This window comes from Manis javanica, chromosome 8 (assembly GCF_040802235.1).
Source record: "Manis javanica isolate MJ-LG chromosome 8, MJ_LKY, whole genome shotgun sequence".
NCBI lineage: Eukaryota > Metazoa > Chordata > Mammalia > Pholidota > Manidae > Manis > Manis javanica.
In genome coordinates, this window is record NC_133163.1 from 36,043,715 (window position 1) to 36,096,425 (window position 52,711).

At 39.6% G+C, this 52,711-nt stretch overlaps 1 protein-coding gene and 1 long non-coding RNA gene across 5 annotated transcripts; one reads left to right on the forward strand and one right to left on the reverse strand.

The window, feature by feature from the left end:
• The first annotated feature begins 324 nt into the window (after window positions 1–324).
• Window positions 325–12,961, forward strand: LOC140850739 (uncharacterized). Its single transcript, XR_012133799.1, has 3 exons — window positions 325–484; window positions 6,724–6,749; window positions 12,791–12,961. It is a non-coding gene; the product is annotated as an uncharacterized lncRNA (long non-coding RNA).
• PPP1R36 (protein phosphatase 1 regulatory subunit 36) lies at window positions 10,268–51,905 on the reverse strand. Of its 4 annotated transcripts, none has more exons than XM_073242267.1 (12): window positions 51,658–51,821; window positions 51,250–51,330; window positions 50,729–50,793; window positions 44,305–44,391; window positions 43,727–43,824; window positions 43,562–43,628; window positions 33,235–33,333; window positions 22,806–22,940; window positions 13,220–13,262; window positions 12,724–12,902; window positions 12,442–12,633; window positions 10,268–10,404 (listed from the first exon to the last, which is right to left on the reverse strand). In XM_073242267.1, exons 1-12 carry the CDS (start codon window positions 51,724–51,726, stop codon window positions 10,365–10,367), a joined length of 1,155 nt encoding a protein of 384 aa, XP_073098368.1. In that variant the 5' UTR covers window positions 51,727–51,821; the 3' UTR covers window positions 10,268–10,364. The 4 variants fall into 4 exon arrangements, with proteins under 4 accessions (XP_073098368.1, XP_073098370.1, XP_036862276.2 ...); XM_073242269.1 differs by lacking the exon at window positions 10,268–10,404 and adding an exon at window positions 11,642–11,894 and having other exon boundaries at window positions 51,658–51,905; XM_037006381.2 differs by lacking the exons at window positions 10,268–10,404; window positions 33,235–33,333 and adding an exon at window positions 11,642–11,894 and having other exon boundaries at window positions 51,658–51,811.
• Window positions 51,906–52,711: the final 806 nt, after the last annotated feature.

Sequence of the window (52,711 nt, forward strand, 5' to 3'; positions counted from 1 at the left end):
GCTGGGAACCTGAGAGAACTAATGGGAACAGATGTCTAGTTCTAAAAATTCCCTCAATTGTTATTTAATGGGTCCGTGTTACAATGTGAGTCCTGTGATGACATTCAGGGCTCCACCTCACTTCATTGTGTGCAGTGGCACAAGACTCTTGAGTCCTTGAGCAAATGTTCCACTTGTGCCTGTAAGTCTGCATCAGTGTGTTATTATCATCGCATGATATGTGGTGTGTGAAGGGAGAAGTATGCATGTGGGGGAGGAGGTAATTACTCCCAAGTTAAGCAGTAGTGTTTGGGTGGAATTAGCACATTTATCCAGAGTAGAGGACTCAGAGAAGTCACCCAAAAGACCGCACTCCGCTGAAGTAGGAAGTGTGCCATAAACCCATGGCCAGACCCACCTGAGGCCTGGCAGAGTCTGAAGTTGATTCCAGTTGTCTGAGCACACACTGGATCTACTGCATTGCATTATTTCCTTTTTCTTGAGGGTATGTCCTGTTTGTTTGTCTACCATTCTCATGCATGCTTTGGTCTGTGCTTGTTGCAAAGTGAAAGGATTGGGGAAGAGCAAAATACTCACCAGTCCACCTGCAATCATGTCCAGGGGTTTATGGAGAATTGATAAGTACTCATTTGTTCTCAGCTTCCTTTCCATTGTTTGCATTTTTTTTTCCTTCTGTAAATATTTAAGTTTTATGCCTCTATAATGGGTGGTGGTGGTGGTGGTGGAAGGCTTACAAAACCACAGTAACATTATTATGCTTAACAAATATAGTAACGTCTAACCAACAATTCCTTACTACCAAATATCCTCTTAGTAGTAAATTTCCCTTATTGTATATCATATATAATTCATATATATATGAATAATCTGTTCAAATCAGGATCCAAACAAAGTCCACATATTGCATTTGATTGATAAGCCTTTTCTTCTCTCCTTTCTTCCCCCTTGCTATGTGTTCAAGAATAAGGTAATTTTTCCTGTAGAGGTTTGATTTTTTTCTGATTGAATCCCTATAGTATCATTTAACATGTTCCTCCTCCCTTCAATTTCCTATAAGTTGAATGAGTTAGAGATTCAATCTGACTGGGGTTTTACTTTCTGGCAGGAACACTTCATCAGTGGTGTTTTATATTCCCATCAGGGGACTCCTGATTACTCTGTCGAGATGTTAGCTGCCACTGATAATCATTGCCTAGACCCATTATTCAAAGGTTTTGCAAGGTGGTGAGATTCTAACTCTACAAATCTTCCTCCATTTATTACTTGGGATATTTCTATACAGAGAAATTCTCTCTCATCAATTATTTGGGTGCTCAGAGATATGCTCTGAAAGAATTCACTGCCTACCAGGGAAAAGAGGCGAACTCAGGCACACTGGCTCTGCTCCATGGTGAGACTGTTCATCAGAGCACCGGTGTGGGTGGGGAGGGTGGGGTGGCCAGCGGACATGAGATGTGAGCACCTCCCATCCTGGGCCCTCACTATTTCTGCGTGGGTGATTATGAGCCAGCTGACTGCTGAGCCCTTAGTTCCCACTTCATCCCTGAGCCTCACCTGCGTGCTCTCCCATTCTGTGCTGAATTTTGTCCCAACTCCATAGTTCAGTTCTGAGGACAGGAATCCCTCCTTAAGCTTTCTGAGTCCCTCGTGGACTAGCAAGCCACTGAGCACTGAGTAGGCTTTCAATGAATGACTGCTTGTAAATTCAAGATGATTAATTAGTTACCTTATCATTATCATAATCCTCTTCCAAAGCCCTTCTGAAGTGTCTGTCTGGTCACGGACCTGAATGGAATGACATAGTTTCACCCCTTAATAAGTCTTAAATCAATAATGGTGACACAGGCCCAGATCGATATGCAAGAGCCAGACATTTGAACCAACCTAAACCAACAGACACATATGTTCAAAAGGTAATATGTTACTGCCATATTGCCTTCAAGAAGGCTCATTCCAGAGTGCACTTCACCGTGTGTGTGAGAATGCCTACCTCCCATCCACTTGCCAACACTGGACTTTGTCATTTCTTGGAATCTGTGCCAGTTCTATAGGTGAATGTGGGAATGCATGCTCTAATTTATACTCCCAATAACTAGTGACAATGAATAGCCCTTCATATTGGCCATTCGTATTTCTCCTTTTGTGGCTAATTACCTAGTCATCTCTTGCTCACAGGCACTGAGGTCCCTGTGCATTGCTAGATGGGGTGGGTGCTAGATGTTACCACTACGCATGAACTCAGGGACACTTTTAAAAAATATATTTATTGTAAAAAAAGAAAATACATGGAAGCAAAAATGTTTAAAGAAAAATCATAGCCATACTTCTCAGAGAGAATTGTTAATAATTTAGTTATTTCCTTCCAGACTTTCTATACATAAAAGTTTATGTATGTTTTACACACAAAGACTCTTTTCTATATTCAGTTTTTCTGTAATCGGTTTTCTTCGCAGGAACCTCTGCAATTTCTTCAAATAATGACAAGTCAATAAAGGAATAATAAATATAGAGTCCATTAATAGAAAAATAAGCAAAGACTATGAATAGGTTAAAAATCCAGTACTTAGAATTCGGATTGTTTTTCTCCCATCACTAAACAGGCTAGAACGGAGTTGGTGGGTTAGGAGCTGCTGAGGCAGGTGGAACTCCTGTAATAAGTACCTAAAAAGTGTTCTGACAAGTTTAACTGGGGATTTTGAGCTAAAAGATGGACAGATGAAATTTGTCAATTAAGAACAAATATCTAGAGACAATTTGCCTCCTTTATCCAGTACTTACAATGAGGTGCTGTTATATTTATTATTTGTAATTCTATAATTTAGTTCCTTGAGTTGGGTAACACATTTACTCCAAGAAACTCAAAACATTTCATGCACTATATCTGTGATAAGCCAGAAAAGGCGAAGCACAAATGACCAGTATGAAGAGGCGTTCATCCTTACTGTTAACTGGGAGTATAGATTAGAACAAACATATGATTCCTTTTTCACTACTATAGTTTTGGGAAAGATTCAAAGGAAGGTTAATGCCCAGGTGAGGAAGAGAGCATTCTCGGACACAGGCAGAGGGAGTATGCTTTCGGGCTAGGCTCTGGGATGAAATTTGGCAACAATAAGGTCTTGAAAACGAGTGTGTACTTTGACACTCGTCATCAGCAATATCATCAGCAAGGCTTTGTTCTAAGAAAATGAACAGTGATGACACAGTGTGTGTAAAAGGGGCTTGGGCAAGGACTTTGTGACATAGTCATGCCATAAAATATTATTACAGGGCAATTAAAATAATGTTTTAGAGAGCATTGGCTGAAGTAGGAGAATGTTCAGGATGTGAAAGAACGTGGTTGCACACAAGGATGCGTGGCAAGAGGCCCATTTTTGTTTGTAAGTATGTATACACAATGGCTGAAAGGATATTCACAAAACATTAACAATGATAACTTATCCTGTGTGATGAGATTATGAGCATTTTTAAAATTTGTGCTTTTCTAAGGTTTTTGTGCTTCTTCATATTTTCTGAAGTTTTGTTTTGTTTTTTTACCCTAAACAATGATTACTTGTGTAAATTAGGGGGATGATGTCATTTAAAAATTATTTCTAAGAGAAGTACAGGTTGATAAGGGGCAACCACAAAAAGACTTAAAACTTTGATTCTAAATAGCTGCAATGTTCTGACACTGGTCGGCAGGGGCGGGAGAGGTGTCCCCCACAAAGGGCCTAGGTTTGGTGGCCACTCTTGTGCCAGGTTTCAGTGTGGCCTGACTGCTCCGAGCGAGCACTGAGACCCTCAGCCTTGGGAGTTCTCCTTTTGCTTTACCCCAGCCTCTGGGTGAGAGATTGGTGAGGTAAAGGAAATGAGAAAAAAATCATTCTGTATGAGGAGGAGGAAGGAGGCCAAGGGGCAAAAGGAGCGGACGTAGGCACCATGTGGCTCGCCTGGACTGCCCGAGGCATCACCCACAGAGAGAAGGCCCCCAGCAAGCGCCCACACTCAGCCACAGAGAACAATGTGATGACCCCACCACAGACACAGACGGCTCGTGACACATTCTGCAAACACAGCCAGGGGACAGCTCACCCTGCGCTCTTGGTCCCCTGAAACCGCTTGCTTTCTGCCAACTGAAACTTGTTCCAAGGGAGGGTTGCTGCATGGAAATGGGGCTGGAGATGTCATATTTATTTTTCTTTCTTGGTATAAAAATTAGCTGAGAGATCAGAATGCCATCTGCCAGATCCCAAATTGGATTATTTTTATCTGTGAAGCAAATGAAGCTCAAAACAAATGCAAGAAGGAAACACTGACATAGTTGGGAAGGAGGAATCCAGAAGAGGGGGAGGATGCACATGTAGTAGGGCCCTGGGGCAGGCAGGCTTAATGGCCAAAGAGAAGAGTCCTGCAGCCACCAGCAAGAGTTTGGGAGCAATAGGCCCCATCTTTCCTGCCTGAAGGAAAAGTCTCCACTGCTCCCTAACCAACCCCACAGTCCCAACTCAGCAGAACAAGGCCTCAGTGCCCCCCCAGGTTTTCAGATCTGAACCCTGGGAGAGCCCCCAGAAGCATTCCCCAGTGCCCCCCACACCGTGTCTGCCTCTCCAGACCCCGTCATATTGTATATAAGAGCCATCTTACATAGAAGAGCCATGTCTATATCCATCTCTCAATCCCCAACCCGCTGGGCTCTCTCATTTAAGCCCTGTTGCCTTGCTCTGCTTGATGTCTGACTTCCAGCCTCCTTCTTGAGTATGTACTTGTCTTATCCCCTCCCTTCTTCCAAGCAGCTACTTGAATGAAGGACTACATGTTGTCCATCTCTGTATACACATATCAGGTGCTACATAATTATTTACTGAAAAGACTTTTTTAATCAATTTTTTTTGTTTTAGAACAGTTTTAAAGAAAATTGCAAAGGTAGTATAGAAAATTCTTGTATATCCCACACCATTTCCCCTATTATTAATATCTGATACTAATATGGTACATTTACCACAATTAACCAATATTGATATGGAACCAGTCCATATTTTTTTATTAAAGTATCATTGATATACAATCTTATGATGGTTTCACATATACCAAATAGTGTATGTGAAACACTATTCACCCATATTATCAAGACCTCATCCCCTCCACTGTGGTCACTATCAACATAGTAAGATGTTATAGAGTCATTATATTCTCTGCGCTGCACTACTGTCCCAGTGACCTACCTATGTTGTGATTGCAAAGTATAGTGCCCCTTAATCCCCTTCTCCTTCCCCACCACCCTCCCCAACCCACCCCTTTGGTAACCACTAGTCCCTTCTCAGTGTTTATGAGTCTACTGCTCTTTTTGATCCTTCTGTTGCGTTTTGTTTTTAAACTCCACAAATGAGTGAAATCATTTGGTGTTTGTCTTTCTCTGCCCGACTTATTTCACTCAGCATAATACCCTCTAGATCCATCCATGTTGTTGCAAATAGTAGGATTCTTTTCTTTTTATGACTCAATAATATTCCATTGTGTGTATGTACCACATCTTCTTTATCCATTCATCTATTGATAGACTCTCAGGTTGCTTCCATGTCTTGGTCATCGTAAATAATGCTGCAATAAACATGGGGCGCATATGTCTTTTCAAATCAGAAATTTTGTTTTCTTTGGGCAAATTCCTAGGAGTGGAATTCCTGAGTCAAGTGGTATTTCTGTTTTTAGCTTTTTGAGGAAACTCCATATTGCTTTCCACAACAGTTGAACCAATTACATTCACATCAACAGTGTAGGAGGATTCCACATCCTCACCAGCATTTGTTGTTTCTTGTTTTTTGGAAAGTGACCATCCTAACTGGTATGAGGTGATATCTCATTGTGGTTTTAACTTGCATTTCCCTGATAATTAGCAATGTGGAGCATCTTTTCATGTGCCTGTTAGCCATCTGAATTTAATCTTTGGAGAAATTTCTGTTCAGATCCTCTGAGCATTTTTTAATTAGGTTATTTGTTTTTTGGGTGTTAAGACATATGAGTTATATATATATATATATATATTTATTTATTTATTTTATGTTAACCCTTTATAGGATAAATCTTTGACAAACATATTCTCCCATACTGTAGGATGCCTTTTTGTTCTGCTGATGGTGTCCTTTGCTGTATACAAGCTTTTTTTTTTGGTATCATTAATCTACAATTACATGAGGAACATTATGTTTACTAGGCTCCCCTCTTCACCAAGTACCCCCCCACAAACCCCATTATAGTCACTGTCCATCAGCATAGTAAGATGCTGTAGAGTCACTACTTGTCTTCTCTGTGTACACAAGCTTTTTAGTCTGATGTAGTCCTACTTGTTCATTTTGTGTTTCCCTTGCTCAAGATGCTCATGTTTATATTCAAGAGATTTCTGCGTATGTTCTCTTCTAAGAATTTTATGGGTTCATGACTTATATTCAGGTGTTTGAACCATTTCAAGTTTACTTTTGTGTTTGGATTTAGACAATAACCCAGTTTCATTCTCTTATATGTAGCTGTCCAGTTTTGCCAACACCAGCTGTTGAAGAGGCTGTCATTTCCCTATTGTATATCCATGGCTCGTTTACCTTATATTAGTTGACCATATATGTGTGGGTTTATATCTGTTCCATTGACCTATAGGTCTATTCTTGTGCCAGTATGAAATTGTTTTGATTATACAGTCCATACTTTATTAGGATTTCTTAATCTCTTCCTAATGTTCTTTTTCTATTTCAGGATCCTATCTTGGATACTACATTACAGTGAGTAGTCATATGGCAGTTTCTCAGACTTTCCTGATCTTTTTTTTAAATCAAGATTTAATTCATTTACCATAAAATTCACTTAAAGTATACAATTCAGTGAGAGTTGTGTAATCATTAGCACTAATTACACATTTTTATCACCCCAAAAAGACACTCTATATGTGTTAGCAGTCATTCTTCATTGCTCTCTCACTTCAGCCTCTGGCAACCATTAGGCTACCTTATCTTTATGGATTTCCCTATCCTGGAAATGTCATATAATTGGAATCATAGAACATGTGGCCTTTTGCACCTGACTTCTTTCATTTAACATTATGTTTTCAAGTTTCATTCACATCATAGCATGAATTAGTATATCATTCCTCTTTAAGGCTGCATAATATTCCATTGTGTGGATATACCACATTTGTTTATCCATACATCTGTTGTTGGACATTTGGGTTGTTCCATTTCTTATCTATTATGAATAATGTATGTGTAGAAGTTTTTGTATAAACAGGTTTTTTACAAATATATCTAGGAGTGGAATTGCAAGGTCATAGGTAACTGTATGCTTAAGTTTTTGAGGAACCAACAAATAGTTTTCCAAAGGGGCTGAATTATTTTGCATTCTCACCACCAATGTTGTGAAGGTTATTTCTCCACATCCTCATCAATACTTGTTCTTGTCTGTTTTTTTGCTTGTAGTCATCCTAGTGAGCATGAAGTAGAATTTCATTGTGGTTTTGATTTGTATTTCCCTAATGGCTAATGATGTTGAACATTTTTCATGTGCTTATTGACTATTTGTTTATCTTCTTTGCAATAATGTCTATTTCAATCTTTTTCCCTTTTTAAAAGGATTATTTGTCTTTTATTGTGAAGTTAAGAGTTAATTATATTTTCTGAACACTACACTCTCATCACATATATGACTTGGAAATATTTTCCATTCAGTGGATTGTTTTCACTTTTTTCTTTATAAAAGCCTTATTGAGATATAATTCACATAATACAACTCACCATAAAAGTATATAATTTAATAGTTTTTAGTATATTCAGAGTTGTACACTCATCACCCTCATTTTCTTCATAATGTCCTTTAAAGCACAAAAGTTACTAATTTTGATGAAGTCCAATTTATCAGTTTTTTCTTTGGTTGCTTGTGTTTTTGGTGTCTTTCATATTGAAGAACCATTGCCTAATCCAAGATCATGAAGATTTACTCATTTGTTTTCTTCTAAGGGTTTTATAGTTGTAACTCCTACATGTAAGTGTATGATCCATTTTGAGTTAAATTTTGTATATGTCGTATGGTAGGGATCCAACTTTATTTTTTTGCATAGGTATATCCAGTTGTCCCAGTGCCATTTGCTGAAAATACCATTGAATTATCCTGGCACCCTTGTTGAAAATCAATTGACCATACATACACATTTATTTCTGGACTCTTGATTTTATTTCATTACTTGAAATGTCTGTTCTTATACTAGTACCAAACAGTATTGACTTCTGTAGCTTTTTAGTAAGTTTTGAAATCAGAATGTGCTAGTCCTCCAACTTTGTCCTTTTTTTTCCAAGGCTGTTTTGGCTATTTGGGGCTATTAAATTTTCACATGAATTTTAAGAAACTTAAAGTAACAAATACAAAGTAAAAACTACTAAACTGTCTTCTCAGGTGGCTGCATCATTCTGATTCCCACCACAATGAATAAGAGATCCTGTTGCTCTGTAACCTCATCAACATTTAGAATTGTCAGCTTTTTGAATTTTAGCCATTCTAATAAGTATGTTATGGTATCTTACTGCTTTTTAAATTTGTATTCCCTAATGACAAATGACATTAAGCATCTCTTCATATGCTCACTTTCATGTGTACATTTTCTTTGGTAAGGTATCTGTTTATATCTTTTGCCCATTTTTTCACTGGATTGTTTTTCTTCTTTTTGTTGAGTTTTAAGAATTCTTTGTACATTTTGCATACAAGTCCTCTTTCAGATATGTGCTTTGCAAATATTTTCTCCCAGCCTGTAACTTGACTTGTCTTTTCATTCTTAATTACTGAATATTTTGAATTAAAAAAAAAAACCCTGTTGGTAAGCTTTCACAATGCACTTGCCTAAACACCACCAAAGGGTACCCATTCAAGGCTGCTGCTTTGTGCATTACAAAAAAATGGACTCCCTCTGGAAAGATCTAGAACCAGGTTAAGATATGTATTTGGATTTCAGCTCTCCCCCCAAACTTGGCTGGTGCCTTTGTGCACGGCACAAACCGCACAGTCACATTGCAACAAGTCACACTGATCATAAGTGTATCCAGAATACACTTATAGAACCTTCCATGATAGGGCACTTACCTATTCTCCAGCCACATATCTATGTCCACAAAAGCCTTATTTCAGCAGCTTAAGGAGATTCCAGCCTCAAGACTTTCATGTTTCCTCTGCTAGTGTGGCAGACTAGCTTTTAAGATGGCCCCCAGTGATCCTCACCTCCTGGTATTCATGATCTTGTGCATTTCCTCCCCATGAAAGAGGGCTAGACTTAGTGACTTGCTTCTAATGAATAGAACAGTTTCAATATTAGGTTGTAAGTGACCGTAACTTCTCTCGTGCTTGCCTGGTCTGTCTTCCTCTCTTCACTCTGATGAAGCAAACTAACATGTCTTCAGCTTCTTATGGAAAGGATCACATGGCAAGGAGTGGAGGTAGGTCTTGGACCAATAGCTTATGAGGAGCTGAGGCCTCAGTCCAACAGGCTGTGAGGAACTTGATTCTGCCAGCAACTACTTGTGTCATACTGGAAGCAAATCAACCTCCAATTGAGCCTTTAGATGACTTCAGCCTTGGTTGACACTTTGATTGAAACTTTTGAGAGACCATGAGTCAGAGGATTCAGCTAAGCTACAGCTAGATACATAACCCACAGACACAGATAATAAATGGTACTGTTTAAGCCACGTTAGCCATTATCCCACCATGGGGTAATTTGTTATGCAGCAGTAGATAACTAATAGAGTCAAGAATATTTCCCTCCTTACTTTCCCTTGCTCTAATTCCGATGTGTCTTCAAGTGTCAGACTTAAAGGTCACTTCCTCAGGAATGAGTTCCCCTGGAAATCCACCCCACACCAGCAAGTCTGGTTATACACTCTTGTAGCATTCTCTTCTCTTTGGCCACATGCACCATTGGAATTAGTTCATTATCTGAGTATTTGTTTCCTGTCTGTCTTCCCTCAATATTTGTCAGTTCCAAGTCAGAGCTTGCTACATTTTTTCCACATTGAATTCCCAGCAACAAACATAGTGCCCAGTATAGAGTGGGGATACCATACATGCAGAATTTAGAAAATGAATAAATAATTAAGTTAAGGAATTAATAAACAAAGTACACCAAAAGCCCACAGGTCAACAAGGAGGAAGAGAAAAGCTCAGTACCCTGGTAAAGATAATTTCAAAATTCTCACAACTTCCAGGCTTTAGTTTTAAAAATACTGAACAAAAACAAAAAGCCTAAATAAAACCATGTCAATATGTTCTAGATAAAAATTTGTTATGACAGAGTGCATTATAACCCAAATCTACATGAATAAAAAGTCCAACAAGGATGAGTTCATAGTCCAGGATTTAGATTAAAACTTTGCAGTTTTAACAGGAGTAACAGGAACTGACCTAGATAATAAAGGACGAGAGAGTTAAGACAATACATGTTTAATGGAAGCTGCCCCCCATTTCCCACAGTCTGGAGGTAGTGCTCATCTGCTTTTAATATTACATCTGGGAAAAACATCCAGTTTCTTCTGTGAAATGAATGAATTTTTAGCTAAATGCTAAAAGGAGGATTGAAGTTTGCAAATAAACCTGTTGCCACAGGAAGGTAAATTTAGTCCATTTGTTGTTAGCTAAATTCCTACAGGATTTTAAAACAGTAATATGAGATGATCGGCAGCTCTGTATTCCACAGAGCGAACTGGTTTCCTTAGTGATTCCTCACCTTTCCTGCCCACCAAATAATATCCAATTCACTTCTCAGCGGGACACTACCAGCCCAGCTGACCTTTCCAGTCTGCTCTTCCCCTGCTCCCTTTGCAGGCACCGTGCTCTTGCACTTACTCCGTCACAGGGCACACCTTTTCATCTCTGTGCCTTTGCACATGTTCTTTCTCTGACCGGAAGTCTCCGGTTAGTGCCACCCAGTCGACTGAACACCAGTTCAAATCAGAATGTTCCTAGTCCCTCGAACTGGTTGCTTTTCTGCTCTGTCTCCTCAGGGCACTTGGTGTTTAACTCTTTTACAGCCTCTAACATATTCAGTATTGCACTGTAAGTTGGTATGTATTTTACTCATCTTCTCTACTACCCAGACCTTGAGGATATGGCCTCTGCCTTGATCTTTTTTCCCTATATAATCCAGCACAAGGCTTTGGATGGAGCAGAGACTAAGTACATATTTCTTGTTAAATGAATAAATGCAAGAATGAATGAAACATATATGCTGAAAAGTTTTTAATGAATCAGATATACTTTATATCTCAATGCCAGGAATAATATAGCCATAGAGAGACATTTAATGGTAAAAATATTTTAATTTGCCTTTTTATGAAATTTTGTTTTCAAGTGTACGAAAGACACTGTCTCATAAAGTAAAAAAGGCACTTAGAAATGAATAAATAGAGTGTATTTCTTCACTTGCCTACTAGAACACTGGCTAAATGTTCCAATACATTAGTCTAGATAGTTACATAGAAGCCAAGGAAGTAAATAAATAACAAAGCAAACTATTAAATATAGGAAAATGAGTTTTTCAAGAGATTTATGGAATTCTTTCATAGTTTATTGTTGAACTTTCAACAAAATAATTTGAACAATTTAAAAAGTTTAATAGTAACAAATATTTGCCCTACATAAATTGATGAAATCAAAGTAGTTTATTTCAGATACAGGGACTTAAATTACAGAAATCTGATGTACCAGATTACTAAGGGAATGTTGTTTGAGAGGACAGTGTTCTTATGACTGAGTCCAGCGTATCCTGATTCCTCATGTTATTTCTTTCTACCAGGGAAGACTTTCTCCCAGATGCTTTTGTGGTTTCTTCTGGTTCAAGAGGGAGAAGGGTATGGGGATTGAACAGACATCGAGGTTCCCCCAAGATGCCAACTCTGTGAAAAGAATTATTGATGTAGCTGAAGCAGTGAGGCCCAAGACTGAGGTGTATGGCTGTGGTTATACTTATCCTTGCATGTTTGTGTGTGTGTGTATAAAGCTAAGAATGGTAAACACACATGCTCTTTTTTTTGTTTTTGAAGCTTTCCCTATTTCCAGGAACCAGCACTATGGTCTTAAATATGGGTCCAAAAACTCAGCCCACAGCAAGATTTTGTACTACCCTTCCCACATTCCTCAGAGAGAATTCTTAAATGGAAAACCTCAGCCTTATAAAGTCTGCTACTTACTACTCCAAATTCGAACTATTTGAAACCTAGCATTACTTTCTACCAACTTTCTTCTAGTCTAGATGGATGTGCCAAGAGCTGCTCTGGAAAAGAAACAGGGGCTAGGAGGAGGAGCAGGACTAGGAGGGTGCCAGTGCACTCATTCATCTTCCTTCAGCTTTCTGGTGGGGGGCTGCCTGAGCCCCTACCCCTCCCAGGTCTGACCTAGGAAGCAGCACTCTGGATCCCCTTTCTGTCTCCCCAGGCCACTTACACTGGCATGGGCACAGAGTCCAGACTTCCCATCTGCTTTTGCATCTGGGCTGGGAGTTCGATGCCCACTTGATGATACTTTTTCTCCAAGATATTCTGAGCTTTTTCTTGGAGAGATGGCAGCAGAGCAGACATGACTGGAGAGCGCATATTAACGGCTTTTTTAATTGCTGGGCGCTTTGCCATCATTCTCCTGTTTGGGGGAGAGGGAAAAGTGACATTTAGGTCACATGATCCAGTTTTCTAGAAATGTCCTTTGTTTAGGAAAGTTAACAGGTCATACCTGAATTGTACAAAAGTCATGCATTTCTTTTCCCCTCCTGATTCTTCATTCTCACGCTTCCTTCGAGGAATGTTGAACATACTGGTACGAAAGAGCCTCCCAATTTCATCTTCAATCTCTGTGAAGTGCTGACGTCGGAAGACAATCCAAGCTACATATGTGCAGAACGTATAAAAGGACTAGGACAGAAAACAAACAAGATTGACAACCCACAGCTCTGACATGGAAAACTCCCGCCCACCTATATATACACTGCTAAGTTGATGCAAACCCGGATGGCCCAATTTCTCCACATCCTTGAAAAGCTGTGGAAAATTATACACATACTCACCTTTGCAGGAGAAAAATGAGATTGAAAATTTGAGATGGCGTACAGCTTGTTAGCCTCCTTTTTAGAAAAGATATCCACTAAAATAAGTGCCTGTCAAATGGCTATTGGTTATTGCTGTAGTTGTTTCATATCAGACAGAAAAGCCCCAAAACGTAAGTGACTCACCTCAAAGAATTTCCAGTCTTTTTGTGTATCTGATATTTTCTCCCTGCAATATAACAAATCACAACTATAGGTTGAGAAGGAAGTTCAATCCCTCGGTGATCTAGGTAAGCTCTTACCTTCAGGATCATGACCTGTAGCCCCAACACTATTTAGCCACATAAATCTCACCAAAAGGCATTGAAAATGAGTCCCAACATCTTTTTCTTCAACTTCTTAGGTTATCCAGGTCAAACCCCTGGAGTGTTTGGTCAGTAAGGAAATGTATTCTTCTAAATGTTTTTGATGATGTGTGAATGGGGAGGTGAGGAGCATGGAAAGGTAGTGAAGCAGTAACAGGAGGTGTCAGTAGGTATGGAAATAAAGAAATAGAGGTACATCTAAAATGAAGAAAAAGAATAAAAGTCTTAAACAATGGTTATGGCTATGGGTGCCAAAAGAAATAGAAATAAAACGGATAAGTCCTGGGCCATGCGATCAACTGCCAGTAGTGCGCTTTTCCTTCTGAGGCATGTAGACTGAGCCTTGTCTCTGAGAGGCAGGGATTTGCCCAGGAGTCTTTACAACACAAGGTCGGTGTTAAGGATACTGTACTGGCATGGCACACTTAGGGAGGTTGGCCTCCCCTCCCCAACATGGAATATTCCGATTCTGACTCCCAGTTTCTGGAAAGCAGGCAGTGCCTGGCAGCACTGGAAAGTTGACTGCAGCCATCTGATCAGTCTAGCGGCCAAGGCTAGACCCAGGGCAGTCCGAGGTTGATCCTGGGTTTGCTCCTGCTTTTGCTTGGGTCTTCCTCAGAGGAACTGACTCCCAGGATTGGTCCTGGTATCAGGTTCTCAAGGACCATCTTGAACTCTCATGTCTGGGGAAGATGACTCCAACCTCTCAGGACCTCCAGTTTCCTCACAGGGACTTCATGATAACTATGGGCCAAACTAGCCCTCCATTTGGGGGAAGGCTGAAGAGGTGGTTCAGCTTTTACTGGGGCAGATCCCTCCCCTTCTGAAGACTCTTCATTTACACACTGGTTACCTTGTGTGCAAGTCTTCAACAAAGAATTAAGGCAATAGTAATTATAGTGAACATTTACTAAGCATGGACTATGAGTCAAGTAGCATGCTAAGCCCTTTATACTTATTATCATACTTAGTTCTCATAAGATCCGTCTGATGCAGCCTGCGTTACTACTCCCACTTTACAGTTGAGGCAACTGAAGTTGAGACTGAAGTCAACAGACATTTAATTAGGGTCAGAGTCTGTACTAAAACTCAAGCCTGTCAGATTTCCACATTTGTCCTCATAACCAGAATGCTAGGAAACAAACTTTCTCTTTAGAACATTTTGCAGATAAAAATACTAAACCACAGAGTCCAGCAGAAACTTTCCAGGACAAGCCTCAGTGTCCTGTGCCACCTGAAATCTCCACCTGACAGGACTGTTTACATGGTATTTCCACTCTTCCCAGCTTCTGCCAGCTGAAACCAGAGACCATGCAGACCTGCCAAGCTAAAGTGGAAACTGTCCAAACTCTGCATTTGGAATACCGAGGCAGCTTGTGTGCGGGGAGAAGGTTTGGAGCAGCACTTACATTGGCCTACCCCAGACCAGCACCGTTTTAGCCAGGTTTTGAAATGACAGACTGATAGCCCAGGAAACACTTTCTCTCCTGTTCTTTCATTCTTCTTTTTTTAAACATTAGAAAAGAAGTTACCATGAGCCTCTTTCCCTTTCCTTCAAGTTGCCATAAAACCGGGACTTCCTTCTCTCTTAAAGCCCAAAGCAAACTGATGTAGCCCCCAGTGTGGAAATTAAGCACAGGATGTAGTGAGTTTCTTCTTACCATTCTCATTTAGCTCTGCATGGGAAACTGAAATGAGCCTAGGGAATGGAAGTGGAGAATGAGAACATTTGGGAATCCCATAGTTTAGATTTAAACAAATGTATCTCTTGCTGGTGAATTTGACTTTTTTTTAACTTTATTATTTTTTATAATGAGTATCTAATAATTATATATTGATTATAAATTTAGAAATTTACTGTGTATGTATAATAAATATACATCCCCCAAATCCTTTGCAAATTGAAACAGGGTTTGTAACAGCATAATCTAATAGAAATATAATGAAAGCCACAAATGTAATTTAAAACTTTGTAGTAGGCACAGTCACAAGTAAACAGATTAAATTAATTGTAGTAACATATTTACTGTGCCCAAATTCCCCAAATATTATTTTAATACATAATCAATATTTTTAAATTATTGAGATTTTATTCATTTTTTAATTTTTTTGTGTAGTGTATACTTTACACTTATAGTGCATTTCAATATGGACCAGCCACATTCCAAGTGCTCAATAGCCACATGTGGCAAGTGGCTAGAGGTTACCATTGCTAGTCAGCAAAGATGCAGTATATTTCACCTGTAAGGGCAAAATCCAAAAGAGAGGGGAAAGCCAGCCTGGTGGTAAATTCAGAGATTTTCAGTGGCCTGTTATGATGCTTCCCTATTCCTTCTTGCTACATTAGACTCTTAGCTCTAAACCAAAATGAGGAAAGAACATCACTTTTAGTCATTCTTGAAGGGGTGCAAAGCCTAGGGCCAGGCCATGGAGTTCTGGGCTGGAGAGAAACAAAGTTGTGTTCCCACTTGTACACTGCTGCTTCAGGTAAAATCAGGTTTAAATGAAGGTCAAGGCCTGCTCTGTACAAGGGGCGAGACATTTCAAAGAAATGTGTTTTGGGGAGGGAAAGAAGCTTTCAAGCATTTGATTTGGGGTAGGGGTGGGGATGGGGCAATGGAGCTTAAGGATGATTTGTATACCCTGAACTTCAAAGATATTCCCTTATCTCTGTCCTCCACCACGAGTCTCCTCTGTTGCCCCACAGGTGACAGCTGCACTGAAAGCAAAGGAGAGGGTATGAATCCTAGGGTGAGAGGTCAGGAGAGAGCTAGAATTGGCCACAACCAAAGAATAGATCTAACTCTGTGGTATGTGCCATGAGGAGGTTTTCTCATTTCTTCCCGGAAAAATGGAGAGCTTTTACAGAACCTGAGCATCAGAATTTTGCCAGAGCTTTTCTGGTATCAGGATTTCACAGATGTATTTTGAATAGAAAAGCATGTCTTCCTACTTCTCAAGAAACATGAAAGTACCACATTAACAGCCCCCAAATTGCTGGTTCTACTGAAATCTTTAATTTAACTCCAGAGATAAATGATAGCATAAGGTGTTCTTGTCCAATATTAAGTGTGTATATGTTGGAACGAAAAATCAGAAAATACACATGAAAATGTTCTCACGAGAATACCGGCTTATTCACAGTTGGAGGAAGTGAAATAATGGTATGCCCCGATCAGTTAACACTCAAAACTGGCCAAAACACTGTCCTCATCTTCTTCTAGATAAAAACAACCAAAAGAGCAATATAAACTTCCTTCAAGGACATAATCAACATCCATGGTCAATTAACAAACTTTTACTGGCAAAACCATGCTGTAATCTGTTTTCCTCAATATTCTTTGTTCAAAAGAAAAAAAACTGAAAGAACAAAACAGCAGCAGACTCACAGAACCCAAGAATGGACTAATAGTTACCAAAGGGAAAGGGACTCGGGAGGGTGGGTGAGAAGGGAGGGATAAGGGGGAAAAGGGGCATTACGATTAGCACACATAATGCAGGAGCAGGGCAAGGGGAGGGCAGTATAGCACAGAGAAGACAAGTAGTGACTCTATAGCATCTTACTACACTGATTGACAGTGACTGTAATGGGGTAGGTGGTGGGGACTTGATGATGGGGGGAGTCTAGTAACTACCATGTTGCTCATGTAATTGTACATATTAATGATACCAAAAAAAAATATATATATATATATCCTTTGTTCAGTTCTTTGACCTGTATGGAATTTGTTGTGTGAGTGGTGGATGGTGACCTCTAAACTGATTCTTCTCCAAACTACTATCCAACAGGCAGGATAAAAACAGATGATGGTGCATACAATGGCAAAAGGACCAACATCTCTTGGAAATTATCTAGAACTAAACTGAAGCAATCACTTACTTTTAAACATAATGAGCTCTTTAAAAAATTTGTATAAAAATTACATTGTAATAAAAATGTACTGTTAAAAGTATAATAACGCAAGTGGAAGTTCTATATCCAGGAAACCCAAAGACATAATCAACTCTCTAATTATGACAGGATTATTTATAGTTCAGTTTTTTTATCCCCAGATTAGTTTGCAATGCTTACGTGCTTTTAGAGATTAAACATTAAGTATGGGCAATGGTTTTTTTAGAGTAGGTGGTTTTTTTAACCTTGTTATAGACTGAATGTTTGTTACCCACCCCACAAAATTCCTTTGTTGAAGCCCTAACCCCCAGTGTGATGGTATTTGGAGATAGGGCTGTTGAAGGAATTAGGTTTGGATGAGGTCATGAGGGTGAACCCCTCGTGATAGGATCAGTGTCCTTTTAAGAGGAGGAAGAGAGACTAGGGCTTTCTCTCCTCTAGAGGATGGAATGAGAAGGCAGTTGTCTGAAGCCATGAGGGTCTGGAAGACAGCTCTCATCAATTCCATTGAAGAACTGATCACAGCAGGGAAAACTCTAATGAGCAGAACTGATGTGGTATAATAAAGGATGGATGCTGCCAGAGATGCATTAAGACATCCCCATCAATGTAACTCACACAAAGTGGATCACAGAGATGGCAGGAAGCAGGCCAAATATATCTACCACTGTGGACAGGAGGGGTGCGAGAGAAAAGAAATGGCCAACAATGCCGAAATATAGCCAAAAACCAAAGAAAATGAACCTGAACTGAAAATATACCAAATAAACATCAAGTCCCGTTTGACAGAAACTTCGTATGCATTTTTGTTTTTAAATCTTATAGACCAATGAAGGTCCTTATAAATAGCCAAGAAGAAATTAGAGAACATATGCCTGAGCCTTAGACTGTGGAGAAGCTTGGAGAAAATCTACTCCAACTGAAGAATGAAGTTATTAACCCAACAGAGTCTCTGAACGACCTGACTTTTCTTTTTGTAGGTAGAAGGAAAGGTTTCAAGACTCGGAAAAACTGAAAAAAAATTTTTTTCTTAACCACATGCAATAGTTGTAAAGTTTACTACAAGGAAATCCAAGCTTACATGAAAGACATTAAAATGAAGATAAACATTTTAGTAAGGGTTAAGAGTAATGATAAAAAATAAAAGCAAAATAAATTGGAAAAACCAGGTAAGAACAGCAAAGTATAAATATAGAATTTCATTAAGGGTTTTAGATACTCAAATTATAACAAAAACAGGGACAAATCACAGAGCCCCAAAAGAGAGTGGGAAAACAGTAAATATTTTTAAATCTCAAAATATTCAATAATTTGTTTGATAATGTGAGGCTTTTAAAAAATTACTCCTTCATTCTTAATATATTATCTGTCTTGCCATTTATTTCCTCTTTCAGGGTAACATCTGTTCTTGAGGAAGACTTTTCAAGTTTAAATATAATGTGTCATATTTAAACATGCATACTCTTTCACCCAGGAATTACATACTGTAAGGAATTTATCTTTAGGACAACTTAGACAAGTACAAAAAAAAAACAGGTGTAAGAAAGTCCATTGCAGTGTTATTCATAATATTTAAAAAGGAAACATTTCAACTGTCATCAGTAAGTCAAGTGCATTTGGATACCAGGAAGCCATTAAAGATGTTGTACAGCTATACTACTATAAAAGATCAATAACAATAATAATAAAAATGAAATAATAACAGCTAACATTTACTGACTACATACTATGTGCCAGGATTTTATGTGGATTGTATCACTTAGTTTTCACAATCAATCTATGAAATAGGTGCATTATTATGTATATTTTACAGATGGAATGTTATGAAGAATAAAACTCCACTTATGTAAAATTATGTGTGTGTGTGCAAACAGAGATGTCTGAAAGGATACTAAAATGTGGACAACAGCTATTTTGGTTATGGTACTTCAACAGATTTACCTTTTCCTTTTAGGTATTGTTTAAAATTTTTACATGACTGTGCATCAATTTTATAAACAGAAAGAACAAAACTATATTTGAACATATAGGGAAACATTAACATGATGAATAATTAATTGTTTTAAATAAGGGTCAACACAGTAAGTAAATAAGTGTTAGTTTATTCTTTTTTAAAACAGAAAAAAGATAAGGCTCACTTTAGTCACTTCTTCAATGGAATTAGAAATGCTACTATTATGGCAAAATAAAAATTAAAAATATGGGACTCTAGGAAAAAATTAAATCTGAAAACTACATTTACATATTATATGCTTATAATATCTAGAAAATCCAAAGAAATAAAATTGTGAATAGGTAAGAAATGTATTTAACATATGTCATAGGTTATAACATAAATCAATAAAACCAAATGCATTGTTTTGTATTTTATCATAAAAAATATACTACCAAACATGCATCAACAGGGGAATGGATAATCAGTTAAGTATAATAAGCCCTTAATATCCATAGTTTAAGAAGTATTTCATTCTTAAAAAGAATATGTGTATTGATATTCAAAGATACCCAAGATTTGTAAGTGAAAAAAGCACATTTCAGAATGACACCTATGGCATTATCCTACATATATTCACAACAATAAGAAGGTAGGTGTATATGTATATCGAGAGAAAGATAGGTGGACATACAAAACCAGAAGTAACAATACTTACTTCTAAGGAAGGGAATAAGACTGGAGGAAGTAGGAGACTTCCATTTTCAACTCTATATACTAACTATAAACTAACTATATATAAAACTATTGTTTGAATTTTTTGCATAATTAAAGGCAAATAAATAACCCAAAATTTCACATTGCTATAAAAAATTAAATGTGTAAGTGCTAATCTAATGTAGGACCACATAAATTTCTTTAAGGATTATGATGTAAAACTTTAATGGATAAAATAAGGAATGATATGAATAGGTGGAGAATACATCTTACAACTCTTTGAGAGGATTCAAAATAGTAAAGATGACATTATTTCCCAAGCTAAAGTATAGCTTTTAACACAATATACAACAAAAGATTCTTAGTAGGTATCTTTTAGAACTTGATTAATAGTGAAATTTATCTCAAACAGGCAAGACTGCCACACACAAGATTTCTGAAGGTAACAGGTGGGACCTCTTGTTTTCAGCTGTCAGGTTACCTCCTTCCCAGCCTGGCTCACTCCCTGAGGTCCTCACCTCTCCTGCTCTGGGTGTCCAGTCTCTGTCTACACCTTTACTGTAACTGTCCCCATGGCTGGTTTTCTCACTTGATGCCTTCTCCACTAGTCTGTACACTCCTTGAGGGCACAGACTATTTTCTCTGTACCCTAGCACATGACTACACAGACACTCAATAATGCTTGTTGAATAAAGCAAAGCAAAATATAACCTGTATAGTTCTGTGTTTAAAACAGAAAAACCGATTAATAGAATTCAATAGGAATTTTCCAAAATGGGTTAAAATATTAGAAAAACTCAACATCTAAGAAACAAGAAATGGTTTACAATAAAAATCACTAATAAATTTTGGAAAGGTGGACATAATTAAAGAAAAATTATCTTAGATTAATAGGGCATCTGATTGATAGGCTGTAACAAATTTCAAATGGATCAAAGACTTTAACAATTTTTTAAACCCTATTTTTAAAAGTTATGAAAGCAAGATAAGAAGAAATCTTCCCATTTGCAACAATATAGATGGACCTAGAGAGTATTATGCTCAGTGAAATAACCCAGGCAGAGAAAGACAAGTACCAAAATGATTTCACTCATTTGTGGAGCATAAAAACAAAGCAAAACAGAAGGAACAAAATAGCAGTAGACTCACAGACCCCGAGAAGGGACTAGTGGTTACCAAAGGGGAGGTGTTGGGAGGGTTGGGGGAAGGGGGAAGGTGACTAAGGGGCACAATAATATGCAATCACAGTATAGGTTGGTTATAGGGGCAGTAGTACAGCACAGAGAATTAATGATTCTGTAACATCTCACTACGTTGATGGACAGTGACCGTACTGGAGGGGGTGAGGATTTGATAATATGGGTAAATACTGAACCACTGTGTTGTATATTTGAAACCAACAGAAGATTGTATTTAAATGATACTCCATTTAAACAAAAAAGAAAAAGAAAAGTAAGAACTTTAACCCAGGAATGAACAGGATGAAATAGGAATGCAAGAACTTGTATGACTATCAAATAGCATCAGAAGCAAGGTGGAAATATACAAATAAATAACAATTTAAAACATTTGTACAATGTGTAAAAACATAAATATCAAAAGGAAAGCAACAAACCATAAAAACAAACGACCAACCTTGCTATATGCAACATAAATTATACAAATTCCCAGTTTCCATTTGATAAATGGTTAAAACTAGATGAGGAACAGGCAATAAATTATTTTACACAGAAAAAGAATACAGACTCCACAGCCATGAAAGGTAGTCAAAGTCAAGTGAAATATCTTTTAAGTTTTTTACATAATTTTAAGCCCTTTAAAATATGAAGCTAATAAAATATTAAGCTAGTAAAAATATGCTTATTGCTGACAGTGATACAGTATGTTTTAATCTTTTTGGAAAACAATTTGGCAAAAACTGTTCATGCATTCTAAGTAAATACATTCTGGATAATAAGCCTTAAGTCAGGAGCTGGTGTGAACACAGAAAAACTGAAAGCACACAAATATATAGAAAGGAATAATTAAGATATTATACAACAGAATAACTATAGTTGCTATTCCAAGTGGTAGGTGAAACTATGTAAGCAGAGTAACAGAAAAAGGTACATAGAAAATGTAGAACACAAAAAATATATATACAAATATCTGTATTGTGAAAGTGTGGGAAATGTGGAAAGAGAAAAATCATGTATTGGGTTCTTCTTTTCCTTTAAAGTTAAAAGTTCTGGCCATGACCATGGTGTGGATCTTAAGCCTGTTGTGAATCTACTTAGGGAAGGAGATTTGGGGTTGAGGACTGGGGCTTTCCCTCCTGTGATTCCAAACTTTCCTGTGATAAGACGGTTTTAAGTTTTAATTACAGTGGTGTATAAATTGTCATCCTAAGGTTAAGTTCTCTTCGCACGAACAGGGCTCCCTTAGAGCCCCACCTGCCTTGCTTGCACCCACAACTGTTGTTGCTGTAAAACAAGCAGAGCAGAGGAAACACCCAGGACCCCTTAACGGGCCCATCTCTTGGCCTTCCGCCCGGCCCAGCGTGGCCAACCAGCCCTCACGTGGCAGCAGGAAGCCTTCCTGGCTGAGAGCAAGGTCCCGCACTCTGATATACCCTGAGGGAAAGGTCATCTAAACACAAGCAGTGGAAAGTTATTAAAATACCAGCTCAGGTTCTGGATTCTTCCCATACTCACTCGGCTCTCCCAAGGCATCACATGTTTTCAGACGAGTCTCAGCTGAGCCAGGTTATTTCATACAACAAAAAAGGGAACTTTCTCAAGAGCATCAAAAGTCAAATTTAAGGGTCTTCAGGATGTGGACATACAAACACATGAAAGTCTAAAAACATCCTCAGCATGTACTTACTTCCCACAGCACATATGATGCTTGTCAGGCATTGCCAAGCCCAGGACAAGGACACAGTACTTCTCTGCCAGGTATTTCTGTGCTGCTTCTAACTTACTTAGAATCAATTCTATCTCTTTTTTCTCTGCAAAGCCTCTGAAAAGAAAAACGATACTCTGGATTAATTTGGGCAAATGCCTATATCAATTAGCAAAAAGTCAGAAGTATAAACTATTTTGAAAGAAATACAAGTGAGTCAACACATCTCACTTACCCTTTCATTTAGTTCATCCCGGCAAATGGAGGTCCTCAAAGTCCTTTGATATTTATCACTGTAATCAGCATTTCAAGCTTACAGCGACTTTTCACATTTTTATAGATTCTTTATACTTTATGCCATGTATCCTTAATTTTATATATAGGCAGACCTGATTTATGTAGAACAGCTCAACTAACAAATTACCTATACTGGTTTCTGAGGCAACTAGCAGCCCACTTTCCTGCTGTTTTGCTAAAACAGACATGGAGATTCTTTCCTGCCTCAGCTACTCCTGGGTTCCTGTGTTACTACTAAGTTTAGCGGCTCAATATTTAAACTACTCAGCATTTGCCTATTCTCAGTTCTGTTTGCTGAAGAGGTATGTGTGTACCACTATTCTAGGGACTTTAGCATCGATTATAATAGCCTTGCTTCCCTGTGAAAACACACCTCCAGCTCCAATTGAACTGCAATAAACTTTTAAAAGGCAAAATGTTATTAGGTTACTGCATGTCTGAAGCCCAATTTTAGAAGTTTCTGTAGTATAATATAGTACAACATATTGCTGACAATACATTCAGTGATTGCTAGTGAAAAATAAAGTGGCATTAGCTTTTCTCTTTTAATTTTCAGGAAGATTGAAACCAAATGAAATGTACTCTAAACAATAGGGGCAAATTACTGCCCCTTCTGGTGTTAATCACTAGACTGACCACATGAAGATATGTTGTGGGGGAAAGGGGTGGGCTTATGTATAATATAGATGCTTCAAACACAGAACTTTATCCCGTGTGGTGAGAAGGCTTGTGAGTCACCGAAATAAAATGAGTTTCTGGAATTGATAAAGAGGGTTCCAACCTTAAATACCTAAATTTTATATAACCCAAACACATACCCTCACACACTTGCCAGTGGCCATCACCATGCCTGCCTCCCTGTTTCCTTCGGCAATCCTGACCCTTACCCTTCACCCCTACTTTGCCAGAGCTGCCAGTAGCTAATACTCTTCTTTTGCCATTGAAAACAAAATAAAACAAACTTCAACAATCAAGACATGCCTTGAAACCTTGAGGTCAATGGTTCTCAAGCTCTAAAATATCTAAAAATCACTAGGGTACTTGCTAAAAGTACAGATTCCCAATGCCAGCCCCCCTCTCCAAGATTCTGGTTCAGTAGGCCTGGGTAGAGTCTGACATTTAAAACAAACCCAGATATAGTCCTTTGGAAAAGAAGTTGATAATACAATTGATCATAAACTTTGATCCAATAATCTCTCCTGAAAATTTGTTCTTTTTAAAAAATTGCCCCAAATTATGGGGCAAACCTAATGAAGATTTATTATTTGTCTATCAGGAAAACTGGAAACTCCCCAAAATATAAAAATAGAGGAACAAAAGTAGTAGTAATATAGCCAGGGATATTTAAAAGCTTGACATTTATTAACCTAATATATGAGTCCACACAGATTTAAGCCAGGCACCCAAGTCTGTACCTTTACCCATTATACTATACTGTCCCTTAGTAGGTAAGTCAACAAGTCGATAACATACATCGGCTTGATGGAAAATTATGCCACCATTAAAAATTACAATTATGAAGATTAATAACTTGAAAAATACTTATGATATGATGTTTGAAAGTACAGACATTATTGTGCCTTTGTTCATAGTTGTAAATCCTAATGACAAATGGATGGACTCTAGAAAAGATGGCCTGATTGATTGGTAGTGGGTGATAGGCATACTGCACAGTGGTTTAGGCACAGGCTTTGGAGTTAGATCTGGACTCTAATCTCAGCCTCACCCCTAACTAGGCATGTAATCTCCAACCAGCTATTTAATCTCTCTGAGCCTTAACTTCCTCATATGTAAAATGGGGATAAGCCTCCTTCTTCTGGAATTAGGGCTTTTAGTTACCTAAACCATAAAGTTCCGATATCCTTCTACATCCCTTTCTGCTCTTCTCTCATAGATTGTAAGCTTTCCTCCCAGGTGCTAACCACTGGACAAGATACTAGAAATTGTCCACCCAATCTGGATGAAAACGCTGTAGACACCATCATTATCTGTTATACCTCACTAGTGCACTTAAATCAATTTCTTTTTAAAGTTATTTATATCCAGTTATCTCAATGCAATCTATATTTATATCTATTATAATAAGTAAATCAACTGACTACTAGAAACCTGAAAATGTAAAGTTACTATAATTTTTTAGAATTATAATAGAAGCATATAATTATGAGGCTTTTATTTTTCTTTGTCATTCTGCAACTGATTCCTCAATACAACTAAGTTTGTTAAACTTTTTTTCTCTGTTATTTATTAATAAGAACCAAGCAATGAAGCAAATGTCTCTGCTAGATTAGCAATAACCCTCACCCTCAGAATTAGAGAAGATGGGGCAAAATATAAGCTAATGTGCCAAAAGGTCTAAGAAGTTTCTTTTGGTAAATGGTAAGATTTCTGAAGCCTTCCGAGCCCAGAGTTGACTTGAGCTCTTTTGCTAGCCACCATAGAAACACTTCATGACCTCTGGCTGCTCTGTTGTCTAATGCAGCCCTGAAGTAACATGGAGGTTACATGTTATGATGGCTTTTCTGGAACAGCAGTGTTTGACTTATTTATTTGGTTCTTTACAAAACTGCTTTCCAGATGTATTTATCCATAAAATATTCTTCAAAGGGCTTGGTTGTTTACAAGGATTTTGCATTTTATAAACATTCTACAGCAACAATTTGGTGACTCTACCCAGCATTCCTAACAGCTAAATCACTGTACTAGGGAGGGCAGCCTGGGTGCTTGGAAAGTTCCATGGCTTGCAAAAGGTCACCAAGCCTGAGAGGCATTGTTCTGTTCTGGACACTGAGTTCCCAGATTCTTGCCCGGTATAGCTCTGAGCCACTTCTGCCTAAAGCAGTTAAATTTTTCATACATAGTCTAAGAAATCTTGTTTTCTTCTGTGATAGGGATTATCAGTTTGGTTGTATTTGTTAATTTTTTTAATTCTTAGTTTTTTCACTCAATGTTTACAAATGCCCTAGCAAGAACTTTGTAAGCATAAAAAGCACAGAAACAAGTTATATCTGCACTGTCCAATATGGTAGCCATCAGCCACATGTGGCTATTGAGTACTTACTGTGACTAGTCTGAATTCAGGTAAAGTGTAAGTGTAAAATAGACACCAAATTTCAAAGACTTATTACTAAAAAAAGGACAAACTATTTCATCAATAACTCCCAAATACTGACTATCTGTTGCAATGATTACATTTTTGAGTCATTGGATTAAATAAAATATATTATTAAAATTAATTTCACTGGTATTTTTTTATATTTTTAAAATATGGTTAGTAGAATATTTTAAATTACTTATATGGCTCTCATTATATCAGTATTGGGCAGTGCTGGGCTATATTATTTGGAATACTGTTACCAGAATACCCACCTGGATTAATCACTGATGAACTCAATTCAAAAAAAGACTACAGTGTGAGAAGTGAGGCAAAAATCTCCTCCCAAAACCACATATAAAATGAAAATACAGCAAATACAACTATTCCTAAAAGAGTAACCAGAAATAAGATTGCACCAGCCAGTTTACACCTGGGAAAAGAGAACATCTCATGGAAAAGGGTAAAGTAATAAAAACCATAACCCAGCGGGATCCAAGCCCTCCCCGACCCCAGCTCACCAGTGGAAGAGAAACAGAGCAGGGAGGGAGTAGAAGCCCAGGACTGCTAAATACCCAGCCCTAGAAATCTACTCTGGGAGCACAAACCCACATTGCACGGTGGGTTAGAGGGACTGAAAAGCAAAGTCAGAGGATGAGATTCCAGTCACTTGTGGAGAAGAGGTTACCAGAACCAGCTGCTCTGGGACAAAAGAAAGGTGGGTACTTTGAAAGACTTCCCAACAGTGAGAGGGCTGCTAAAGGGGCAAGGATTACACAGAGCTTGCTGCTCAGGAGTGGAAACAGGTGGGCAAAATCATCCTGGCACACTCAGCCCACCAGGTTGGGAACTTTCAGGAGCGTCAGGTGCTCCATACCCCTGGCTGCCAACACAGCCCCAAGGCCCCCTCACCATGATAAGCAACCTACCACTCCTTCCTCCTGGCCTGCACATCATGCGCGCAAACCTGCTACCCTGCCATCACACCAGGCCAGCCAAAGGGCAGCCCCACTTATGGCAACTACACAGACTTAATGAAGAGGCTGCACCCTGAATGCACAGTTAACTGGCCCTGACAGTGGAGGCAGGCACTACAGCCAGGAAGCAGGAAAGAGCTCTGTCCTCCTGGGAGGCATGGGGCAGTTTGCCTGTGACCCCCACCATTGCTCCAGTCCAGCAGGATGGCAGCTCTGCCTACGGCAGCTTAGGGGCTGCTCCCTGCACACATGGCTCACTGGCCCTGACAGCAGAGGCAGGCACTGCAGCCAGGAAGCAGGAAAGAGCTCTGTCCTCCTGGCATGCAACCACGCAGCTCACCTGTGAACCCCACCAATGCTCCAGGCCAGCAGGAGGGCAGTCTTGCCTATGTCAGCTTAGGGGCTTAACACAGATGCTGCTGCCAGCACACAGCTCACTGGCCCTGACAGTGGAGATGGGTACTGCAATTAGGAAGCAGGAAAGAGCTCTCTCTTTAGAACAGGCACTGGCACCACTCGACTGCAATCACCACTATCGCTCCAGGTCCTAGGCAGCTGTGAAGAGCAGAGCTTCTGGACACTACAGGGCACCACCCACACAAACCTAATAGTTCTCATTATCCAATAGGATTATGAAAATGCAGAAGAGCCTTAATACAAAATCCCTCAAACACCACGAAGAAGGCTCAGTGAAACTGAAATCACTGATCTTCCTGAAAAAAGAATTTCAAAATAAAAGGCATAAGCATGCTAATGTAGCTACAGAAAAATATTCAAGAGCTAAGGGACGAATTCAGGAGGGACACAGACATCTTAAACAATACAGTTGCTGAAGTGAAACATACAATGGAGAGTTTTAAAAGCAGATTACATGAGGTAGGGGAGATGGTAAATGGAATAGAAATTAGAGAACAGGAATACAAAGAAGCTGAGGTAGAGAGAGAGAGAAAAGGAATTCTAGGAATGAAACAATATTAAGAGAATTGCGTGACCAATCCAAACAGAACAATATTCACATTATAGGGGTTCAGAAGAAGGAGAGAGAGAAAAAGAGATAGAAGGTGTCTTTGAAGAAATGATTGATGAAAAAAGTCCCCAATCTGGGGAAGGAAATAGTCTCTCAGGTACAGATCTCCCAACAAAAGGGACCCAAGGAGGACAAGACGACAAATAATAATTAAAATGGCAAAGATCAACGACAAGAGCAAAGTATTAAAAGCAGGCAGAGAGAGAAAAAAGATCACCTACAAAGGAAAACCCATCAGGCTATCATCAGACTTCTCAGCAGAGACTTTACAGGCCAGAAGGGAGTGGCATGATATATTCAATGCAATGAAACAGAAGGACCTCAAACCAAGAACACACTATCCAGCAAGATTATCATTTAAATTTGAAGGAGGGATTAAACAATTTCCAGATAAGCAAAAGTTGAGGAAATTTACCTCCCACAAACCATCTCTACAGTGTATTTTAAAGGGACTACTTGGGATGGAAGTATGCTTAAGTCTCAATAGCTGTCACCAGAGAAAATAAAACCCACAGTAAAGGAAGTAGACCAATTAATTACTAACCAAATGCAAATTAAATCAGCTACCTACAAAGTCAGTCACGGGATACACAGACCAAGGAATATGACACCTAACATATGAAGAGTGGAGGAATAAGAAAAAGAAGGGAGAAGAAAAAAGAATCTTCAGATTGTATTTACAACAGCATAATAAGCAAGTTATGTTAGATTGTTAGATGGTAAAGAAGCTGCCCTTGAACCTTTGGTAACCACGAATCCAAAGCCTGCAATGGTGATAAGTACATATCTATAGATAATCAGCCTAAATGTAAATGGACTGAATGCACCAATCAAAAGACAAAAGCTACAAAATGGATAAAAAAGCAAGACCCATCTAATGCTGCCTACAAGAGACTCACTACAAACCCTAAGACATACACAGACTAAATGTGAAGGGATGGAAAAAGATATTTCATGCAAGCAATAGGGAGAAAAAAGCAGGAGTTGCAATACTTGTATCAGATAAAATCAACATCAAAACAAAGAAAGCAACAAGAGACAAAGAAGGAAATTACATAATGATAAAGGGGTCAGTCCAACAAGAGGATATAACCATTATAAATATCTATGTACCCAACATAGGAGTACCTACATATGTGCAACAAATACAAACAGAATTAAAGGGGGAAACAGAATGCAGTGCATTCATTTTAGGAGACTTCAACACACCACTCACTCCAAAGGACAGATCAACCAGACAGAAAATAAGTAAGAACACAGAGGCACTGAACAACACACTAGAACAGATGGACCTAACAGACATCTACAGAACTCTCATCCAAAAGCAACAGGATACACATTCTGCTCTAGTGCACATGGCACATTTTCCAGAATAGATCACACACTAGGCCACAAAAAGAGCCTCAGTAAATTCAGAGAGACAGAAATTGTACCAACCAACTTACCAGATCACAAAGGTATGAAACTAAAATAAACTGTACAAAGAAAACAAAAAACCCCACAAACACATGGAGGCTTAACAACATGCTCATAAATAATCAATGGATCAATGACCAAATTAAAACAGAGATCAAGCAATATATGGAGACAAATGACAACAACAGCACAAAGCCCCAACTTCTGTGGGACGCAGTGAAGGCAGTTCTAAGATGAAAGTATGTAGCAATTCAGGCCTATTTAAAGAAGGAAGAACAATCCCAAAGGAACAATCTAAAGTCACAATTAATGAAACTGGATAAAGAAGAACAAATGAGGCCCAAAGTCAGCAGAAGGAGGGAATAATAAAGATTAGAGAAGAAATAAATAAAATTGAGAAGAATAAAACAATAGAAAGAATTAATGAAACCAAGAGCTGGTTCTTTGAGAAAATAAAATAGATAAAACCCTAGCCAGATTTATTAAGGAAAAAAGAGAATCTACACACATCAACAGAATCAGAAATGAGAAAGGAAAAGTCACTACAGACACCACAGACGTACAAAGAATTATTAGAGAATACTATGAAAATCTATATGCTAACAAACTGGATGACCAAGAAGAAATGGACAACTTTCTACAAAAATACAACCTAACATGACTGACCCAGAAAGAAACAGAAAATCTAAACAGACCAATTACCAGCAATGAAATTGAAACAATAATCAAAAAACTACCCAAAAACAAAATCCCCAGGCCAGATAGATTCATTGCTGAATTTTATCAGACATTTAGAGAAGACATAATACCCATTCTCCTTAGTTTTCCAAAAAATAGAAGAGGAGGGAATACTTCCAAACTCATTCTATGAAGTCAGCATCACTCTAATACCAAAACCAGGCAAAGACACCACAATAAAAGAAAACTACAGACCAATGTCCCTGATGAATACAGATGCAAAAACCTTAACAAAATATTAGCAAACCAAATTAAAAAATACATCAAGAGGATCATACACCATCATCAAGTGGGATTCATCCCACGGATGCAAGGATGGTACAACATTTGAAAATCCATCAACGTCATCCACCACATCAACAAAAAGAAGGACAAAAACCACATGATCATCTCCATAGATGCTGAAAAAGCATTTGACAAAATTCAAAACCCATTCATGATAAAAACTCTCAACAAAATGGCTATAGAGGGCAAGTACCTCAACATAATAAAGGCCATTTATGACATATCCACAGCCAACATCATACTTAGCAGTGGGAAGCTGAAAGCTTTTCACCTAAGATTGGAAACAAGACAAGGATGCCCACTCTCCCCACTTTTACTCAACATAGTACTGGAGGTCCTAGCCATGGCAATCAGAACACAAAGAAATAAAAGGTATCCAGATTAGTAAGGAAGAAGTCAAACTGTCACTGTTTGCAGATGACATGATATTGTACATAAAAAACCCTAAAGAGTCCACTCCAAAACTACTAGAACTAATATCTGAATTCAGCAAAGTTGCAGGATACAAAATTAATACACAGAAATGTGTTGCATTCCTATACACTAATGATGAACTAGCATAAACAATTCCATTCACAATTGCATCAAAAAGAAGAAAATACCTAGGAATAAACCTAACCAAGGAAGTGAAAGACCTATACCCTGAAACTACAAGACACTCTTAAGAGAAATTAAAGAGGACACTAGTAATGGAAATTCATCCCATGCTCTTGGGTAGGAAGAATTAATATTGTCAAAATGGCCATCCTTTCTAAAGCAATCTACAGATTCAATTCAATCCCTATCAAAATACCAACAACATTCCTCAATGAACTGGAACAAATAGTTCTAAAATTCATATGGAACCACAAAAGACCCAATAGCCAAAGAAATCCTGAGAAGGAAGAAAGAAGCAGGGGGTATCTCGCTTCCCAACTTCAAGCTCTACTACAAAGCCACAGTAATCAAGACAATTCAGTACTGACACAAGAACAGTCCCATAGACCAGTGGAACAGAATAGAGAGTCCAGATATTAACCCAAGCATATATGGTCAATTAATATACAATAAAGGAGCAATGGATATACAATGTGGAAATGACAGCCTCTTCAACAGTTGGTGTTGGCAAAACTGGACAGCTACATGTAAGAGAATGAAACTGGATTATTGTCTAACTCCATTCACAAAAATAAACTCGAAATGGATCAAAGACCTGAATGTAAGTCATGAAACCATAAAACTCTCCAAAGAAAACACAGGCAAAACTCTCTTGAATATAAACATGAACAACTTCATGAACATATCTCCATGGGCAAGGGAAACAAAAGCAAAAATAAACAAGTGGGACTATATCAAACTAAAAAGCTTCTGTACAGCAAAGACCACTATTAGCAGAACAAAAAGGCATCCTACAGTATGGGAGAATATATTCATAAATGACATATCCGATAAGGGGTTGACACCCAAAATATAGAAAGAATTCATGCACCTCAACAAACAAAAAGCAAATAACCCAATTAAAAAATGGGCAGAGGATCTGAACAGACACTTCTCCAAAGAAGAAATTCAGATGGCCAACAGGCACATGAAAAGATGCTCCACATTGCTAATAATCAGGGAAATGCTAATTAAAACCACATGAGATATCACCTCACACCAGTTAGGATGGCCACCATCCAAGACAAGCAACAACACATGTTGGCCAGGATGCAGAGAAAGGGGAACCCTCCTACACTGCTGGTGGGAATGTAAGCTAGTTCAACCATTGTGGAAAGCAATATGGAGGTTCCTCAAAAAACTAAAAATAGAAATACCATTTGACTGGGAATTCCACTCCTAAGAATTTACCTGAAGAAAACAAGATCACAGATTCAAAAGGACATATGCACCCCCATGTTTATCGCAGCACTATGTACAATAGCTAAAGTACTGCAATGCCTCTTAATCTCCTTCTCCATCAGTAAGTGTCCATCAGTAGATGAATGGATAAAGAAGATGTGGTACATATACACAATGGAATATTATTCGGCCATGAGAAGAAAACAAATCCTACCATTTGCAACAACATGGATGGAGCTAGTGGGTCTTATGCTCAGTGAAATAAGCCAGGTGGAGAATGACAAATACCAAATGATTTCACTCATGTGTGGAGTATAACAGCAAAGCAAAAGTGAAAAAACAAAGCAAGAGCAGACTCACAGACTCCAAGAAGGGACTAGCATTTGCCAAACGGAAGTGGGTGAGAAGTGGGAATGGGGAGGGAGGGAGAAGGGGATTAAGGGGCATTATGACTAGGTACATAATGTAGGGGGGTCTTGGATAGGGCAGTATAGCCCAGAAAAGACAAGTAGTGACTCTATAGCATCTTACTATGCTGATGGACAGTGACTATAATGGGGTGGGGGACTTATCAATGATACCTTAATATACATATCAATGATACCTTAATTTTTTAAAAAACTGATGAACTCCCCCCATGTAAAATGTTTTACTATGCTCCACAATTAAAAAAATTCCATCATCTCTTAACCCTAGAGAAAAGTTAGTTTTAATACTGGAGTGGTAAAACTTTAAAGTGCACTAAATAATTCTACTTACACCATATAGCTTTTGGGTTTCTTTTCCAGGGAGATTTTTTCCAAGTAATGAGATAAATAGTACAATAATGCCATGAGGAAACTGTCAAGACTCTTATTCCTATGGGGAGATTTAAAAAAATAATGAATGCTAACATATTTCAAACATAAGGCTTTTCATAAATAATATATGGGTACACAACAAAGAATAAGTAGAAACATGTTATCATGCCTAATCACACAACTAATTTACATTTAAAATTCTGTTTACTATACTCTGAAGATATAAGAAATATGATTTTTTAAACAAAACTTTTGGGGAGGTCACACAGTAAATTATAGTTTTAATTATCAGTTAATTTTCATTTTCTAAGTTTTTGTTATACAAGTAATATTGTTCCATTGTTTAAAAAATGTGCATGTACATAGCAAGTAAAAAGTTCTTTTCCTTCACCATCTTACTCCCTAGGGATAGCCACTGTTAAAAGTTTGTCAAGAATCCTTCCTGAACTTTCTAAAACAGGCAATCACATATACATACGCATGAACACACACCTTAAAATTGTCTTTAACAAACAGGATAATGCTTTATACTCAAGTCTTTGCAACTTGTTCTTGTCACTTACTTGTGTATCAGGGACTTCTTTCCATGACACTACATATAGATTTTCCTCATTCTTTTAAATGGCTAAATAAAGTACTCTCTCTCTCATAATTTATTTAACTAGTCTTCTGTTGATGGATATGTAGGTCTTTTAAAAATATTATAGGGGGCGGAGCCAGGATGGCGGCGTGAGTAGAGCAGTGGAAATCTCGTCCCAAAAACACATAGAGCTATGAAAATATAACAAAGAAAAATCTTCCTAAAATAGAGACCACAGGACACAGGACAACATCCAGACCACATCCACACCTGCAGGAACCGAGCGCCTTGCGAAGGGGGTAAGATACAAGCTCCGGCCCGGCGGGACCCGAGTGCCCCTCCCCCTGGCTCCCGGCGGGTGGAGAGAAACCGGAGCGGTTTTTTTTCTTCGGCGAGCGCTATTTGGAAGCCTTAGAGGGACGGGCCCGCGTTGCAGGGGAGGCAGGGTGGCGGGACCGGTGAGCAGGTGCCTGGGAACGGCGCCGGAGGACAAAGAATATCCCGCATTTCTCCCTGCGAGACCGGCGGGCGGGTGCCTGAGACCAGTGCCTGAGGACAGAAGAAATCGCGTGTTTTTCCCCTTTTTTTCTCTCTTTTTGGCAAGCGCTTTTTGGAAGCCTTGAAGGGACAGGGACCCCGGTGCTAGGGAGGCAGGGCGGCGGGACTGGTGAGCGGGTGCCTGGGACCAGTGCCTGAGGACAAAGAATATCGAGCGTTCCTTCCCTGCGGGACCAGTGGGTGGGTGCTTTTTGGAAGCCTTGAAAGGACAGGGACCCTGGTGCTAGGGAGACAGGGCAGCAGGACCAGTGAGCGGGTGCCTGGGACCGGCTCCTGAGGACAAAAAAAAAAAAAATCGCTTGTTTTTTCCTTTTTTTTCCCTTTCTTCCTGTTCCCTCTCTCATTGTTGCTGTTGTTGTTTTGGTCTGGAGAGTGCTTTTTGGAAGTCTTAAAGGGGCAGGACAGGTCACTTAGACCAGAGGCAGGGAATCTGGGGATCTCTGGGCACTCTAACCCCCTGGGCAGCAGGGAGCACAGAGGCCCCTTACGGAGATAAATAGCCTCCTGGCCGCTCCCCCTCCAACGGGGCTCCACCATTTTGGAGGAACAGCCCCAGCCAGGCCAAGCCCACAGCAACAGCGGAGATAAACCCCAAAGCAACTGGGCAGGAAGCAGAAGCCCTGTCTGCGCACAGCTGCCCAGCACAAGCAACTAGAGGTCGCTATTCTCCCAGGAAAAGGCTACAAACCAACAAGAAGGGAAGCTCTTCCAGCGGTCACTTGTACCAGCTCTGCAAACTATCTCTATCACCATGAAAAGGCAAAACTACAGGCAGACAAAGATCACAGAGACAACACCTGAGAAGGAGACGGACCTAACTAGTCCTCCTGAAAAAGAATTCAAAACAAAAATCATGAACATGCTCACAGAGATGCAGAGAAAAATGCAAGAGCAATGGGATGAGATGCAGAGAAAAATGCAAGAGCAGTGGGATGAGATGCAGAGAAAAATGCAAGAGCAGTGGGATGAAGTCTGGAAGGAGATCACAGATGTCAGGAAAGAGATCACAGAAGTGAAACAATCCCTGGAAGGATTTAGAAGCAGAATGGATAAGATGCAAGAGGCCATTGAAGGAATAGAAGCCAGAGAACAGGAACGTATAGAAGCTGACATAGAGAGAGATAAAAGGATCTCCAGGAATGAAACAACACTAAGAGAAATATGTGACCAATACAAAAGGAATAACATTCGTATTATAGGGATACCAGAAGAGGAAGAAAGAGGAAAAGGGATAGAAAGTGTCTTTGAAGAAATAATTGCTGAAAACTTCCCCAAACTGGGGGAGGAAATAATCGAACAGACCATGGAATTACACAGAACTCCCAACAGAAAGGATCCAAGGAGGACAACACCAAGACACATAGTAATTAAAATGGCAAGGATCAAGGACAAGGAAAGAGTTTTAAAGGCAGCTAGAGAGAAAAAGGTCACCTATAAAGGAAAACCCATCAGGCTAACATCAGACTTCTCAACAGAAACCCTACAGGCCAGAAGAGAATGGCATGATATACTTAATGCAATGAAACAGAAGGGCCTTGAACCAAGGATACTATATCCAGCACGACTATCATTTAAATATGATGGTGGGATCAAACAGTTCCCAGACAAGCAAAAGCTGAGGGAATTTGCTTCCCACAAACCACCTCTACAGGGCATCCTACAGGGACTGCTCTAGATGGGAGCACCCCTAAAAAGAGCACAGAACAAAACACACAACATATGAAGAATGGAGGAGGAGGAATAAGAAGGGAGAGAAGAAAAGAATCTCCAGACAGTGTATATAACAGCTCAATAAGCGAGCTAAGTTAGGCAGTAAGATACTAAAGAAGCTAACCTTGAACCTTTGGTAACCATGAATCTAAAGCCTGAAATGGCAATAAGTACATATCTCTCAATAGTCACCCTAAATGTAAATGGACTTAATGCACCAATCAAAAGACATAGAGTAATAGAATGGATAAAAAAGCAAGACCCATCTATATGCTGCTTACAAGAAACTCACCTTAAACCCAAAGATAAGCATAGACTAAAAGTCAAGGGATGGAAAAACATATTTCAGGCAAACAACAGTGAGAAGAAAGCAGGGGTTGCAGTACTAATATCAGACAAAATAGACTTCAAAACAAAGAAAGTAACAAGAGATAAAGAAGGCCACTACATAATGATAAAGGGCTCAGTCCAACAAGAGGATATAACCATTCTAAATATATATGCACCCAATACAGGAGCACCAGCATATGTGAAGCAAATACTAACAGAACTAAAGAGGGAAATAGACTGCAATGCATTCATTGTAGGAGACTTCAACACACCACTCACCCCAAAGGATAGATCCACCGGGCAGAAAATAAGTAAAGACACACAGGCACTGAACAACACACTAGAACAGATGGACCTAATAGACATCTATAGAACTCTACATCCAAAAGCAACAGGATATACATTCTTCTCAAGTGCACATGGAACATTCTCCAGAATAGACCACATACTAGCTCACAAAAAGAGCCTCAGTACACTCCAAAATATTGAAATTCTACCAACCAATTTTTCAGACCACAAAGGTATGAAAGTAGAAATAAATTCTACAAAGAAAACAAAAAGGCTCACAAACACATGGAGGCTTAACAACATGCTACTAAATAATCAATGGATCAATGAACAAATCAAAATAGAGATCAAGGAATATATAGAAACAAATGACAACAACAACACTAAGTCCCAACTTCTGTGGGATGCAGCGAAAGCAGTCTTAAGAGGAAAATATATAGCAATCCAGGCACACTTGAAGAAGGAAGAACAATCCCAAATGAATAGTCTAACATCACAATTATTAAAACTGGAAAAAGAAGAACAAATGAGGCCTAAAGTCAGCAGAAGGAGGGACATAATAAAGATCAGAGAAGAAATAAACAAAATTGAGAAGAATAAAACAATAGCAAAAATCAACGAAACCAAGAGCTGGTTCTTTGAGAAAATAAACAAAATAGATAAGCCTCTAGCCCAACTTATTAAGAGAAAAAGAGAGTCAACACAAATCAACATAATCAGAAATGAGAATGGAAAAATCACGACAGACTCCACAGAAATACAAAGAATTATTAAAGACTACTATGAAAACCTATATGCCAACAAGCTGGAAAACCTAGAAGAAATGGATAACTTCCTAGAAAAATACAACCTCCCAAGACTGACCAAGGAAGAAACACAAAAGTTAAACAAACCAATTACGAGCAAAGAAATTGAAACAGTAATCAAAAAACTACCCAAGAACAAAACCCCGGGGCCAGACGGATTTACCTCGGAATTTTATCAGACACACAGAGAAGACATAATACCCATTCTCCTTAAAGTGTTCCACAAAATAGAAGAAGAGGGAATACTCCCAAACTCATTCTATGAAGCCAACATCACCCTAATACCAAAAACAGGAAAAGACCCCACCAAAAAAGAAAATTACAGACCAATATCCCTGATGAATGTAGATGCAAAAATACTCAATAAAATATTAGCAAACAGAATTCAACAGTATATCAAAAGGATCATACACCATGACCAAGTGGGATTCATCCCAGGGATGCAAGGATGGTACAACATTCGAAAATCCATCAACATCATCCACCACATCAACAAAAAGAAAGACAAAAACCACATGATCATCTCAATAGATGCTGAAAAAGCATTTGACAAAATTCAACATCCATTCATGATAAAAACTCTCAGCAAAATGGGAATAGAGGGCAAGTACCTCAACATAATAAAGGCCATATATGATAAACCCACAGCCAGCATTATACTGAACAGCGAGAAGCTGAAAGCATTTCCTCTGAGATCGGGAACCAGACAGGGATGCCCACTCTCCCCACTGTTATTTAACATAGTACTGGAGGTCCTAGCCACGGCAATCAGACAAAACAAAGAAATACAAGGAATCCAGATTGGTAAAGAAGAAGTTAAACTGTCACTATTTGCAGATGATATGATACTGTACATAAAAAACCCTAAAGACTCCACTCCAAAACTACTAGAACTGATATCGGAATACAGCAAAGTTGCAGGATACAAAATTAACACACAGAAATCTGTAGCTTTCCTATACACTAACAACGAATCAATAGAAAGAGAAATCAGGAAAACAATTCCATTCACCATTGCATCAAAAAGAATAAAATACCTAGGAATAAACCTAACCAAAGAAGTGAAAGACTTATACTCTGAAAACTACAAGTCACTCTTAAGAGAAATTAAAGGGGACACTAATAAATGGAAACTCATCCCATGCTCATGGCTAGGAAGAATTAATATCGTCAAAATGGCCATCCTGCCGAAAGCAATATACAAATTTGATGCAATCCCTCTCAAATTACCAGCAACATTCTTCAATGAATTGGAACAAATAATTCAAAAATTCATATGGAAACACCAAAGACCCCGAATAGCCAAAGCAATCCTGAAAAAGAAGAATAAAGTAGGGGGGATCTCACTCCCCAACTTCAAGCTCTACTACAAAGCCATAGTAATCAAGACAATTTGGTACTGGCACAAGAACAGAGCCACAGACCAGTGGAACAGATTAGAGACCCCAGAAATTAACCCAAACATATATGGTCAATTAATATTTGATAAAGGAGCCATGGACATACAATGGCAAAATGACAGTCTCTTCAACAGATGGTGCTGGCAAAACTGGACAGCTACATGTAGGAGAATGAAACTGGACCATTGTCTAACCCCATATACAAAGGTAAACTCAAAATGGATCAAAGACCTGAATGTAAGTCACGAAACCATTAAACTCTTGGAAAAAAACATAGGCAAAAACCTCTTAGACATAAACATGAGTGATCTCTTCTTGAACATATCTCCCCGGGCAAGGAAAACAACAGCAAAAATGAGCAAGTGGGACTACATTAAGCTGAAAAGCTTCTGTACAGCGAAAGACACCATCAATAGAACAAAAAGGAACCCTACAGTATGGGAGAATATATTTGAAAATGACAGATCCGATAAAGGCTTGACGTCCAGAATATATAAAGAGCTCACACGCCTCAACAAACAAAAAACAAATAACCCAATTAAAAAATGTGCAGAGGAACTGAACAGACAGTTCTCCAAAAAAGAAATACAGATGGCCAAGAGACACATGAAAAGATGCTCCACATCGCTAATTATCAGAGAAATGCAAATTAAAACTACAATGAGGTATCACCTCACACCAGTAAGGATAGCTGCCATCCAAAAGACAAACAACAACAAATGTTGGCGAGGCGGTGGAGAACGGGGAACCCTCCTACACTGCTGGTGGGAATGTAAATTAGTTCAACCATTGTGGAAAGCAGTATGGAGGTGCATCAAAATGCTCAAAACAGACCTACCATTTGACCCAGGAATTCCACTCCTAGGAATTTACCCTAAGAACGCAGCAATCAAGTTTGAGAAAGACAGATGCACTCCTATGTTTATCGCAGCACTATTTACAATAGCCAAGAATTGGAAGCAACCTAAATGTCCATCGGTAGATGAATGGATAAAGAAGATGTGGTACATATACACAATGGAATACTACTCAGCCATAAGAAGTGGAAAAATCCAACCATTTGCAGCAACATGGATGGAGCTGGAGAGTATTATGCTCAGTGAAATAAGCCAAGTGGAGAAAGAGAAATACCAAATGATTTCACTCATCTGAGGAGTATAGCAACAAAGGAAAAACTGAAGGAACAAAACAGCAGCAGAATTACAGAACCCAAAAATGGACTAACAGGTACCAAAGGGAAAGGAACTGGGGAGGATGGGTGGGCAGGGAGGGATAAGGGGGGGGAAGAAGAAGGGGGGTATTAAGATTAGCATGCATGGGGGGGAGGGAGAAAGGGGAGGGTGGGCTGCACAACACAGAGAGGACAAGTAGTGACTCTACAACATTTTGCTAAGCTGATGGACAGTAACCGTAATGTGGTTGTTAGGGGGGACCTGATATAGGGGAGAGCATAGTAATCATAGTATTCTTCAGGTAAGTGTAGATTAAAAATTAAAAAAAAAAAAAAAAAAAAAAGAAAGAAAGAAAGAAAAGGGGGATTACTCCTTGACAGGATAAAACTATTGGTAAATCAAAGATCAACGCATGCTTTAAATATCCTTAATGTTGATCACTTAAAGGGTGTCAGATGATCAGCTATGGAGGTACTCTTTTCTGATAATATTCCTTTCTCTTAATTAAAAAAAAAAAAAAAAAGCAGTTACTGTGCGCTGACCTCCAATGAATTCTGCACAGTGGTATAGAGGGCATGTCAAAGTGTGGGCAAAGGGTCTGTTTGTTTCTACGCAGAAGATCAAGGCCTAGCTTGGCTACCCAGAAAATGAACTAAGATACGATATGAGGAGGAGCTTCCGGCATCAGCACTCTCTGGAGGACTTGTGCCGGGGGATGATCATCAAAAAGCCTCCACAGGGATCCGGACGATGCTGCGGTTGTGGCTGCATCCAGCCCACCGTCTCCTGGACTTGCCATAAGAAGGAGGAGGGAGATGTCTAGGCTGGCATGTGCATACAGTGAGACAACGAATTTGACCGGATCTGTACTGTTGGAACTCAACCAGGAGTTGGGAGGGGTGCAAGTTGTAGCACCCCAAAATCTCATGACTATAGACTATCTATGGTTAAAAGAACATATGGGATGTGAACAGATCCCAGAAATGGGCTGCTTTAATTTGTCTAATGGTTCAAGTACAGTTGGACAATATCCATCATATCATAGATAAATTTTCACAAATGCCTAGGGTGCCTAAATGGTTTTCTTGGCTTCACTGGAGATGGATGGTAATTATAGATTTGCTTTGTTTATGTCACCGTATTCCTATTATGTTAATATGTGTGTGCAAATTAGTTAGTAGTTTAAAACCTATACATACTTAAGGTACTCTACAAGAAGATATGTCAAAGAAATAATCAATCCTCCCATGTTTCCTTCATATGCTACATCTATAGCTTTTCTTCTTCCTTCCTAATTACAACCCTTAAATAGAATTCGTGCCTCATATCGAATTTACCGAGTATCATAATTCCTCCAGGTGGTAAAGATACCTCGAGACAAGTGCTGGGCATAGAAGCCACAGGGCATAAATCTGCAAAGAAGTAAAAAGCTAACCTTTGCAAACAATATGGCTTCTCTCTCACTTACCAACTTTACATTTCCCTGTATGGCCCCGGAAGATGACTGGTTAGCCAGAGACGGGTAAGATTCCTCAAGGGAGGAACAACCTAAGACAGGCACAGTCGCAGGGGGGCCATCAGGTGAGAATTTGGGGATCAACAGAGGTGAGGCTCAGAACCTCACCCCCCCTGCTTTGAGAGAAATCTTCTGCATCCGTGGATGTCTTGCTGCCCTTGTCTAGCCTGGATTAATACTTAGTCCATAGGCACACACCTGATCATCTGATCATCTATATTTGCCTTCTTACAGCACTAAACTATGTTTTCTACCTTTATCTTGCATCTACCTACCACTTCAGCATTTTATTAAAAATAAAAATAATAATAATAATAGGAGAAATGTGGGATCAACATATAAATCAAGTACAAAAATCAAACGAATATTCATATTTGACCTGATGGTTTATAGGTCATATTGCATGATCAAAACCGAAAGTTTCTGTGATGACTGCCCTTGTACTGTTCACCATGTAAGAATTTATTCACTATGTAAGAATTCGTTCACCATGTAAGAACTTGTTCGTTATGCTTCAGAAGATTGGAGACTGACGAGAATTAGGCTTGAGATGGATTAATGATTGTACATTGAGCGTTGACCCCCCTATACTGAATTTTATTGTTGTTAACAACCATTTGATCAATAAATATGAGAGATGCCCTCTCAAAAAAAAAAAAATATTATAGACAGTGCTGCAGTAACTATCTTATAGCCCTATCTTTGTGTGACTTCCTAGAAGTGAAATTGCAAAGATGTAGTATATATGCATACTGAAGTCTGTAAGTTTTGCTCTCCAAAAAGAGTGCATTGACTTACAGTCCTATCTCATTTGTTTTACATCCTGAAGTCTTTGTTTTCTTTCTAAGTATTCTTACAAGATTTGTGCTGCTTCCTTTCTAGCTGCAACTGGAAATTCTTACCCTGGCATACATGTCCTCACTGAGAGCAGGGTGCAGGTGAGCATTTGCAGATTTTTTTCTCACAGTATTAATAACTACCTGTCCTAGGTTGGATTCTCCCAGAAACAGACCCTGAGACAAAGATTTGAGAATAAGTAGTATACTTTGGAAGTAATCTCAGGAAATATCAGTAGGGGAGTGGGGAAGTGAGACAGGAAAGGGAAGGAAGCCAACAAAGGGGTGTTAACAAGTTCATTTTCACTGTGGACAAATATAATTCAGTCCCATGGAAGACTCTAGGAGACAATGTAGGAAACTTCTAGGTATTATCCTGACAGATGGAAGGCAGGACACTTGCCTACCAACTGCCCCTCTGGCATACCACTCATTAGAGGCTGCTTCTGGGTCACTGACACCCTAGTGCTCCTAGCTTGCCCTGTAATCGGGTGACTGTGCTCCTGCCGCAGAATAAAGCTTCAGGCACAGAATCTCAGGTGTTTGCCATAAGCAGCCTTCACAGACCGCTGAGGGAATTTGGGAGGGCTGCCAATAGCGCTGGGTGCCCAGCTCTCACTGAGCATCCATTAGCTCAGGCGCCTCGTGAAGCACCTTTCATGTTCAGACATATTGGAGACACTACAACTTCCAATTTTTTATCTGAGGAAAGTGATGCTTAGAAAAGCCCAGAAGCTCACATAGTGTCACACACATAGTATTTGTTGGGGGTGCCAAACATACTAGTGGAGAAAACTGATCTTCAGTAAATGAGTATACCCTTTAACTATTGTATAAATATAGTACAGTTTTTATGGGACTCTGGCAATGTGCCTGCCATACTCCTTGGCCTGGAACTTTATCTTGTGCTCCCATGACTTCTGGCTTCCTCTCTTTAGTCTCAGTCTTTGAGAATGAGTCCTGAGAGGGTGGTTTGCAGAGAGCCAGCCCCATGCCCTTTCTCCAAAATCAGATTAGTCATCACTTATCAGATGGAATTACTTCAAAACAAGGGATCAAAGATCTAAAATGTCTCTCACGCATTACATACCTCATGAATGTTGTAAAAGAACAGATCCGCTGCATCTCAGTATCTTGTAGTAAAAGCAAAGCAACAACTGAAAGGAGAGAAGATGGACAATTGAAAGAAAGACAAAGAGCTGCCTCAGAGGTTCACACCAATAAGATACGTAAAGATGATGGGATAGTCACTCACATTTAGCATCATGCAGTGTGACGTTGCCCTGCTGACCTCGTTTCTCTAAGGCTTTAGGTGACTTATCATCTTTTGAAGCAAACCTTTTATCTGTCGACCTGTTTTGGAATATAACAGTCTCTAGTAGAGCTTTGAAAGGTATCACTTGTAACTCTATGCGGAGGTGCATGAGGCTCTTACTACAAATGAGAGCCTAACTATCATAAATGGGTTTTGTTTAATGCAGGATTATTTAAGAATGCATTTTAGCAATATTATCCTTACTATGCCAGGAGTAGAAGGAATGCACACCACATAACATAAAATATAAATACTAACTCCGTACAAAATAGATCATTTAAATCCCTTATTTACGGGGTAGCTACCATGTTCAGATTTGTTAATAGCCAAATTATCATAGGGATACATTTATAGGGACTACTGTACTCCCACCATAACTGTGAATAGTGCATATCCTTTCCTTGATGGGTATTTTCATTTCAACCTAGATAATGGGAATGATATTATCTGAGTGTTTGGAAAGGCTTCTGCTGAGAGGTGCTGTTAGCAACGCTGTGACAGTTGGGAAGTTAAGATACCTGTCTGAAGCTGGACCATCAATTTCAGCAAAGTGGACTGCTTTGCCTTTCTTTCCTTTTTCCCTGAGTTCCACTGCAGGTGTAAAACTGTAACAGAAATGAGAAAATTAGGAACTTCCCTTTTTCCTAGGGGAAAACTAGTCATATCAGCACCTTAGCTCATGATTATGAGTGGAGCTTGAAAAGAAACTGAGGCACTGCAGTACTTAATTAATGTATTTATAAATGGATCAATCATCCAGAAAAATATTAAAATTTCAGACTTTATATTCAGCCTCTACATATCAGCAGCTTCCAAAACACCACCATATACAAAACATTTCCATCTGAAAATGCTGCGGTCACTTCACCACAAGAAACAGAAAGCTCATGATCAGTTTGGAAGGACTTTTTGATTTATTGGGCATTTGTTATGTGCCAAGTGCTTTTAAGTACGATCTTAATTAATCCTCACAGCAACTCTATGAGGAAAATATTACTAGTATTGCCTTGTTTACATGTGAGAAAAACTGAAGCTTAGAGAGAAATAAAGTAATCTGACCAAGATCACTTAGCAGGTGCCAAAGTCATAACTGGGGCCAGGTTTTAAACACTAGGCAATCTTGCTTCCCAAGCAGCCATCTCAGTTGTCACTGCTATGGCTTCTTCTACTGGCCTTGACTATCTTTAGAAGGTTTCAGGACCCTTTGCATAACTCAAGGTTTCTTAAACTCTATAGTCCTACAAACACTACTAAGTAATAATGGGCCTAACAAGGGACCATAATTAAGCAACAAACAAATATAGACTGGGGCTATACTCTATGTCACGCATTGCTATGACAGCAAAAATAAGGTGGTGTCTGCATAGAGTCAGTACACAGACTCTCAGGAGTATCAGCAAATGTTTAACAGAAAAACTGAGAAAAGCATTTTTGAAAACCAGCAGAATGTAGTTCCTGCCTGAGAAAGAGTACATTTTCCGGGAGAACTGTGCTGTATACTAAATACATTGGTTTGGTAGTCCAGTGTGGGTTATGTCTTTTTATTTTTCTGTCTGAAGCAATGCCATGTTGATAACATGACCCAAAAGCTTAATCTCTGCCCACAGTTACATGTCTCTCTGTTAAGCATAAGTATAGATGTACTAACAGAAGCACTTTCCCCGACACTTTAGTCATTCTATCAAGAGGAATATCAATCATGTATAACCTCATTACCTCCAATGTCAACACAACAGTTTTGAAACAACTTCCTTTGACAATTTTCTGGGATTGATGTTGCCCACAAAGTAATCATTTTAGACAAATGCCTCCCCATGGGAATAGTAAAGTTAATCAGTTTGGTACTTTCTTCTTCCAGGAGCTTTTCCTAATCTCCTGGCAAAGTCTGGGTTGTAGAATATATTAGCAAAAGTATGTACAGAATCTCTCCTCAAGGGAATGACTTTTTAATATTTTTCTATCTTTATTTTTTAAAGACCACTGACATCAAGTTGGCTAGTGGGTGATTTCTGTTTTTCATTCTTTCCGATGCTCCTTTTATCATTGGTTTCCAAGGAGTGGCTATTTCATGGGGAGAGTGTGCTGAAATACTGAGAAGGGAATGAGCAGGAGAAAAAAAATGGGAGCACACCAAATGTTGAGGATGGCTATCTCCAAAACAGATAGGCAAAGAGGTGGGATGGTGAGGAAGAAATTAATCTTCCACATTTGCATACTTCCGTATTCTTTGATTTTCTTTATAACAGGAATATATTGATTTGTATTTCTGACTAACTAAAACAATGTTGATAAAGATATAGAGGAAGAAACACTATGTGGTCAACACAATCTACCGACAGACCATTTAGAGAGCCTTTAACTCAAACCCCCAAACATTCAAACATTTTCTAATGGCTCTTTAAAGCTTGCTCTGCTTGCTAACTATCTAATGTACAGATTAAGTCCCTCCTGCCTTAATATAATCTAAACAAGAACACAAAGTTGCTTTCAGGTTTTTCCTTGGATCATCACAGTGTTTTGGCCATTTACAAACCATCAGCTGTTCCTTTCCTATCAGACTAGGGAAGTCTCAGGTCACCAGCTCTCCCCAGGGTTTCTCTTCTCCAGAAGATGAGAGAAGATAGAAAATACCCAATCTAAGTTAATTTCAAATGAAATTGCTATCTCCTATCCTCAGTCCCATCCCTATAAATCAAAATTTCTTGTCCTACCAGTTTGCTTGAGATGATCTGAGATGAGTCTTAAAATAAGAAATTTGAAAGGCTACATTGGGAGTATCTTGTAGATCAGGTCTATGAACTAAGTTAAATAAAATTAGAATCATAAAAATCACATAATTTCTGGGTGAGAGGATATCAAAAGTTCATCTAGTACATGGCTGTCACTTTACTGATGGAGCACTAAGGCTCAGAGAGGCTGACCCATGTTCAGGATTTGAAATTTGTGGCAGGCACTCCCTGTCCTTAGCTAGTAGTCTGGCATTTACTGCTAAACCTCAAGTCTTTCTCCTCTGATCCCGGACATGCGTTTCCTACTCCACACTTGCCTAAGTGCTTTTCATGTAGCTGGAGTCATTCTCCTCGTTGGCTGATGAGGTGGATTTACCTTTGTGAGCGCCCTGCCATAACTCTAAAGGCAGCCTACACACACAGTACATTTGGAATCACTTAAGCATCACTAGTAATAAATGAAAAATTGTCTTTTGAATTGCACCTCTGGTGGGCTCCCAAAACACACTCTGAGCTAGATCTGTACCCTCCTCCAGTCTCCACAGTCTGCCCCACAGTTTGGCAGCCCACTTAGAACCTGGTTCATTTACAGATGCCATTTCTCAGTGTGCTTTCCTAATATTACAATATAATCATGTCACTTACCTTTGCCTTGAAATAAATGAGAAAAAAAATTTTCCCCTAGAATCCATAACTAAAATGCTGAGGGCTGGACCACTCTTGGCTTCTATACAAGTCAGCTCTTCAGTAGTTCTTAGAGACTTCTGTTAGGCCATGATGAAAGACAACAGAAGTCCAGGGCTTCTGGAGGTGTAGCATTTCCTCAGTTGTATGTCCTTAGGGCAGCCAGTGACCTTGGTAAACACTTGTACAGGCTACTGGCTCTCTCCCAGCTGAGAGTAGGGGCTCTTGAAACAAGAAGGGATAGGACTACACTGATACTGTATCAGAGAAAATCATATGTCATGGGGCAGCCCAAATGTGGCCTGTGAATAAAGATACTCCCTCTATAACAAATAAGAAAGAAATGGGCATGCATGGTAATGAATCATGCAACACCCTCATTTACTACTCACAAAGCATTATCATTTCATTTTATAGATAAGAGAATTGCTAATCAGTTAGGCCAAGAAACTTGACAAATGGTAACTACTTAGTAAGTGACAGAGCTAGGATTTGAACCCAGGTCTTCCTCCAAAACCATTCTTCACTGTCTCTTCCTTAATTGCCTATTAAGAAATAATGACCAACCTTCCCCTGTTTGCTATTGTGTCCATTTCCTGCATGCAGGTTGTGGATAGCCTGTTGTATTCTGATATAATGATCTCCCTCAGGATAAATCTGCAAAAGGCAAGACCTGCCTGTGAACAGGGTAAGATTCCTCTGAAAGGTAAGATTCCCAATGCCATTCATCCAAGAAGGATGCCAGAATTACAAGGTGGGTGAGAGGAAAGGGATCATTTGCTCTTGACCTGAACTTGAGAATACGTAGAAGTCTGCAAAGTCCTGTTGGTCAGTGGGTGTAAAAAGTGGCATACCCCATGTGGAAGAAGACTAAAACCCCGGCAGAGACTTCCAGGGTCTAAAATTGGTGGGATAATAATTGAAGGCCCCTAAGATCAAGCTGTTACTTTGCAAAGCAAATTATCTGGATTCATGACACTCCAAATATCCCCTCCCCCCATTTCTGGCGGCTCTCTCTTAGTCCCCTTCTAAAGCTCCTTTTCCTCAGCATGTTTCCTAAGTAAGGGCCTTTCTCAAAGTTTCATCTGGTTACTGTTCTTACTGTTCTTAAATAAATGGTATCTCCACTAAATTGGTAACTCACAAATTTATACTTAAGATTCAGATCTTTCCGCAGACCTGTGAACTGATATTTCTGCCTACTGGACATCTTTGCTTGGGCCTCCTGCAGACACCTCACACTCAGTATGTTCAAAACTGAACGCATTGCCCTTTAACCTGTATTCCCTCCGCCTATTTTCCCCCATCTCAGCAAATGGGTACCACCACCCACCGGCTGTTTAAGCCAGAAAATGGTGTCATCCTTGATTCCTCAGTCACCCTTAGCCCTCACAGCCCACTAACCACTTAATTATTTAATATATCTTGAAGTTGTCTACTTCCCTCTCTTCCCATTGCATATCTTAGTTTTAACCATCATGCATCAATTGAATTTCTGCAAATGCTTCTTAACTGATCTCCCTGCCTCCAGTCTTACAACCCTCCAAACTATTCTCCACACTGGAGCCAGAGTCAGTTTTCTAAGATACAGTTCTAATCACTGTTTACTTTCCTGCTCAAAACCTTTCAATGACTTCCCTGTGCCCTCTGAATAAAGTTCAAATTCCTCAGCATGATAACCAAGACCTTTCATGATCTTGCCCTGGTTTAAATCTTCTATTCATCTTTTAACATCCACTTGGAATTCTACTACTGAACTCCATGCAGTCTCACGTATGTCCCATGCCCTCTTGGGATGGGCCTCTGTGCATGCTGTTCCTTCTGCCTAGAACGTGCTCTTCACCCCAACCAAATCTCCCTTTGCTTTGCCAACTCGTACTCCTCCTCAGTCTTGGCTTGGATATTGCCTCTCTGGGAAGCCTTCCCTGTCTCTCCTACCCCCTGGACTTCAGGAAATGGCCCCATTTGGGTACTGGCTCAGGTACTTGGGAGGACACAGTTCTCCAGTGTGGCAGTGGCAGCAGGTACTGATGAGTAAGCCTCAAGCACAGCAGCAACCTCAGCGAAGAGTTCAAGTCAGTAGCACTGATTCTCCTCCCAGCAGTGGCCCGGAAGGGCCTGGTTTGTTTTCAGTAAGAAGTGCAGCAATGATATCCCTCCTTGTACCTTCAAACTGCCCACGTTTTCCTGTCTGTATTACCTCTTTTCCACGGTGCTCAGCGGGAAAGCTCTTCCTATCTTTTCCAAGCTGATCTGTGTGCTCTTAATCCCATTCCTATCTTCTTTCTCTTCATTCTATCTCCTCTTTCTCCCCAAACAAACTTGAGCCGCCCAATCACCCAAGCCAGACACCTAGGAATCACCTAAACACCTACTTCTCCCTCTCTCTTCACATCCAGGCACCACATTCTATCAACTCTGCCAAACATTCCTGTCAACTCCATCTCAAGTATTTGAGTCCTGCACTCGCCTCTCTGTTCCCACCAACAGACTTTGTTTCGACTCTTACTGTTTCTTACCTGTATGCCTATCTGTAATCCTCCTACAACTTGCCCTCTAATTGATCTCCTGCCTCTAGTCCTCCTCTGCTTGAATCTAGTTGGTTTACTGAACATGCTCAATAAACATTTGGTGAAGGCCTACTCTGTGAAGTTCTATAGATGGCTCCAGGCACACAAGGATGAGTGAGATAGTCCCTGCCCATGAGGGGCCTGTGGTCTAGTTGAGGGAGACAGTTTACATGGTGGAAAGGGCTTTGGCACCAGACAAATCTTGGTCCAAAATGTCAGTTCTGCTATATAACATATAGTCATATATAGGCTAAATGACTTTGGTTCAATTAATCTCCCTGAGCCCTGTTTCTTCATCTGTAAAATGGGGATATTAATGCTCACTTTCTATGGCTATTGTAAGAATAAGAAAATATGCAAATGTCTGGCACATAATAGGTGCACAGCAGATAGCAGCTAGTATTATTAGTTCAGCTGGATACTCTTAAGAGCCAGTATTTTCTCAACGGAGATTAGTTTTTTCTAATAACTTTACCTTGTAGAATTTACCATGTATTGCAGTAGATATAATATGGTCCTACAAAAGTAAAAATATATTTCTATTAACTCAAATAGGCAATTTTATAAAGTAGCTAAGAATATGGACTCTGAGCTGAACAGACCTAGATTTAAGTCATCGTTGTCACTTCTAAACTGTGTGATTTACCCAAGTCACTTAATTTTCCTTAGACTGCTTAACTATTTGATATCAGAACCTTCATTTGTGAAACTGGTTTAATATGCAGCTTTACCAAGGGTTGGTAAACAGTGTCTGGTACATGGAAAGTAGCTGATAAATGTTATCAGAAAGTGGCATCTGCTTACCAAAATGGGTATCTTTAGATACCCATCTCTTGATGGTGGGATTTCAGCAGATATTCATCTTATTCTTTATATTCTTCTGTATTGCTTGAATTTTTTTTTTACACTGAGCAAATGCAATTTTTGCAAAAGTTATAAAAAGTTTTGTTAAATTTTACCTTCTGAATTCAAGAGTTCTGCTTTCATCTTTCCAGTACCAGGTCCCTAATCGTAATCCCAACTGCTGTAAAATGAAATGCAGCAGAAATTAAAACTTCTATTTTCAATCCATAGGTCACAATGAACTTTTAACAATAATTCCCACTAGGTGCTCTTTAACTCAATTGAATAAATATGTAGAATCTTAAAGTGTCTTTTTTTTTTTTACTTGAAACAACGACTTTATCCTTTTGGTTGCTTGTAGGTGTAGTTTCGGTAGAAAGGAAGGAAGGGAAGGTAGAGGAAGAAAGAAGGAAACTTCACTTAGTCTGCACTATCACAAAGCCCACCATAGCAGTTTGCCGACTGACTGGGACTCGGGCTACAATGAACTGATGCCCTGGGGAGCAGCCTCAACCTTTTGGAGCAATTAGACATTCATAACCGGGGAAGCCTGCTCTGACACCGACCCCGCCCGTTAGAGGAAATCCCTAAGAACAAGTTGTTTACCCTTTTCAAGCAGTGACAGCTACCAACTCACCGGCCTATCCTCTCCCGGGATCGCACCCAGAGCAGGAAAGCTTGCTTCTTCCGCAGGGAGACTTTTTATTTTGCAAACAACCTATTAGGAGTGGGGAGGTAGAACTTTAATAACTTCCTAAGTATCTGAGAAGAGAGCCAGATTCAACTGCGATCGCCAGCAGGATACACCTCCGGAGTTCCAGGGGTGGGCGGGGGGTGGTGTCGGAATATGCTCGCTTCCTTTTGAGCAGCGCTCGCGCGGGCGCTGGGCGGCGACCGGCCAGAGGAGGAGGGCAGCGCCGCCGCAGAGGAAACGAGGGCGTCCCGGCCCCGCCACCCAGCCTTCTGGGGCGCCCCGGCAGGGCGGGGGCCTCAGGGCCGGCCTTCCGCCGGCCGCCGGAGTGGACGCGACCAGGGCTGCACTTACATCCTGCAGGGAAGCTGTCTGCAAGTTCAACCGCCTCCTCCCGGAACAAAAATCCGGCACCTGATACATGGCCTCACGCAGCGCGCCTCGGGGGCGTCGCCGAGGCAACCGCCGGCGGGCGTCTGGAAACAGCGGACAGGGGGCGGGCGAGGGGCGTGGACCCCGCTGCGCTGGTGGGCGGGCCCTGGACCGCGGGCACCCCGGCTCTGGCGTTGCCGGTGCACCCTGTAACGAGCTTTGCCCTGGTGGCTTATTGGCATGTACACAGTAAAGCTGCCCAGGGGTTCTTTCTTTAGGGGTCAATTCTTCATTATCTTCCAATTGGAAAGTAAACCACTACTGTTTTAAGTGGAATAACTAGATTCATGTCTGTAGGGAAGATCCTTTGTTCTAAACTTTTAACGGTCCTGAATTAGGTTCAAATCCAGTTTGGGACTAAGTTGATTTGGGGGGAGTTCAAACGTGGAAATCAGGTTTTCGAAAGCTAGGACAGGACAATATTGATCCTGCGTCTGAAGATACCCAAATCAAGGATTCTAAGGATTTTTAAGGAGTAATGTGTACAAAGCAAGACCCTTAGTAAGCAAAATTAGTGTTGCTAAAAGAACTACTTGCTTGTGAGTACTCAACTCATATTTTACATTTACACTTTTTATTTTTCAAATCATGTGTCTTGTAATTTCTTCTTGCAGCTGAGTTGATAGGCAAATTCTGGTTGACATTTCTCTTCCAATACTGATGTAAACAACGTTAGATGACACTACACGAGGGAATGCCTAAGATGTTTTGCTTTTGCTTTATCCCCACAGCTTAGAGTTGAGGTACTCAGTAAAGTTAGTAAATGTGTATTTCCATAAACTTAAAAAACGTGGCAACAGACATCCCACTGCTTCCCCCTACCCCCACCCTCCCAGTCTATTTGCTAACAATCACTGGTTACAGTGGCAAAAAGTGTAATCACCTATTTATGTTCTGCTCACCAGAGTCCACTGCTGGTAGCTATTGTTTGGCTCAGGTATATGGAAATTGGCAGTGCTGCTCTGAGGCTGTGGCC

Excerpts from the sequence above, each read along its gene's own strand:
- PPP1R36 (XM_073242269.1), bottom strand. The coding sequence starts at position 51,726 with ATGTATCAGGTGCCGGATTTTTGTTCCGGGAGGAGGCGGTTGAACTTG. Across the intron at positions 22,941-33,234 it reads AAACCCAAAAGCTATATGGT|AGGCTTTGCAGAGAAAAAAG; the intron begins GTAAGTAGAATT and ends TTTTCTTTTCAG. Across the intron at positions 13,263-22,805 it reads CATCATATGTGCTGTGGGAA|GGAGAAAATATCAGATACAC; the intron begins GTAAGTACATGC and ends GTTATATTGCAG.